This window comes from Armigeres subalbatus, chromosome 3, assembly GCF_024139115.2.
Source record: "Armigeres subalbatus isolate Guangzhou_Male chromosome 3, GZ_Asu_2, whole genome shotgun sequence".
NCBI lineage: Eukaryota > Metazoa > Arthropoda > Insecta > Diptera > Culicidae > Armigeres > Armigeres subalbatus.
This window is the reverse complement of record NC_085141.1, coordinates 35,848,278-35,909,225: the sequence shown is the minus strand read 5'-3', so window position 1 is coordinate 35,909,225 and position 60,948 is coordinate 35,848,278. Positions and strand designations below refer to the sequence as shown.

The window sequence follows — 60,948 nt, the reverse complement described above, 5'->3', positions numbered from 1 at the left end:
CGAAATTTATTCATTGAATGTGGAAATGCTACACACTTAATTTGTTTTACTCAATATTGTGCGGTTACTTGCTGAGTTTTTTTTACTTTATTAAACTGTTTTTTTAATCTACAGATTATATTCAACACCATACTTGCTAAATGGACACGGTCGGTTAAAGTGGCTGGTCCTTATTGCCTGATTTTCTCAAAATTGCACGCGGCGAACCTTTCATGAAAGGTACCGCCGCGCTTTCTGCCTCGCTTTCTGCACCCCGTTTACTTGATTCTTATGGATGAATAGCATTGCGGTGTATCGTTTGTCGCGGCCGTACCTTTCGACAGTCATTCGCCGCGTGAAGTTTTGTGCAAGTACCCATTTGGGAACATTACAAACGCCGCGCAGTGTATCATATCCAGAAAATCTGACAATAAAGTGTTCGTGAAAGTAGTCGTTAGATTATTCGCTGTTGGTTTGAGCGAGACAGAGTATATGACAAAAAAATCAACCAGCAACTTGCGGTTTTTGGTTCGAAATGAACGTTTGTCAGCAATGGAATAATCCATCTAGATTTTCTACTAGATGGCGTTTTGCTGTACTATAAATCTCGCATAACTTTTCAAAAGGGCCTAAGTAACATTTTTTTAATGAATTAATTTTAGTACTGCAATCAACAGAACAACATGAAAACTATTGATTGCAGTATTCAAATTAATTCATGAAAAAAATGTTACTTAGGTGCTTTTGAAAAGTTAAGCGAGAATTCATGAAAAAATGTTACTTAGGTCCTTTTGAAAAGTTATGCGAGAAATGTAATAGAAATGCATGAAGCCCAATAGGACTTTTTGGGAACTTGCAAGTGTTCTTATTGTTAAGTTGACTTTTTGTCAATTTATTGGTCAATACTTAAAAGGTGCTGTAAAAAGAAAAGTGCATACTTAGGTTTTCCAAATCTGATGCAGACTGTCTTTTGAAAAGGGTCAAACTTGTTTTTACAGATTTTTTCAAATGGATATAATCGATAAACGACGCTTCCTACAAAAAAGTGTTGTATGGGTGACTGTCGTAAAATCATTCAAACTTTCTAATAAAACTTTTTGAAAAACTCTAAATAGAACCCTACACTAAAAAAATCAATTTAAAAAAATAAAAGTCAACTTGCAAAAAAACGCTCTTTTTGATTTGGAAGAAATTTTGTCTCAAGATAGGTGATTATATTCCCTACCAACCGTCCATACATCGCAAGCCGGGCACTTTTAAGGGAAAAAAGTTTTTCTAACAAAAACTTTTTCTTGACGGAATTGATTTTTTCAGTGTCTTTAACATATGTATACATATATACTCATATTAAGTATTCCTGTACAGTCAGGCAGAGTACAATGTTTTGGTCGTAACTGGTCGCAACTAAAGAAGCTAATAATGGAATATAATATTTTTTTGAAGATATAAACCCCTTTTTAATATTACACAGCAAAAAATAGTGTAATATCCATCAATGTAATTGAAGCAATGTACTGGAAAATGGATGTAACTTCAAAATTTGAATATATATTAACATCCATTTTGATGTAATAATACATCAGCTGCAAATTACATAGTTATGAGATACACAAAATTCCCCTACGTTGCAACTGTGTAATATTTGAATATTAAAATGGTGAATATTACACAGAATTAGATGCAACCCATGGATTCTAATTTATTCGTGTCATATTACACAAATTGAATGTAATTTTGTATTTAATATTGCTATAATTTTCAATCTAGCAACACTTCTTCCCTTTTTCGTTTGCGCATCGTCATCCGTCTTGTCGATGAGAATCGCGAGGTGCCATATTGGTTTTTATAAAATAAAAATCTAAAACTTCGTCGGTAGATCCCAGGTTGATAGGTGAGGTAAAATCAAATATTTCCATGAAAAAAAAGTAATTTTTTGTTTCAATTTCAGATATTGTGTAGCGATTATTGGTGGAACCGGCAGCTTCCCATTCTGCCACCTTCCTGCCAAGAACCTCGCCAAGAACTTCCAGCGTAGAACGCAGTAATCGGGGACCTTTTTATTTCCTAAGCAAGCATGTTATTCTTATCCGACCCACTAAAATCAAAACCCTTTTCACTAGTCCGTATCCTCCGGCACGCCAACAAAGTAGGAAACGTTGCGAAAGCAAAGTGCTCGGATCAAACCAGGACGTTCCTTCCTTCAGGACACGGTAATTAACACAAATCGATAAAGATTTCTTTTTAAGGGGCCAACCCTGGGGCCAACACATTTTTTTCATCTCCCAGAAATTCTCGACTCGGATGACGACTGGAAAGAGGAGGACTCGGACGAATCGCTTCACGGCAGTGACGATGATGACAGCAATCCAGAAACCCAGAAAGTAGGCTGAAAAACGCTGCAGCAAGAATTAGCCGGAATGAAGAATAACATGAAAAAACACGCGTCGTCGGTTGCCTGTGGAAGAACGGACGCGGGTCGAAACCAGAATTTTCAGCCGTTATTTGGGGAATCCAGAAGAACCCATCACGTTTACCGAGAAAAGACGAGGAAATGGAAAACGGTGAGGGTGATGATGACAAAGAAATGGAATCTAAAAAGGAATCTTAAGTGAAAAAATATGGGTAAGCAAAAATCAAAACAGTTTCTGTTATCGTGTTTTTATTTTTTTAATCATTGATTTTTAGTTTGCCATCGACTCCTATAGATCAGCATTTAAATCAAAAACATCTGCCGCCCCTGCCTCCAACATCATCAAGTAAGACTCTATTAAACTCTCCGAAGAAGATAAACGGGAGTAGTCCACAACGAAAAGGCAGGAAACCTGCGACCGTATCGCCCCATAACACAAGAAAATCTGCCGCCTCGCCTCGCCAGTGGTCGCTTGTCCAGTTTGGACGCGAAACCAGTGGAATGTTCATTTATTCACTGCCACTGAGAAGAACATAAATCAGACCACCGAAAGCAATTTAATCAGCCAGTTTCTGCAAAAAGATGGCACCAACGCACCAACCATAACAAGCACCCACAAGAGCAACGCGAATGTGCCGGAACGGATGATGGTTGATCCTTCAGTCGGAAAGCAAACCAAGGTGGACAGCTTTGAAAAGTATCTGTACAGTAATACTAAAGTGCACTAGGTATGTATGAACATATTATAAACATATATATTTAGCTAGCTATTGCTTTTTGCATTGAAACTTTTCGTTTCGTCACTGAAACCATTGACACTTGTCTTCAGCGACTGCTTCCGCGATAGAGCATTTGCACATTTCATTCACTCATACATCTATATTGCTGTCAAAATGTGCATTTGACAACTAAATTTTCAGCTAAAAGCTCTATTTTTTGACACCGGTGCACTCACACAACCAATCGACATCAGTTGTCAAAAAATCAGGAGTACCAACTTGACCACTATCTCCTTGTCGCCGAGTCTGGCGCTGAGTGTTTGGCGCTGAAACCCAAAGGTGGGAATAAAATTTTGGGGCTTATGCGCAATATCTAAATTGTTCTAAATAGAATTGAATTGACTTACTTCTTTGAAATATTTGTATTTGTAATTTCCTTTACGAAAGGCAATACAACCTTCCAGGATTCCACAGCGAAACCCTCCAGGATCCTTTCTGAATTACAAATGGAATTTTTCAGGATTCGGGATACCGACGGGAATCCTTTCGGCATTCCGACTGGAGTCCTTTTGGCATTCCAACCGAAAATCCGACGGGAATCCTTTCGGGATTCCGACGAAAATCCTTTCGGCATTCCGACGGGAATACTTTCGGGATTCCTACGGCAATACTTTCGGGATTCCTAAGGCAATACTTTCGGGATTCCGATGGGAATCCTTTTGGAAATCTGACGGGATTCCGAAGGGAATTCTCTCGGGACTCCGACGGGAATCCTTTTGGGATTCCGACGGGAATGTATTCAGAATTCCGACGGGAATGTATTCTGGATTCCGACGGGAATCCTTTCGGGATTCTGACGTGAATCCTTTCGGGATTCCGACGGCAATCCTTTCGGGATTCCGACGGCAATCCTTTCGGGATTCCGACGGCAATCCTTTCGGGATTCCGACGAGAATCCTTTCGGGATTCCAACGGGAATCCTCTCGGGATTCCAACGGGAATCCTTTCGGGATTCCAACGGGAATCCTTTCGGGATTCAAACGGGAATCCTTTCGGGATTCCGATGGGAATCCTTTCGGGATTCCGATGGGAATCCTTTTGGGATTCCGATGGGAATGGGGATTCCGATGAGAACCCTTTCGGGATTCCAACGACAATCCTTTCGGGATTCCAACGGGAATCCTTTCGGGATTCCAACGGGAATCCTTTCGGGATTCCAATGGAAAGCCATTCGGGATTCCAACGGGAATCCTTTCGGGATTCTGACGGGAATCCTTTCGGGATTCTGACGGGAATTTATTCGGGATTCCGACGGGAATCCTTTCGGAATTCCAACGGGAATCCTTTCGGAATTCCAACGGGAATCCTTTCGGGATTCCAACGGGAATCCTTTCGGGATTCTGACGGGAATCCTTTCGGGATTCCGATGGGAATCCTTTCGGAATTCTGACGTGAATCCTTTCGGGATTCCAACGTGAATCCTTTCGGGATTCCGACGGGAATCCTTTCGGCATTCCGACTGGAGTCCGTTTGGCATTACAACCGAAAATCCGACGGGAATCCTTTCGGAATTCCGTCGGGAATACTTTCGGGATTCCTACGGCAATACTTTCGGGATTCCGATGGGAATCCTTTTGGAAATCTGACGGGATTCCGACGGAAATCCTTTTGGGATTCTGACGGAAATCCTCTCGGGATTCTGACGTGAATTCTTTCAGTTATCTGACGTGAATCCTTTCGGGAATCCTTTCGGGATTCCGACGGGAATCCTTTCGGGATTCCGACGGGAATCCTTTCGGGATTCCGATGGGAATCCTTTCGGGATTCCGACGGGAATCCTTTCGGGATTCCGACGGGAATCCTTTCGGGATTCCGACGGGAATCCTTTCGGGATTCCGACGGGAATCCTTTCGGGATTCCGACGGGAATCCTTTCGGGATTCCGACGGGAATCCTTTCGGGATTCCGACGGGAATCCTTTCGGGATTCCAACGGAAATTCTTTCGGGATTCCAACGGGAATCCTTTCGGGATTCCAACGGGAAGCCTTTCGGGAATCCTTTCGGGATTCCGATGGGAATCCTTTCGGGATTCTGACGGGAAACCTTTCGAGATTCCGACGGGAATCCTTTCGGGATTCCGACGGGAATCCTTTCGGGATTCCGACGGGAATACTTTCGGGATTCCTACGGCAATATTTTCGGGATTCCTACGGCAATACTTTCGGGATTCCGATGGGAATCCTTTTGGAAATCTGACGGGATTCCGACGGAAATCCTTTTGGGATTCCGACAGGAATTTATTCAGGATTCCGACGGGAATTTATTCGGGTTTCCGGCGGGAATCCTTCCGGGATTCTGACGGAAATCCTTTCAGTTATCTGACGCGAATCCTTTCGGGATTCCGACGGGAATCCTTTCGGGATTCCGATGGGAATCCTTTCGGGATTCCGATGGGAATCCTTTCGGGATTCCGACGGGAATCCTTTCGGGATTCTGACGGGAAACCTTTCAAGATTCCGACGGGAATCCTTTCGGGATTCCGACGGGAATCCTTTCGGGATTCCGACGGGAATACTTTCGGGATTCCTACGGCAATATTTTCGGGATTCCTACGGCAATACTTTCGGGATTCCGATGGGAATCCTTTTGGAAATCTGACGGGATTCCGACGGAAATCGTTTTGGGATTCCGACAGGAATTTATTCAGGATTCCGACGGGAATTTATTCGGGTTTCCGGCGGGAATCCTTCCGGGATTCTGACGGAAATCCTCTCGGGATTCTGACGTGAATCCTTTCAGTTATCTGACGCGAATCCTTTCGGGATTCCGACGGGAATCCTTTTGGGATTTTGACGGGAATCCTTTCGGGATTCTGACGGGAATCTTTTCGGGATTCCGACGGGAATCCTTTCGGGATTCCTACGGCAATACTTTCGGGATTCCGATGGGAATCCTTTTGGAAATCTGACGGGATTCCGACGGGAATTCTCTCGGGACTCCGACGGGAATCCTTTTGGGATTCCGACGGGAATGTATTCAGGATTCCAACGGGAATTTATTCGGGATTCCGACGAAAATCCTTTCGGGATTCTGACGGAAATCCTCTCGGGATTCTGACGTGAATCCTTCCAGGGTTCTGACGTGAATCCTTTCGGGATTCCGACGGCAATCCTTTCGGGATTCCGACGGGAATCCTTTCGGGATTCCAACGGGAATCCTTTCGGGATTCCGACGGGAATCCTTTTGGGATTTTGACGGGAATCCTTTCGGGATTCTGACGGGAATCTTTTCGGGATTCCGACGGGAATCCTTTCGGGATTCCGAAGGGAATCCTTTCGGGATTCCGACGGGAATCATTTCGGGACTTCGACGGGAATCCTTTCGGGACTCCGACGGGAATCCTTTCGGGATTATTTCCCTGAAGGATTCCCTGCGAAATCCAGGAACGTTTACCTGCATAATACTGAAAGAATTCCCCGCTGTCTTCCAGGAGAATTCCTCGTAGGTTCCAGGAAATATTCCTGTATTCGAGCATACCTATGGATATCTTTGAATAGCGATCGTTAGCAACCTGTTATTATTCCCAAACAAGTCCTTAATAAGAGCAGACGTTTTTTCTTCGATCGTTAATAAACTACACAGGATTTTGTTTTTACACGATTTTTTTTCGCTCGTATTTTTGATCGTGTGACTTCAATTTACCTCCAAAATCTTCGCAACATGTTTCAAAAAATCCAGAATAAATCAAAGAAAAATCACATGATGATTATTATGCGTTAAGAATTTAGGATGAGCGGAAAATAGAGAAAATGTAAATCGCGTAAAAACAGAATCCAGTGTATTACTTGTTTGTCGAGTCTCGCGTTTCCGTCCGAGTACCGGATGCGTAAATCACATTTATTCCCTAAGGAATCCCGGAAATATTCTCTGAGGAATCTCTGAAGGATTCCCTGTGGACTCCTGAAAGGATTCTCTGCGGAATGCCGGAAGGATTTCCTGCAACATACGAAAGGATTCCTTGTTGAATCTCGAGATAAATCCTCGCAGTATTCCGGAAAGATTTTATGTGGAATCCCGGAAAGATTTGCTGAGGGTTCTCAAAAGAATTCCCTGTGTAATTCCGGAAGAATTGCCTGTGGAATCCCGGGAGGATTCTCTGCGGAATTATGGAAGGATGCCCTTCGGAATCCCGAAAGGATGCCCTGTGGAATCCCGAAAGGATTCCCCCTGTAATCCCGGAAGCATTTCCAATGGAATCCAGGAAGAAGTCCCTGCGTAATCCTGAAAGGAGTCCCTGAGAAATTCCGAAAAGATTTCCTGCGGACTCTCTGCGGAATTCTGGAAGGATTTCCTGCGTAATCCCAGAAGAATTGCCTGCGGAATTCCGAAAAGAATCCATTTGGAATACCTGGTGGATTCCATTCAAAATCCCATATGAATTCCCTGTGGACTCCCCCGAAGGATTGCTGTGGAATAACGGAAGGATTGCCTTTAGAATCCCAGAAGGATACCCTGCGAAAGCTCAGAAGAAATCCCTGCGGAATATTGGAAGGATTCCCTGCGGAGTCCCGGAAGGATTTACTGCAAGATACTCAAAGGATTCCATGTAGAATCCCTGGGGGACTCTCCACAGTATTCCGGAACGATTTACTGTGGAATCCCGGAAGGATTTCTTGCGAATTATCGGAGAATTCTTTGTGTAATTCCGGAAGAATTGCCTGCGGAATTCCAGAAGGTTTCCCTTTTCTATCCTAGAAGAATTTCTTGCGAAATCCTGGAAATAATTCCTACGTAATCCCGGAAGGGCTCTCTGTGGAATCTCGCAAAATTCTGGAAGCATTATCTGCGGAATCCCGTACGGATTCCCTGTGTTATTCCGGAATGATTTCATGCAGAGCTCCGTAAAGAATTTCTGTGGTATTCCGGAAGAAATCCCTGGGGAGTCCCAGAAGTATTCCCTTTAGAATCCCGGAAAAATTTCCTGCCGAATCTCAGCAGGTTTCCCTGCGGAATCTTGGAAAGATGACCTGCGGAATCCCAGAAGAATTCCCTGCAGACTCCTGGGACGATTTCTTGCATAATAATGAAAAGATTCCCCGCAATCTTCCGGAAATGATTTCATTTCGGAAGCGTAAAAGGATTCCATTTGGAATCCCAAAAGATACCTTCTGGAATCCTAAAATGATTATTTTAGAAATCCTTAAAAGATTTCATATCAATTAGAAAACCCAAAAACATTCCGGGATGTGCGGGATCACAGAAGGATTTGCTGTAGAATTCCGGGCGGATTCCCTGCGGAATCCTGGGACGATTACCTGCAAAACACTGAAAAGATTCCCCGCAGTCTCCCGCAAGGATTCCCTGTGGAATCCCAGAAATATTCCCTGAGTAATCCAGGAAGGATTACCTGCGGAATACTGGAAGGATTCCCTTTGGAATCTCAGAAAGATTCTCTTTGAAATCCCGGAGGGATCCCTGAGGAATCTCAATAGCTTTCCTGTGGACTCCCGGTAGTTTTCTTTGCGGGATCCTGGAAGGAGTCCCGGCGTAATCCAGGAAGGCGTCCCTGTGGAATCCCGGAAGGATTCTCATCTAAATCCCGGAAAGATTCCCTTTGAAATCCTAGCAGGATACCGTTCAAAACCCAGAAAGGATACTATTTTTTTTGTTCTGAATACCGGAAAGGTTTTCGTCGAAATCTCAGGAGGATACACTATGGAATCCCGGAAGAATTCTCCTTAATTTCACACGGATTATTTACTTAATTCGCCTTCGACTAGGTCAGTATTCTTGGAATCCTAGATTTTCATTAGAGCACTTCCATCGAAATCCCAAAATCAAACGATTACAAATCCCAGAAATATTTTATTAGGAATCCCAGAAGGATTTCATTCAGTATTCCGTTCGCAATTCGAGAAGGATTTCATTCGGAATCCTGGAAGGATTTCCCTTGGAAAACGAGAAGAATTTCCTTCAAAGACGATGAACGATTTTACCATTTATTTCAAGGTTGAAAGTGTAGTCAACTTTTCTTTTAGGTGGGATGGCGGTGCCACCATTTCGATGCTAGCAGTTGTTGCTGCTCAGGACACCCTTTGTCATAGTGGCACATACCAACAAAGCACTGACCGGAGTTCGACCCCCTGGGGTACAAAGTGATGGCCAATCTGCATCGACACTGATGATCGTCGATATTTGCTTTCAGGAATATAAATATACTGCGGAACATAACGAAGAAATAAATAAAATCAAAATAAAATAAAAAACGTGTTTTTTTATGTTATTGAAAGAACAATATTGAAGGGTCGTTTACATCTTAATTAAATTACATCACTTCGAGTACATCACGTTTGTTTACGTTGCATTATATTACATCCAAAATTATTACATCGCCTTCATGAATTACACAGGGAGCACATGGGTACATCGTAGAATGTAATTTTCCACAACCGATGCATTCAATGGGTTGCAGCGATTTCGATGTAATATTCAACAACTTTTTTTTGCTGTGTACTCTTAATTTAAAAACAAACTATATTTAGTGACTAAATTAGACAATGTATCATAAAAATAGATTTTCTTGGGGTTCTATAACGATGGCTTTCATTGGTTTAGTTTCAGATGAAAATACACTGAAAATAATTCCGACAAGAAAAAGTTTTTGTTAGAAAAACTTTTTTTCCTTAAGAGTGCCCAGCTTGCGATGTATGGACGGTTGGTAGGGAACATAATCACCTATCTTGAGACAAAATTTCATTTAAATAAAAAAGAGCGCAAATCGACTTTAAAATTTTTAAACTGATTTTTTTCAGTGTAGGGCTCAATTTGGATTGTTTCCGATATTTTCACTAGAAATTTTGACTGATTTTGCGATGGTCACCCATACAACACTTTTTTGTGGGATGCGTCGTTTTTCTATTATATCCATTTGAAAATATTAGCAAAAAAAATTTCAGCTCTTTTCAAAGGATAGTCTAGATTAAATTTGGAAAAACATTTTTGTTTTCATTTCGGACCATCTGGTGATTTTTCATTTCTCATTTTTCATTTCTTACTTCTTACTTTTCACTCTTCACTTCGCACTTCTCACGTCTTACTTTTCACTTCTCACTGCTCACATCGGCCCATAGGGGAAAGCAATGGCAGAAATGACGCTTAACTTTTAAAAAGAACATATGTCACCTTTTTTTCATGAATTAATTTGTGTACAGTATACCCCCGCTGATCCGACAAATGTATGGCCGGACTAACGGGGTTTCTCTCGTTAATCCGACTGTCAAATCCATACAAATGAATCAAAACAAAAGCACAGCACAAATTTGAAAACTGACAGCATAATGTGTTTAAATGGGTGTTGATACTTTTTAATCCGGAAAATTTCGAATAAGCGAGATCCGGACTAACGAGTCGTCGGATTAGTGAGGTCCGGATAAGCGGGGGGATACTGTACCGCAATCAAAAGCTATCATATTGGTCTGTTGATCGCAATATTAAAATTCATTCATGAAAATATGTTTCTTAGGTCATTTTGAAAAAATAAACTAGAATTTTCAGTGTATACATGAAATCTTAAAATAGGTACTTTTTAACTCATTAATGGGTTTCTATGTTTCTTTGTGAAGTTTTTTTTTCTTCCGTGTAAGCTGTGTATTCTATGCTGTCAGTGTGCCGGTTTCGAATAAATTGTGTCTTGGGAGAACATAACCTAGAAAATCGATAGCTTATTTCTTACGAAATAATGATGTCTCGTAACTCTTTGAATATTTACTATTTTTTGAGCCGTGCCATCATTATGAAATTCAATAGCGAACAAGAAGAAAACATTCCCCATCGAATGCAACTTGTTGTAGCAAAATCGATTCAGGTTTAGTACTAGAAAAATTGTCTAATGTTTCAATGTGCACACACATACGCACACACACACACGGACAGACAGACATTTGCTCAGTTTGTCGAGCTGAATCGAATGGTATATAATACTATGGGTCTACAAGCGCTCTATAAAAAGTACGTTTTGTGAGTGAAATGAAAGCCTTTCAGGTACAACTTTGTTGTACGAGAAAGGCAAAAAGTCGTTTATTTCTCGAACAAATTTTTGCAATTACAATAGAATTTATTGTAATTCTATTGTCAACATTTTTCTGTCAATAGATTTTATTGTACGTTTATTGGAACAACAATAAGGAAAATTAATTGGTACAATAGAAGAACAATAGAATTGGTTGTTCATAAATAAAATCTATTGTAATTTTATAATATTTTAATGTAATTCTATTGTATTTTCTATTCGAGTACTCCTCGGTAATAATAAATATAAAGGATCGCATTTTATAGGTATGAGCCTGTTCATATATTACGTAACGTGGAAAATGTTGTTTTTGAGAACCCCCCACCCCCTCGTAACAATCCGTTACAATTTTCAGAACCACCCCCACCCCTATGCGTAACGCGTAACAAATGCTATTTTATGAAAAAGATCCTAATTTGTGTAGAATTTGAAGGTTCCGTCGACGATGCAATAAATTATTATCTATTGTATGATTCATGCTTTTTTAAAGATAATGAATATTATTGGAATAATTTTTTTTCTCTGTGCAAATAACTTCTTCCGCGTAACAATATTTCGAAGGACCCCCACTGCTATATTTTGCGTAATAAAGCGTAACAAAAATCGAACAACCCCCCACCCCCTATTGCGTTACGTAATATTTGAACAGACTCCATTTTTATTTAAATTGATTAGTACTCCGAAAATTAGTATTCCAATTTCACCGTGCGTAAAACATTAAAATGGGTATTTTTTATCTCATTATGGGTTTATATTTTTCTGTGTAGCTACATTTTCTTTCCGGTGTACGATGGAAAAGGCCTTTTCATGTGACATCATGATGCTGAGACTGAACTTGTTATAAAACTGAATGCTGTCAGTTTCGAATTGTGTCTTGGGAGAACATAACCTTGTCATCCGAGAGCATTTCATACCGAAATAATCATATGTGATAACTATTTGAATATTTACTATTTTTTGCAAAGTTCAACCGTTTTGAAATTCAATAGTGAACAAAAAGAAAACATTCTCCATCGAATGCAACTTGCTGCGGTAAAATCGATTAAGGTTTAGTACTAGAAAAGTTGGCTAATGTTTTAGTGTGCACACACATACGCACACACACACACACGGACACACACACGGACAGACAGACATTTGCTCAGTTCGTCGAGCTGAGTCGATTGGTATATAACACTAGGGTCTACGAGTCTTCGATAAAAAGGTCGTTTTCGGAGTGAAATGATAGCCTTTTCGGTACAACTTTGTTGTACGAGAAAGGCAAAAACATGTGTAAATAAGGAGCCTAACACGTAGTTTTTCAAAATTCTAACCCTACGTATTTAAAAGTTTTCAACATATCACTGTTAATAACATTTTAAAAGCATTTTAAAACATACTTCCTATACTTCACCATGTTGAAAAACAGTGATTTCACGCACACGACCGTCGCCGCTAGATGGCAACAGCGCGGCTGCGTCAAAGCGAATTGAATTCAATTGAGTTGTTCAATTCACTTGCCCTGTCAAAACGTAGCATAAGAGGGAAGTTCCGTTCCTTCATTTCACTTCACTTCAACCAACTCAATAATGTATTACAAAAACCCTACACACTTAGATTCAATTTCACTGTTCGGTAAAAAAATTGACGAAATACTTCAGTAAACATAGGAAATTACATTTTTTTCGGTAAACAGGATTTAATTTACCGTAGTTTTGTAAATCATTATTAAACGATCTGTCATTTCTTACCGTATTTGGTAAATAAAATACAAATCGTACGGCAAAAACAAATAATCGCCGTATACGGTAAACAAACTACCGAACAGAATGTATAATTACGTTTGAATTACCGAAGTTCGGTAAACTAAAAGGAACTGTCAAATAAGTAGCCATTTTTTAAATCAATCTGTTTGAGGTTCACGTATGGAGGAGTTTTGTGTGTTTGGAGTGTTTGGGATTTTTTTCGAGGTTTTCTTGGAGGAGTAACCTCGAATGAACCCGGAGTGTGACGATGGAAAAAGGTAAGCGACTAGAGCACTATTTTTAATCGCTTGTATTCTCGTAAGACAAAGTTTCTACTTAACATTTTATGTTATCTATCTACAGGGGAAGACGCGCACTTTGCAGCTTCCAGTGCTACCGGTTGCACCATTCGTTACCGGATCCGATAATTTAGTGCTTTCGACATGCTTGTAGGCGAAAATGCAAATCAAACACACAAGCTATTAAATATCATTTTCATATTTGAATTAAAAATAAACGTTTGAAAATTAATAAATCTACGAACTTTAAAATGAACAAAATTCCGAAAAAGTGAGGTTACAAAATACTGAATAGGTACAGCACCTATACTACTCCAATTACCGAAGAGTACGGTAGTTTTAATATTTGACGAAAATTCCATTACTGAACCGTACGGTAATTTTTGACAGCTTATCAAAAATATCAAGTACCGAACGTTCGGTAGTTGTTTACATTACCGAACAGATTACCGAACGTTCAGCTGTTGAAAGTTCGGTAAAAAATTACCGTATACTGTAAAAATTTCTAAGTGTGTATGCATAGTTTTTATTAGCCGCACATAAATCTTAAAAAAAGCCTCCAGTTAAGTGCGAGAACATTTAAAAAATATCATTCGTTTTATTTGAGTGTAGTTACGATTGAGTTTTGCACTTTGAAGAAAGTTTTGGTGGATTGTCAGATCAACCTTCTTTTGTATAAAATGGTGGCTTTTGTATAAAATCAATGAAGACGCCTACGTGGAAATTTTCTACAGCAACCACCCATCGGTGAACGTCGCTCGGACAGACAGATGCCAAGAGATAATGTTTTGTAATATGAAGAAACTTCGTCTTGTGTCAAATTTCTGTTGTTATTCCTCGCAACAATACGCAATACGCATCTTAGATAACCAACATATCATAACCAAATTCAGAATCTTGCGAGCAAATTTCATAGGATTTGTTAATTACGAACTTAATTGCACTGATTGCTTGTCAGATAATGCACTTTAGTAAACGCGACTTTGACGATTGGAAGTAGTTTTATTCCTTAGTTAAATGTTCACAATACTACAACACAGTACATGAATTAAATGGACACTCGACTGCGGAGATCGACCGACATGTACGTGCAAAAGGTTTATTCGAGACTATTAGATGGGTACAATTTTTACCAGCTTGTACCTGACTGACTGCGTGCGATGTTTTCTAACTGCAGCTCGGCCGTACCTATCGCCGATCGTGAGGCGATCGGTGTGATATGGAATTTAATGATGATTATATACATACGCAAATGCTTGTCCAGTCTTCTCGGACACTAATAATTCAGTCAGTGATCTAGCAGTATTGGATAGAATACGATTGAAGGCAATAATGATAATTTCTAACTTAGTTATGCGATAGCAGTGGTTCTTAAGCGCGAACAGGATTCTTAAAATTTGTCATTCTCCGAACGATCCGTTGTCTGCTGCGGAATCCCGATCAAAATGGCTCTCGCGCGTCAAAAAGTAGCTTTCTTATATCTAATGAAGAAATTTCATTAGCCCCACCCCTTCATTAATCGTTATGAGTGCACATTATATTTACACCCATACAGATCACAAAGGAGCGGAGCTAAGGAGCTTAATTTATTGAATACAAGAAAGCTGCTATCCGGCGCGCGCGAGCTATTTTGATTGGGATTCCTCGGAAAGAGCGGAATGAGCGGTTCGACAAAATTTGATGCAGCAGGTGTGGCGTGGGTAGCAGTGGCAATGCTGAAAATTTATTCCAAATGGTGGAGGCTTAGCGAAAAATCACCACGTGGCGATCGGACAATTTCAACGCAAGGGGCTGACAAGTGTTTGGATGCAGTTAGTTATTTGAAAGACGCATTGGGAAAAGAGAATTGGTTCCTCTCAGGACCAGCATTTTATGGAAAGAAAGAGTTAATTGTGAAAATGGATTGTTTCGGCGGCATCGGGCTTAGCGTGGTAGCTTGGTTGCTGTTAGTGATTCCATCCGCTCAAAATAATTGCATCATCTCCCTCCACCGCGCTATCAAATTTTCTAGTTACGATTGAGTTTTGCACTTTGAAGAAAGTTCATAACGGATTGTCGGATCAACCTTCTTTTGTATAAAGACCTTTTTGGAGGACACCATCCTCAAAAATGGCCGAAATAAAGGCGAAATTAGCAGAATCAGAAGTGACGTGAAACCAAACGCAAATATATTTATTTGCAACGTTTGGCTTTCGCCCGCGATGTAAGCGTACGTGGCAAAGTAAGGATTGTGATGTCCCCGACTGAAAGCCAGTCGAGTGGCTTCAGCGGCCGATGAGTCATGTTAATTCCACGGTTGAAGACTCAAAGTCCATCCAACTGGAAACAACTATTCGACTTCTTGATTCAGTTCACCTCCGAGCAGTTTGCTCAATGTTACGATGTTACGACACAAATTATTATGGCGAATACTAGAGGCCTTGACAGGTCTCCCGCTCGATTGGCTGCTGTTTTTTGACGGTTCGATTGGCGGCGCATACCTATCCGCGTTTCTCTTATTTAGGCCTCTTGCGAATACCATCAATTTCGATTAGCTACGTAGTCCTACGTCACCTTTGCGTACAACCCGTACAACCTATACACGCAGAAAAATGTATTGTAGAAACAACAATATTCTGGGTCAAATTCAACAATAAATATTGTTAGCTCAGGGCTAACAATATTTTCCATTTGACTTAATCCATAATATTGTTGTTTTTGCAATCAAAACATTGTGCTGCTATATTGTTGAATCAACAACATGATTGTTGAAATAACTGTGACTGTATTGTTGATTCAATATATGAACACGATAAATTCAACAATAAAATATTGTTGAAGCAAAATGACACATGAAGGCGTTCTTTCTTATTTTTCAGGTAAAGGTAAGCATAAACAAATTAAAAGTTGTGAGATTTATTTTATTTTTCCAATCAGTTAAGCCCCAAACGCAATATAACGGAACGGTGACGGAAACGGCAAATTTGACAGAAAATATATAGGCTAACTGTCAAATTTTCCGTTTCCGTCGCCGTTCCGTTGTATGTATTGCGTTTGGGGCTTTAGTTTCAGGGTGTTTCAGGTATTCATATTATCGTTCATATTATATTATCAATTTCCCACCTTATCGGCCGCGACGATTTGAAATCGTCGCAAAGCAAATTGACGCCAAAATCGTCGCCAGCAGAAATGACCATAAGATCTGTCAAATCAACTGTGAACAAAATTTTGCAAACTCAATAATCACATTTATTCCCAAAATTGGGCCCGATTTTCATGCAGATTAACATGATTTACTAATAAAACTAACACAGTTTTAGAATAATGAAGTTGGCGACGATTTTGAAGGTGCTTAAAAAATGGTCGGCGCGTTTTGTTATCAAGGAAACAGTCAATATAATATGGCATTGCGAATTTGCCTTGGAATTTGCTGCAATGCTGTTATTTGGGTTAAGTTCATGTCATTGAAGAAAACCCTGAGAATGAAATGTTCTTATGTATGAGATTGTCGATAATTATAAACCCAAATTATACTTATCCACCTTTACTTTTCGATGCCGGAAAAGCAGGAATAACTTCCCCCGAATGTTTCCGCCCACAATTCAAATTTCTATATGTGCATATTTCGCCCTGAAAATGCAAAAAAAACAACGTTAAATATTTTCTGAACATTATTTTTATCGTTTAAACTTACGTGTATAGTCAATAAATTGTGGACTCCTCATCCTAGCCTCAATTATATTTCACTTAGTTTTATTAATTTGCTCTCACTTTCTTTCTATTTTTAAAAACAATTTTTCCTCCAAAGAAAAAAAATACGCGTTAAAAAATACACGCTTAATATAATTTAAACAAGCTCTGATCAATCACGAATATTGTTAAAATTACAATCATATTGTTGATTCAATAGGAAAATATTGTAAAATCAACAATCGATTCTTTTTGATTTAATAATAGACCGATTGTTAAAATCAACAATATATATATTTGGTTTAATCGTAAGAAACTATGCTGCGTGATAGATAGTGGAATATATAGATGAGCGAAGATAAATCCTCTGTCTCCAAACGAACTGTCAAACGTGTCTCCAAACGAGCATGACGTCACGATTTCAATGGAAACGTTATTGCGAGAAGATAGAAAAATTCGAACGAGGGTCCGACGGTCGACCGTCGGAAAGCTGTTCCGCAAACGTCAAATCACATGATGCACGGAAAATAATGTCGGTTGATTTTTTCGGTGTGAATGTTGATTATTGAAATCAAATAAAATATGTAACTTTAAACGAGTGTTACATGCCGCTAAATAGTTTAAATAACCTTTATGGTACTTTCAAGGCATTTCGGGACGTATTTATGCGATTTTGAAACATTTTAAACTTCTCGAATATTCTTGATATCAAGGAATATCAACACTTTTCGCACAGTGCATGTCATTTGAAGTTTCCGACACTCAGTCTTCTTCTTCTTCTTTGCTCCGCAAAATTAGAAGTTTTCTCCTGAGACGAGACCTGCAAAGACGCTGCTTCTTTTCTCTTGTTTTGACACTTGTTCTTCTTTTCATCACAGTTGACCATCGAGTTTCAACTGTTTACTTGACTGTTTCACCTAAGCCCCAGGTGGACCCTTCTGAGCACAATAAAAGTGTATCCAATTCACGAAATAGTTAATTCATTTTCATAACGATTTTTATACCGGGAACAAAACACAGGTTTATTACTGATTATTAACAAGCTAAACGGAAAGTTTGGAATACTCGTTAAAGTAAAAATGTCTTGGTAAAACAAAAATGATGTGGAATATTTTATTTGGGATACCAATACTTTCACTCAAAAAGCTGCTGGTTGCACCTGACAGTTCGTGACAGCAGTTGACTGGCAGCAGCTGAAGTTACATTTTTTCCTCTTTGCAGGTCTCGTCTCAGGTTTTCTCTGTTCTCGCAATAAGGGCTGTGACGTCATATGCGCGTGTGCACGGGCAAAAAAATCGACTCAGCCATGCTTTCGCTCATCTATACACGCTATTCTGAGATTACCCAGTGACTGGGTAGAATTCTCTCATTTTTGCGACCTCTGAGGAGTTGTCAAAATCTGGGTAAATCAATTTTTCTTCGACGAGTAAAATCTACCCAGATTTGAGTAAACGGTAATTTGAAAATTTTCGCAAGTTCAAAATGGCGCGTATGTTCTGATTTTGCACGTGAAGGTTTTTGTGCGTATAAGCTTAAAAGTACATACAGCGGAAATGGAGCAGCTACGAAATTGTTTGGATAGCGAAAGTTATCAGCGACTCGTTGGTACACAGAAAGAAAAATCATTAATCAAATTAAAAAAATCGTTGGTTAAAATAAAAAGTTTCGTTGGTTCTTTTTGGTAGAGAATTGTTTGTGTTCAAAGCAAAAGTACGTAAACTTTTAATTTGCCTATGGTTTGAAAGGGGCATGCTGCTCTGAAAATAAAAGTTTCATACATTCAAAAAAAATGTGGAACTGTCAAATGAAAATGATCACACTATGGAAAGTATAGTAGAATATTTTCATTCTAAAATCAGTTTCCAGAAAAAGATTTCTTCTCCTTACCCTCTTTTCTTGTTTTTCTTTTGAATAAATTGTTTTTGCTTGTTTTTACATTATTTTATTAGGTATATTATAATTAAAGCAATCACAGTTTGGTCTCAAAACAGAGTGTCCTCTTATTCCGAACAGCAGGGACACTCGTCGGGGTGTTCATCGTGTAGGAATCTAGACATTGCGCCATGGTTTTCTTGGTGCCGGAACATCTGTAAAAAATGAATTTGAGGTCTCGCATAAGTACGGTTATCTTAACCATGATATGCTCTAATTTCAACCAGAAGCATCGCCCAATTTAATTTATTCTACGCAATGTGTGCACCGGGAATGGAAATTTGTTTTTATTGAAAAGAGAAATTAGAGCACATACTGATACGTTCAGGAATGAAAGAATATTAAATGACTTACCTTCAGTGCAAAATTGCCAGTAGTTCGGCCTTTTTTATCTGCCTTCAGAGCACCAGCGAGCAAAAGTAAAAAAATAACATGCAAACTTTAGTTGCCTTTCCATGTCGTGACCTGGACGTAAGTAAGTTTCCTACCGCTGCTGTTTTCATTACTGTCCTTAGTAAACAATGAGAGAAAAAGAGAGCAGAGGTATTATCTTTTTCTTTTTGTCTATGCTTTATCGCGGGTATGTTTTGAAAGTTCAACAACTTTTAGGCCGATAGAAAGAACTTTTAATATTTTATTTGGAATAGGAGAAACACAACTTTTAAATAAAAAAGTAATTTTGAATAAAAATATTTTTACTTTTAATTTAAGGAAAATAAAGCACTTTTCAACAGGAAAGTGCATCACATTCTATTAAACCATGTTTGTTCTTTGTGTGTAAGTATATTTTTCATACCAGTTTTGAAGAAATCGTATCGAATTTCCATTATTCAGGCATTAAGTGCCGCCTTCCTGGCTGCCAAATGTTTGTCGTTGGTGACGAACAACTTTATAAAAAACATTTGAAATCGGATCACGATGTTCGCTGCAGCAAACGGAACAACATACCGCTTGCTTGTGCGGATTGCCAGGTCGTATTTCGATTTTATAAGCATTTTCGAAAACATATATTTGATGTTCACCAAGAGCCAATATTGATGAATGAGGTTATGTCAGAAAGACTCTCTGTAACGGATCCATCCCACCGTCAATCTAGTCCAGTCCAGTTTGACTTCGCTCCGGATTCAGATGGTCCAGAGAACGTGGTCGAAGATATTACCAACCCCATGTATTACTGCGATGCAGTAGATCTAACAACGTTGAGAAATGAAGCAGTTGAGTTTGCCACCAAATTGCGCTGCGACGTTAGCTTACCGGAAAGTAAACTGAAGGATATGATGACTGCAACTACGAACCTTTTGAATAGCTACCAAGTTTTTGTGTTAGGCAAACTTAAACAATTTGTCACAAAGATGGGAATTTGCGAGAATGATGGAGATTTTGTTAGTCTTGTGAACTCATTGGAGCTCAACGACCCGTTCGTTGATGTCAAAACTCCTGGAATCAATTTGTCTTACTTGGCTTATAAGTCTGATGGTTCGGTACCAACAGTAGAGTAGAGTGGGGCAAGAGTACGCACTTAGTTTTCAATCGATCATGTGGCCCTTGTGAAGCAAGCTTCTGCATATGAAATCAGTGTCGATGATTCATATACTCTTCCTTTATGTTACCCAGTGGAAATTTTTTTGAAATTATTGAGATTCGTTTTAGTAGAACCCTTATTGCAAGACAAGTGAAAAACGCACTCTTACCCCACCGGTGGGGTAAAAGTGCGCATCGGGTGGGGTAAGAGTACGCATTTATCCAATCATGTGCTTTACGTATATATTTACACAAATAAGAGTTAATAACATTTAATTGATGTTTAATGATCATATATTAGTGAATATTTAAAGATTACGTAACTCTTAAAGGGGGAGGGGGTCCTAAAAATGTGCACTTTCATACAAAAAACCATTGTTTTTTATATATACAAAAAAATTACAGAGGTAAAAATATATATCAGGTTTCGCGTGGCGTATACAAAGGCATTTTCCTTAAAGAAAGTCTACCAATCACGTAACGTAAAATTTGGCTATTTCATCACCCCTCCCCCCTATCTTACACTATTTGTATGAATCCTCTAAAAATTATATGGATCGTCACACATCTCACAACCCCTCCCAGCTAAACGTTGCGTAATTTATGAATGTTTCTTTTGATTAAATGAAATTATCATTTAGATGAAATTGTGTTTTCGTATTATGTTTAGGTGTACAACAAGTCCTAATACAATTTCATTATTTCGCTTCAGTGCTTTGTTCGCTAAGTCCTTTCTAACACCGAATTACTTCAACTTATCCTAAAAACTTGTGATAATTTCGAATTCTGTCCCTTTTTTCTTAGTTGTGGATCTTTACGCTTTGGAAGAAGTCTTATTTCGGACGGAGATACGGGTTTGACATCATAACTTGAAGATTCTTATGCGCACTCTTGCCCCACCGGTTCCTGCGTACTTTTACCCCACAGTCCCAAAAATTATTCAAGTAATGGTTTTGATTTCTTGGAAAACCAACCGGATTGGTGTTCTGTACCATAAAGTACTCTATACAATAGGTTATCGAAATCGTATAATGTTCACCTGATTGAACGTATATATGGTAATGAAATACTAGTTGCGGAAATCCAATTATTTTTAGCAAAATGACCAAAAAGTTATCTAACTCCATATCTCCCTCGTTGTTTATTCAAATTGTTTACAATTACACATGATAATAGTTGGCCAGAAAACCTGTCAAACTGATGCAGTGCTGCTAGTTTATCTTTTTTTATTACTTCAAAACATCGAAAACGTACTCTTACCCCACGCGCACTCTTGCCCCACTCTACTCTACAAGAGATCGTTTTAGGCAGCCGAAAGATTATTAAACGGGTTCCACATCGTTCAACACATTTGAAGTTTGGGAGAAGAATAATGATGCGTAATTCACGGACTATAAAGGATGTAGCCCATTATATACCGGTGGACAAGATCCTAGAACTAGTTATGCGAAACCCGGAAGCGAGAGCTTGTATACAAGCTGAAACGGAACAAGCAGAGGTGATAGGTGGTTTTAAAGATGGTTCACTTTTCAAAACTCAACCCATTTTCAAAAATAATCCTTCTATTTTGAGACTACTGTTGCATTCTGATGAAGTCGAATATCTTAATCCGTTGGGCTCAAGGAAAGGCAAGAAGAAACTGACTAACATTAGCCTAAAAGTTCAAAACTTTGATCCTATTGTAAACTCTACTCTAGGCCGTATATATTTAACACTCACTGTGTCATCTAATGTGTTGAAGAAATATGGGTATGCAAAAGTTTTGCAGCCTCTGCTAAATGACCTCAAAACTCTAGAGAAAGGTATTCCAATGGTGATAGGAGAGTTTCATTACAATTTACAAGCTGTATTGGTAAATGTTGTAGGTGATACCGCGGCCTTACATGAAATTTTTAACATTATGGGTCCACAATCCAAGCTTTTTTGTCGAATTTGCTATATTTCACGTGATGATTTCAGAGGAGGACATTTTGGAGCTGTATTTCCACATAGAACACCAGAATCTATTCAAAGTGATTTGGAATCGATACGTGACTTAAGCCAAACAAAACAACAATGTGGGCTGATTGAGGAATGTTGTTTAAATGAAATTGGCTATTTCAACTATGGAAAGGATAAATCTATGGACCCAATGCACGATTTATGTGAAGGTGTTAACATGATGATTATTAAGCTTATATTGCGAAATTTGGTAACTGTTAGAAAAATACTATCATGTGAGCTCATAAATCAATCGATAGACGAATTCGATTATGGCGTATGTGAAGAAGAAGCCGTCATCTAACTTCTCACCGAGCTTCTCACTACGTATTCTCAACTCGCGAACTAACTCAATTCCTCAATCAGCTTCGCAGTGCTGGCTTCTGTTGCGCGCTTTTCCTTACATGTTCCATAAGTTCATTTCAGTTAATCCCGATTTTGTTAAAATAATTGGAGTACTACTTCAAATAAATTATTTCTCGTTTTCTAACAAATTTCATTTAAATGAAATTCCCAGTTTCGAGCTTGCTATTCAGCAATTTTACCAGTTATTCAGAAGTTGCTTCCCGAATACAAACCCGATTAACAAAATACACCACTTGTCGCATTACCCAGAGCTTATTCTGATGAACGGATCATTGATCAATTGTTTTGCATTCGAAGCAAAATTTAAAATATCAAAAGGACAGAGCAAAACATGTAATAACTTCAAAAACCTGACTTACAGCATTGCAACCAGAACGAATCTGAAGCAGATTGATTCTATTATCAAACACAATTATAAATCTAAGGTTCATACGGTTATATCGAGCCTTCAAATTGCAAAATCCTCCTTGCAATTCGCAATTATCCTTTTTGATCTCCCTCCGACTGTGACCACGATGAGCCATTTGATTATCGACAGCACTTGTTTCCGCCCTGGAGTAGTGGTGAAGTATGAAGTGTGTGACAAAAAACAATACGGTATAATAGAGGGCATTATAAGTCTTGGGGAGGAATTTATATTTATCATTCAAAAGCTAATTGTATTAAAATGCAATGTTAATATGTACAGCTTAGAAGCAATTCGCAGTGATGAGTTATCCAGAGTTTCGAGTTTGAAAATTTGTACAAGAAAGGCTTATAGTTTATGGAAGCGATCAGGAGTTGACGACTCGGTTTTATATATTAGCCTGAAGTACTATGACGACTAAAGAATTAATAATACACACATAATCAGTTAAAAAAAACATCAGTTTGTCGAACACGAACATAGAATGATTTTTGTTTAAAGATAGAATAAAGTGTTCAATTCCGAAACGGTATTTATCATTATATCATTGACTAAATCTGGAAAACCACTACATCATCAATTCTACCACTAGTGGTACGTTTGCCTTATTATTACGACTTTGAAACACCCAATCTCTTTCTAATATTAGTGCTGTTAACGAGCAGCTTGAAGTAGTTAAAAGTTGTTCCCATACTGCTCGGTTCCATTTATTGACAAAATTGAAAAAGCAGGATGGAGAAAATTCGAGCTATTTCAAGCTGCTCATTAGACAGCACTATAATCGATTATTGTTCCGGGTTAGATTAAACATTAGTGCTGTCCAATGAGAGCTTGAAGTAGCTCGAAGTTTCTCCCTGTCCTGCTCATGCCCATTTGTTGACAAAAAAGAACGAGCAGGACGGGAACAACTTCGAGCATCTTCGAGCTGCTCATTGGACAGCACTATTATGTAGCCTGACAGCAACGTTCATGAAATCTCCTGGCCAAATTTAGACGCATTCTTTAGCCACATTTAGTATTAAATTAAAAACAGCCCAGGCTCTAATTTCTTTTTACGAAAAAATGATTTGTCTACACCTGAGTAGTAATTTAAGGTAACCACACCATTGTGAACATTATAGTAAACTAAATACTCACTTGTTCTCTTTTTTGTAGATAACAAAATAACTGATGGATCTCTACTGATGTTTGACGACGCAGATCTTGTCGAAATCGGAATCACAGCCAAAGGTCCACGGAAGATAATACTTGCCTCAATCGAAAAGATACGCACCACTTGTGATTCGCAGCTTGCTTCAATGGAAATCGAAAAAACTCCTGAAGAGGTATAACGCATTGTAGAGAATGATATTCATTTGCCTTTGTATCACTACAGCATATCTGGCAACCCTTAACGGTTCGCCTCGGTAGAGCATAAAGTAGAGGAGAGTGAAAACGGTTGGCATGAAAAGTGGTTGCCTACGTTCGGTTCGTCGAATAAAGTTTATATCTAAAATCAAGTGTTGAAGTTTATTATTAGTTAAGTCCGTTAAGATCCTACATTTTTGGCGACGTGGGATAAACTTTCGCGTAGTTTGATAGTGATTTTTTGTGATTTTCCGTTTAGTGAAAGGATTTGGCTGAAGGGGCTCAGCCACCAAATCCAGCAGGAGCACCAGTGCTTACACAGTGTTGAGGTTACATCCGCATTTATTGCACACGTGAGTAAATGGACATGAAAGAGAAAAAGAGACCAACAGTGCTTCGTTTATATTCTATCTCGCTCGGAGTTGGTCTCTACACATGATAAATGACAAAGTGTAGATTTTTCATTTAATGTTTCGTTTGGGCGCAAGAGGAATAACAACATACAGCGGTTGTCACAGGTATATATATATAATCATAATATATAGACGGAATGTGGAAAGCGACGGACGATGGAAAAAGTATGATGAGATGTAAACAAAGAGCGGTCTGAAGAGCGAAATCATTGATGATGATTATTATTATACAAATAATTGTGAGATCAAGAAGTGAAATATAAGTGAATTTGGACGAACGAAATCGAATCAAAAACATAAATTTGATGTATTGTGATATTAGAAATGAGGTGAGGAAACGGAATTGAGAGGGTTGTGTACCTTACGTCATTAGGATGTGAATAGAGCTGGTTGTGTACCAAATTACGTAGCGGAAAAAGGTTGGTTTTGTACCATATAAATATATGTGATGGTTGAGTACCGCTATGGAGTAAATAATTCCTGAATGTGGAGGTTGTGTACCAATATTGCCTAGAGGCACGGAGTTTTCGGTTATGTACCATGGCTGTGTGTTTGTATATTATACAAGGTTGGTGTCACAAATAATGGCTGTCCACCAAATACAGAAAGGTGATATACTTTTGGAAGATATCACGGAATGTAAATGAAATTGCATGATATGATCTTTACTGGACATTGAGCTGTGGTTGCCTGCATTTCAGCTCCTCACAGGTAGGAACCAATGAAGCAGAAGTAAATAGAGTAAGTATATGTTATTATTTTGTATATTTGTATGTTTGAATGAAACAATGATTTTCAACCTCGTGGTTAATGCATAACAAGGGAGTAATTAAATTGAATGGATTTCCATATGAAGTTACATAATGAAATATACAATAAATAAATGATAATATTTACATAATCGTTAGTTTTATTAATCTATTATTATTTATATGATGCTTAGAGGGGTTAAAATATTAATATTACCTAGTGATTATTATATTGTTTTATATTCTACAACAACCTCTGAATGGAAAAGTTGAATAATTCCTCTTGCGTCTACGTAGAATCTTAAAGGAAACACTGACACATTTTTGATAACATTAATGATTCTATATCTAAGTGAGCAAATTAATATTGATTTACAGGATGGCTGCATCCAGAATTAAACCGTTTGATGTAACACTAGAATCGAGTCGTCTCCCATCTGAATGGGAGTCATGGAGGAATGATCTAGAATCGTTCTTTCTAGCGCAACATATTGAGTCCCAATCCGAAAAGCGTGCCCAATTGGCTTACTTGGGAGGACCTGGGCTACAAGAATTGTTGCGTTACCTTCCAGGCGTGAATAAGGTACCACACGTTACATCAGACCCGCCATATTATGATGTAGCTGTGCAGTGTCTGGATGACTACTTTGAGCCATTCCGCCGCAAAACTTTCGAAAGACACGTTTTCCATCAGATCGTTCAAAAGTCCGATGAGCGTTTCACTGATTTTGTCATGCGTCTGCGGAAACAAATCGCAAGGTGCAGTTACGATCAGATCGTAGTTGAGGAGTTAATTGCTGACCGTATTGCTCAAGGGTGTTTCTCTGAAGACTTACGTACAAAGCTATTACAGAAAGATCGAAGTCTAGACGAGGTCATTGCATTGGGTACAAGTATGGCAGAATCTCTTCAACAGTCAAAGAAATTTGCAAAACCGGGTTTCCAACATTCAAGGTTTTCAACAGAGCACGAGGTTAATGTCGTCGCCCGGCCATTCCGCCGTGCATTCCGTACCGAATCTCAAGGCAAGCAATTCTCAGCGAGTCAGCCGGCTATACATAAGTTCAGGGGCATGCAAATGGGAAAATTTACTTGTTATGGCTGTGGACGCCGGGGCCACACTCAGGCCAGCAACGATTGTCCAGCGAAGCAAACCAAATGCGCGATTTGCGGAAAAGTGGGACATTGGGCTAAACGTTGCTACAGCTCTGGACAAGCTTTCAAGCGTCGTGCGGCAAGCCCTTCGCCTGTACCAAACCCTAAACGAGTTCGAGCCATCTCCGACGAATCAGATAACAGAAACGTGGAAGATTACGTTTTCTATGCAATGGGTCGTAACGAATTTGTTTTCAAAGTCGGTGGAGTTGAAATACCCATGACAATCGACTCAGGATCTGATGCCAATATCATCACAAAGAGCGTTTGGATTGAAATGAAGGAAGCAAAAGTATCTGTAGAAGAAATGAGCACTGATATTGATCGTACGCTTCTTGCCTATGCGTCGAATGAACCAATGCACATCGTGGGTATGTTTAGTACGGAAATTGAAGCTGCAGCTAACAAAACACGGGCAAGATTCTACGTAGTTGATGGAGGGCAACGATGCTTGCTAGGAGACCAAACTGCTAAGGATTTACGCGTGCTGAAGGTGGGGCTCAACATAGGATCGGTCGAGGTGAAGCAGGTCAAGCCGTTTCCCAAAATTCGAGATGTGGTGGTAGAAATACCCATCGATCCAGATGTTCAGCCTGTCCAACAGCCTTACAGGCGACCACCGATTGCTATGGAGGAGAAAATTGAGGAAACATTACGATCGCTTTTGGAAAGAGATATAATCGAACCAGCACCAGGACCATCACCTTGGGTCTCACCACTCGTTCCAGTACTGAAGGATTCAGATAAAATTAGGCTGTGCATCGATATGCGGCGTGCGAACCAAGCCGTGCTACGCGAAACTCATCCACTACCTTTGGTTGAGGAGCTATTGGGATCAGTCACCGGGGCTGTGAGGTTCTCCAAAATTGACATCAAGGATGCCTACCATCAGGTAGAAATCTCGGAGCGTTCCAGACCAATCACAACCTTCATCACCAAATACGGATTGTACAGGTAGACAGAGTTTGAATAAACGATTTAATTTTTAAGTAACGAAGTGTTATTATTGTTTTCATTAACATTTTTGTATAATCAGGTATAAACGGCTGATGTTTGGGGTTAGCTGTGCGCCGGAATTGTTCCAAAAGGTGATGGAGTCAATTCTTGCTGGTCTAGATGGGTTAATTGTGTACTTAGATGATGTCATCATCCATGGTACGACGAGAAAAGAACACGATGAGAGGTTGGCTGCGGTATTGAAACGATTGTCTGAGTATGGAGTACTACTAAATGAACAGAAGTGTGTGTATGACGTTGAGTGTTTGGAAGTTTTGGGTCACCAACTTTCAGTTCGAGGAATACGACCTACCGAAAGCAGAGTTGCGGCCATTCAGAACTTTCGGGAACCCCAAAACATTTCTGAGCTCAGAAGTTTCTTGGGACTAGTATGCTACGTCGGAAGATTTGTACCTAACCTTGCTACTAAAACCGATCCCCTCAGACATCTTCTACGAACAGGTACTCAATTTAAATGGACAACTAAGGAAAGCTCGGCCTTCCAAAAAATCAAAGACGCAATGTGTCAAATCCATCATCTGGGTTTCTTCAACCCGATTGATCACACGAAACTTATGACAGATGCCAGTGCAACAGGACTAGGAGCAGTTCTGTTGCAAGAAGATTGCCATGGTGGATGCAGAATTATATCGTATGCAAGCAAAGCTCTAACGGAATTGGAAAAAAAGTATTTCCAAACGGAACGCGAGGCCCTGTCATTAGTGTGGGGGGTTGAGAGGTTCAGACTTTACCTCCAAGGACGGAAATTTACCCTCTTGACCGATTGTAAAGCTTTGAAGTTTTTGTTCAATCCACGGTCAAGGCCGTGCCCCCGAATTGAGCGTTGGGTCCTCCGGTTGCAAGCATACACCTTTAACATTGAACACATTCGGGGTAGTACTAATATCGCCGACAGTCTGTCAAGAATGAGTTATTGTTCAGCTGAACCATTCGATGAAACGGACGAAGGCTACATCCACTCCGTTGCAGAATTAGCAGTACCTGCAGCAATAACTTGGAATGAAGTGAAAGAAGAAAGTTTGAAAGATGATACTATCCAAGAGATATTGAAATCATTGCGAAACGGATCGTTGGACTCACTACCAAGGGAATTCAAACCATTTGTAGATGAATTATCTAGCTCCGACGAGGTACTTTTAAGAGGGAATCGGTTGGTTATCCCTTCCGGATTGCAGGATCGAATTATTGAGTTGGCCCATGAATCACATCCAGGAATTTGCTCGATGAAACGACGACTACGTCAGAAGGTGTGGTGGCCAAATATGGATAAGCAAGCGGAGGCATGTGTGAAATCATGTAAGTCGTGTATCTTGGTTTCCTCTCTCGGTCCACCAGAGCCCCTCAAGCGCACGCGAATGCCGGAGCGACCCTGGATGGATATCGCTGTAGATTTTATGGGACCCCTTCCCTCCGGGCATTTCTTATTTGTATTGGTTGACTACTATAGCAGATTCACCGAGGCAATAGTAATGAAACAGATCACAGCAAAGCGAACAGTAGAGGCGTTACACGAGACTTTCTGCAGATTCGGGGTTCCGGAAACAGTTAAATCTGACAATGGACCTCAATTCATCAGTGGAGAAGTCGAACAGTATTGCAAACAATATGGCATCCTACTTCGCAAAACTACACCCTATTGGCCACAGGCAAATGGGGAGGTAGAAAGGTCCAACAAAACTATACTGAAGCGGTTGAAGATTAGCCAGGAATCGAAAAACTCTGACTGGGTTTGGGACCTTCGAACTTTTCTACTGATGTATAATTCTACACCACACAGTACAACCGGAATAGCACCTTCTTCTCTTATGTTCGGGCGTATTCTTCGTGACAAACTTCCCGATTTTAGTGGATTCGGATCCGGTATAAACCAAGAGTCAGTGCGTGATAAAGACTGGGAAAAGAAACTAAAAGATGCGGAGTACACGGACCTACGACGACAAGCTAAATTATCGCAATTGAAGGAGGGAGATGTGGTAGTTGTCAAACGAATGCTAAAAGAAAACAAACTGTCATCCACTTTTGGCCCTGAGGAATTTGAAATAATCAAGCTACAAGGATCCGATGCAACTCTACGGTCAACTGAGACGAATCGCATTTTCCATCGTAACGTCTCTTATCTAAAGCGGTTGCCGAGTCAGAGTGCTGGGAGTCTATTAGGGAAGTCATCCGACGTGCTTAAAGACCACATTACAGATTCAATTCCAGGCAACGCTAATAACCAACCAGAAGCCACAAATACTGAATTTGAGATAGCCAAAGAGCGACCAACTCGTACTATTCGAAAGCCAGCTTACCTAGACGAATATCGGGCCAAGTAGTCAGTGAGATTCAAAGTCAGGGGGGGATGTAGAGAATGATATTCATTTGCCTTTGTATCACTACAGCATATCTGGCAACCCTTAACGGTTCGCCTCGGTAGAGCATAAAGTAGAGGAGAGTGAAAACGGTTGGCATGAAAAGTGGTTGCCTACGTTCGGTTCGTCGAATAAAGTTTATATCTAAAATCAAGTGTTGAAGTTTATTATTAGTTAAGTCCGTTAAGATCCTACACGCATGATCATCATGTTCTTTTCAACTTCTTCTGAACTGCTTTTGATATTATTTTCTTCAGCTGCTAAGAGATGTTCTAATACAAGACCCGAAATTTCGTTGCTTTGTTTACGACGAACTGGATCGCAACATAGTACCCTGCGAAAAAAATTTGCGTTTGATGGTCCGGATTTTATGTCAACGGTTTGAGAAAATAATTTACGACAAAAAAGGGTATAAAGCATAAAATCAAGAGAAACATAGCAAAAGGTCCGAGTAACATTTTCTGATTAATTTCAGATATCCATCTTCGAATGAGCAGTGGATATTGGCCAAACAGATTATCAGAGCATTTCCGCAACTAGCAAACACACGGACTAGCGAGAATGCTCCAGATGAGGTAAATTGATTACACAGAAACAAAAATAAAACACTCGAAAATATGCTTCGAAGGATTATATAATATTTTTTTCTCGGCTGGATTTTTTCATACACTATCCTCGTATCTTATTTTTGATATAACGCCGGGAGAAACTAATCGATTATTTGAGCTAATACCTGTATGCATGTGAAAGTGTGTGTATGCAAAAAACTGATTCGGTATGAAATAATAAAACGTGAATATAGAATATTTGAATGTATATTATGATACCTCTTCCCCGTAGAACTGACATTCACAACTTTCGAGTGAAGCACAAACAATTTTTAAATTCTTTTTTCCTTACAGTCTGCTTTTTTCTGGTGGCACAGTGGCAAATCTACGGGTCAGCATAGCGGCTATATCTTCCACAGAGTGCGTAACATAATCAAAGGATTGCCGAAGGAAATGAAAAAGTATAAACGACCGGATATTACCAACAAAGCACAAAATTCTGTTCCTACCGCGCTTGTACAACGAGCTACTGATTTGGCAGAGCTTTATCCGGATTCTCAAAACAACGCCGAAATAACTCGAGGAATGGAAGAATGTTTTCCTCTTCACCAACTTTTGTTGAAAGAGCAAAAGTCGGTGAAAGATATGCTATCTACACTGCCACATTTGGCTTCATATAATGGCACTATGGTAATGTAAATAACTAAAACAAGAAACACTAAAAATAGTGATAACTTTTGAAAACTATTTGCAGATACATGACGCGTTTTACCGATTGAATCCCACAGCTCCGAAGCAACTAGAGTTGGCATCAATTTTGGGAAGAGGGCTTTTGTTGACACCAGGGATTTTTAAAGAAGTTGAAGATGGTAATCTGTAACCGTTGGTTCCAATTTGTAGCTTGTTAGCTCCTCCACAAGCATCCCCATATCTCGACCCCCACGCCAGTAAGCACCTAACGCCTAGTCCGTTCCAAATCAATGTAGTAGGACAGCCTTACTGGTGGCGATCCCAGCTGTTCGAAGCAAAAAAATTTTATGTACTTCCCGTAATTTCTTTATCACCAGTTCTATGAGCTCCTTCCACACTTTTCCCTCCGTGGGTGAGATAGAGCTCATACCCGTTACCCACGGGAGTTGACCTAATTGTCACCACCGCTATGAAGTTGCTGCCAACTTTTGAGAAGTGCGAAGCTGTCAAACTTCGGCTCTTCTCAAAATACTCAAGAACCAGCGAAAGAGGGTGTAAAGGCTAAAAGATTGGTCCTGGTCGTTCTCTTCCGTATCGACTGCCACCGACGGCAGAAGTGCGCGCCGATCAGATTTCATTTGTTTAAAATTTATAAATATATTACCAGAAGTGCATTTCTAGCGAAATTGGGAACAATTTAACAGCCAGTGGATAGTAAGGCTTGCGTAAAATACGAAAGTAGAAACATAGTTAGTTCATTGTTTTTCTTTGTATAAATTGTATAGTTGAAGTGAACACAAAAGAAAAAATATCAACCCGCACCGATAGCCGGTGAATAAACACAAGAAAAGGTAATTGTCTATGCTATTGTTAAAATAGAAAATGGTGAAGTATAGGGCATGGTGAGAGAGTGACTATATGGTACTAATCCTGTGGGACAGGTCCGTGTCTGTTTCCGGGCCTTTTCTTTATTTTCGGTGGCCTCGGGTGCAATTCCCGGAGGACTCCTTTTCGCCCCCAGCGACAACGACGACCAGTGACGACCAACCTTGTAGAAACCTCGTACAAAGCTCGACGGACGGTCTGAAGCTAAAATTCGCTGGCGGAAAGCGTAGGACGTTGCGAATCCAGGACCTGGTAACCACGCGGACTGGCACGACGCCATTTCTTTTCCGGAGCTCGGAGAGTTCGGAGCGACGTGGGTGGTACACGAATAAAGGAAATCCCGCCGCACGGTAGTGGCCCCATTCCGCCTTCGTCCAGCGACCGTAGCCCCATCGATCGGTCCGTGAGTGGCCTCCCCAACGTTCAACCAGGCAGAGCTCCTAGATACGACACGCCGCCGCACGGTAGTGGCCCAATTCCGCCTTCGTCCAGCGACCGTAGCCCCATCGATCGGTCCGTGAGTGGCCTCCCCAACGTTCAACCAGGCAGAGCTCCTAGATACGACACGCCGCCGCACGGTAGTGGCCCCACGTTGGGCGCCAATTTGTAGCCTCTCGGCTGCTCAGAAGGGAAATGAGGAAGGAAGTTGTCACGCACTGGGTCGTAATTTAATTAGCACCGTTATATTTACTGCACCACCTAGCACTTACCTTGGTAGGAGCATCTGAAGAGGCTACAAATTGGCGCCCAGCTAAAATAATTAGTTACTCTAAATCATTTTTCGCTACCCCTAGCGGAGGGGAAGAAAACACTTCCTGTTTTTTTTAAATAATTTTCGTTCTTCCAACGAAGCAGTTGTTTGAGCAACATGGATTTGGAATTTGAGGTTCAATACAAGCGATTAATGGTTCACCATCTCGAGAAACACGAGATTGAATATGAATTGACTATCAGAGCAGTGCAATATGACCCCGCAGAGACCCGATCTGCCATTCAGAGGAGGCTCAGGGATCGATTGAAAGATGAAAAAGAGCAAAAGGCCGTGGATGTGGATTTTCTTAGGTGTGATGTTACCATAGATGCGGAAATCAAAGTGATTGACAAAAACTTAGAGCAAATTAGAAGTTATTTAGATAATGAAGTACATTTTGAAGGTTTTAGAGACAGTCTGAAATCACGACTGGTGCATTATTTTGCCAGAGTTCGCCGCGCTCAAGAATATGCTGAGACGGACGAAGATCTTACAGATTTCGATAAGCTCCTCTGTACAATTCGAGGACTAATGAACACCCATTTTTCTCTGTTCTCACCATTGCATGCGGTGAGAAAGCAAGTTATGGAAGAAATTTCTCGCTCGGTTTCAGACTTACGGGTCGAGTGTGAATCGAAAAAGAATTCGCAAAAAAATGAACAGAAAGGTTCGCAGAAAAAATCCAAACAATTGGAGAAAAGAGTTCCACAATCGTCCGAAGAAGATCAGGATAATGAGGGGGCTCAGGGTGGATTAAGTCTTCCAACTTCGTCAAATCGCCGAGAATTAAAATCGTATAAACAATCTTCAAATACAAACCTGGAATCACTTCCGAGCATGATCGCCACGTTGTATCCATTCGCGTTTCCACAGTATTCTTTTGGGAGGCCTCTTCAAGACTCCATCCCGGTTATGAATCGTTCGGAAAAAATGATCCGCAAATTTTCGCTCAATAAACCATCGAAGTCTAAGCCAATTCCGCAGGCTGAGACGTCCGATTCAGTAACTGAGTCCGACCCTGAAAGTTCCGCCTCATCGTCAGATATTCCGGTCGTTAGACACAAGAGAAACGCACATCATCGCGCGCAACCCAAAAGTCGGCCGATTTCCGAATGGAATATTCGATACGACGGCCGCGATAACGGTCAAAATTTGATGAGATTCGTCAAAGAGGTAGAATTCTACGCCAAATCAGAACACGTGTCTAAGCGCGAGTTGTTTCGGTCCGCGATATATCTCTTTAAAGACCAGGCCAAATCGTGGTTCATGTCTGGCATGGAAAACGAAGACTTCGCGAATTGGAATGAGCTCGTTACGGAACTCAAACGTGAGTTTCTTAGTCCCGATCACGATCACGTGACCGAGATTAAAGCAATCTCGCGGAAACAAGGCCCAAAAGAACGTTTTTCGGATTATTTGACGGAAATGTTGAAAATGTTCAACTCCCTTACGAAGCCGATTTCGGAAGGGAAGAAATTTGAAATCGTGTACCGAAATTTACGATCGGACTACAAGGGTCACGCGGTCGCGTCTAACGTGAATAATTTAGCCGATCTGAAGAGGTTTGGGAGGCAGTTGGACGCTACCTATTGGTACAAATACGCCCCAAACACGCAGGATCAGCACCCGCCGCCGCGAAATAAGACTCAGGTGAATGAGATCAGCAGAGATTCTCATAAAATGTCCAAGCCCCCGGTCGAAATGTCGAAGAAATTATACAAATCGCGAAATTTTTATCGGTCGCAGAAAGAAGCCTCGGAAGATGAACACCCTTCGAGGAAACCGTCGAGAGAAATTCCAAGGAAACCTAGAATTGAGAGAAAAAAGCCAGAGGAGCCTAGAACTTCAAAGGTAGAGGAGGAAATACCTTCGTGGATTGATACTTACGTGCCTCCTAGGGAAGGGATATGCTTTAATTGTAGACAGCCCGGCCATAACTTTACAGAATGTATTCAACCTAGGTACAAATTCTGCCTCCGATGCGGGTTGCATCAGGTCGAAACCAAAAATTGCCCCTATTGTGAAAAAAACTTCCAATAGACTACCTGAGAGGGCAGGCCAGTCAATGTTTTCAAAATCCTCACAGCAATCCCTTAACGAATCCGGTTATTACCGAATTCACGACTCTGATTACGACCCCCCCGAGCACGCCCACCTAGAAGAGTTATTCGTTAATGTGCAGGACGATGATCGCCCTTTCGTGAAAGTATCTATCTTCGATGTCCCTATTGTCGGTCTACTTGACAGTGGAGCGCATCGAAGTATTCTAGGCATAGGTTCCTTAAAATTGATTAAATCCAGCAAATTAAAAATATTCCCTGCTAATGTCGATCTGGTCACGGCCAGTGGACAAAAGTTAGAAGTGACGGGCTATGTAAACCTTCCAATAAGTTTTAACGGTCAAACCAAACTAATCCCTACACTGGTTGTGCCTGAGCTCAGGAGACGGCTCCTGTTAGGTACGGATTTTTGGAAGACGTTTGGTATTGTTCCAACTATCCAATCAGTTGCGGTAGAGGAAATTGAAATCGCTCCAGAAGATTGTATTCTGACCGACCAACAACTTCTAGAATTAGAGTTGGTTAAAAGTCAATTCAAAGCGGCAGTCGTCGGTCAATTAGACACGACGCCACTAATCTCACACCGTATCGAATTAACTGACGAGGCCAAACAGTTAGCTCCAGTCCGCATAAACCCGTTCCCTACTTCTCCAAAACGTCAGGAGCAAATAAATGAGGAATTGGATAAAATGCTTGAAGCCGGCATCATAGAGCGGTCCTACAGTAACTGGGCGTTGAGGTTAGTCCCCGTTGACAAACCCGACAGGGACAGTACGATTGTGCCTTGACGCACGAAAATTAAACGAGAGGACAGTTAGAGATTCATACCCGTTGCCACACGCAGATAGAATTCTCAGTCGTTTAGGGCCATGTAAATATATTTCGACAATTGACTTGTCGAAAGCGTTTCTGCAAATCCCTCTCTATCCCAAATCACGTAAATTGACCGCCTTTTCAGTTCTAGGTAGAGGACTTTTCCAGTTCACCCGCATGCCCTTCGGACTAGTGAATAGCCCTGCAACACTGTCACGGCTAATGGACAGAGTCTTGGGTGCCGGTGAACTGGAGCCTAAAGTCTTTGTCTACCTAGACGACATTATCGTCTTGAGCGAAACCTTTGAAGAGCACCTCATGTTACTCAGAGAAGTGGCTTCTCGTTTAAACAGGGCTAATTTATCCATAAACGTACAAAAATCCAAATTTTGCGTACATGAGCTCCCATATCTGGGGTACATTCTATCCATAAAAGGGCTAAAGCCAAACCCAGATCGCGTGGAGGCCATTATTAATATAGAACGTCCCAATAGCATACGTGCTTTGCGACGATTCCTGGGCATGAGTAATTATTATCGGCGTTTCATTGCCAATTATAGCCAGGTAGTACGCCCACTTACAGATTTGCTAAATGATAAGCCAAAATCAATCCGATGGAATGATTCGGCAGAAGCTTCCTTTGTGAAGATTAAAGAGCTGCTTATTACTGCTCCGATACTTGCTAATCCGGATTTCAGCAAACCGTTCTGTATCCATTGCGATGCCAGTGATACAGCCATCGCCGGGGTTCTGACCCAAGATCAAGATGGTATGGAACAGCCAATTGCTTACTACTCTCAGAAATTAACAGGCCCCGAGCAACGCTATTTTGCCACGGAAAAAGAGGCGCTGGCCGTACTTAGATCCGTCGAAAAATTCCGTTGCTATGTCGAGGGATCGAAGTTTACGGTGATCACGGATGCTTCGGCCCTAACGTATATACTCCGGAGCAGCTGGCGCACCTCTTCACGTCTCTGTCGTTGGAGCATAGAACTCCAACGCCATGATATGATCATTAAACATCGTCGAGGAATTGATAACGTCGTACCTGACACACTATCGCGTGCGGTAGAAGTACTTTCTTTAACCCAAAACGGCAACGAATGGTACACGAAGATGTTAAATAAGGTTCACGAACACCCCGAAAAATATAAAGATTTTCGGGTAGATAATGGTGTGCTAAAGAAGCTCGTATCAACTCAGGGCGACTCTCTCGATTACCGATTTGTTTGGAAAATATGCGTTCCCCAGGACATGAGAGAGAATATCCTCGTCGAAGAGCACGATGATTCCCTCCACTTGGGAACCGACAAGACCATAGCTAGAATAAAGAAAAAATATTATTGGCCAAATTTAGGAAACGACGTACGGTCACATATTCGTAGATGTTCTGTTTGCAAGGAATGCAAGCCCCCCAATCGTTCCCAAAATCCGTTGGTTGGTGCTCCTAGATTAGCCACTAAACCATTCCAAATAATCGCTATAGATTTTATTCAGTCCTTACCACGGAGCAAAACGGGAAAAGCCCATTTGTTCGTGGTGATGGATCTTTTTTCCAAATTTTGCCTATTATTTCCCGTGCGCAAGATAACAGCCCCTCAAATTTGTGAAATACTGGAATACAGTTGGTTCCGGAGATATTCCACCCCAGAAATCCTGATTTCAGACAATGCGTCCTCATTTCTGTCTTCCAATTTTAAAGAACTGCTACAAAAGTTCCGGGTGCAACACTGGACGAATCCGCGGCATCACAGCCAAAGTAACCCAGTGGAGCGGCTCAATCGCACCATAAATGCCTGCATAAGAACATATGCACGAACTAACCAACAACTTTGGGACACTCGAGTTCCGGAAATTGAGTACGTCCTCAACAACAGTCCTCATGGTGCTACTGGTTACAGTCCATATCGAATACTATTCGGTCATGAGATTGTTAGCCGGGGAGACGAACATCAAGTCGATCGTGATGTAGAGGAATTTTCGGATGAAGAAAGACTTGAAAAGAAGCTTCAAATTGACCAGTCTATTTACAAACTCGTTTACAAAAACCTAAAAAAACAATTCAATAAAAATTCACATGATTACAATTTGCGTCATAAAACTTTCTCACCTGTGTACATGGTAGGGCAAAAGGTGTACAAGCGAAACTTTCGCCAGTCATCTGCCCCCCATCACTATAATGCCAAGCTGGGACCTTGCTACCTCCCATGCACCGTCATAGCTCGGGTTGGTACGTCCGCCTACGAGCTGGCAGACGAAAACGGCAAATCCATCGGTGTTTTCTCCGCCGCCGACCTAAAACCAGGGGAATTCTGAAAAAGAAACCAAAAATGAATTACTTACTGTTTTTGCAATATATATCGTACAAAACATCCTTATGTTTAGCTGCGGCCGAAGCAAACATCGTTCAATTACATCTGTAATGACAAAACAATGTATTAGTCAATGCAATCGAAAGCTCAGAGTAGTTAAATGTATCAATAAACAATAAACATTCATACCTGTTTCATCTTCGATACTAATGGCTGCTTTCACTGCATTTTTCTGCGAGCAGGCTGTAAAAACAAAAATAAAAATTAATGGTACCATAACTTTACGATTTCTATCAGTTCTGCCGGCTGTGCGCACAGCTTTTGAAACCTGCATTGAATGAACCCATTCTCAAATCGTAACGAATCACTTTGAGGTACTTACCTGTTACAAATGAAGTTAAATTCCCATCCACTTGTTTTGTTCCGTTTTTAATTTGCCATCGATTCCACTTACTGTTGCTTCGCACTGCTTCCATAACAAGTTATTATTCCGTTTTTTTTTTGTTGTTTTGATTCTACGTTTGACATTTCTTGTGCTTTTGTATTGGTGAAAGACACCGTAACGCTTTCTTGACATAATCGTCGAAGAGTAACGCGTCGGCAGTGATGCCAAATAATATGCAACATAATTTGTTTTGGAAAATCAAAATAATTTATATGTTGATTTACGGTTTTATTTATGTTAAACCTCCTGCCTAGTCAAAATGAATGAATAGCATTCATTTTGAACTGGGATGACGGGGTATTTGTAACCGTTGGTTCCAATTTGTAGCTTGTTAGCTCCTCCACAAGCATCCCCATATCTCGACCCCCACGCCAGTAAGCACCTAACGCCTAGTCCGTTCCAAATCAATGTAGTAGGACAGCCTTACTGGTGGCGATCCCAGCTGTTCGAAGCAAAAAGATTTTATGTACTTCCCGTAATTTCTTTATCACCAGTTCTATGAGCTCCCTCCACACTTTTCCCTCCGTGGGTGAGATAGAGCTCATACCCGTTACCCACGGGAGTTGACCTAATTGTCACCACCGCTATGAAGTTGCTGCCAACTTTTGAGAAGTGCGAAGCTGTCAAACTTCGGCTCTTCTCAAAATACTCAAGAACCAGCGAAAGAGGGTGTAAAGGCTAAAAGATTGGTCCTGGTCGTTCTCTTCCGTATCGACTGCCACCGACGGCAGAAGTGCGCGCCGATCAGATTTCATTTGTTTAAAATTTATAAATATATTACCAGAAGTGCATTTCTAGCGAAATTGGGAACAATTTAACAGCCAGTGGATAGTAAGGCTTGCGTAAAATACGAAAGTAGAAACATAGTTAGTTCATTGTTTTTCTTTGTATAAATTGTATAGTTGAAGTGAACACAAAAGAAAAAATATCAACCCGCACCGATAGCCGGTGAATAAACACAAGAAAAGGTAATTGTCTATGCTATTGTTAAAATAGAAAATGGTGAAGTATAGGGCATGGTGAGAGAGTGACTATATGGTACTAATCCTGTGGGACAGGTCCGTGTCTGTTTCCGGGCCTTTTCTTTATTTTCGGTGGCCTCGGGTGCAATTCCCGGAGGACTCCTTTTCGCCCCCAGCGACAACGACGACCAGTGACGACCAACCTTGTAGAAACCTCGTACAAAGCTCGACGGACGGTCTGAAGCTAAAATTCGCTGGCGGAAAGCGTAGGACGTTGCGAATCCAGGACCTGGTAACCACGCGGACTGGCACGACGCCATTTCTTTTCCGGAGCTCGGAGAGTTCGGAGCGACGTGGGTGGTACACGAATAAAGGAAATCCCGCCGCACGGTAGTGGCCCCATTCCGCCTTCGTCCAGCGACCGTAGCCCCATCGATCGGTCCGTGAGTGGCCTCCCCAACGTTCAACCAGGCAGAGCTCCTAGATACGACACGCCGCCGCACGGTAGTGGCCCAATTCCGCCTTCGTCCAGCGACCGTAGCCCCATCGATCGGTCCGTGAGTGGCCTCCCCAACGTTCAACCAGGCAGAGCTCCTAGATACGACACGCCGCCGCACGGTAGTGGCCCCATTCCGCCTTCGTCCAGCGACCGTCGTACCCTCGATCGGTTCGTGAGTGGCAGCCGCAACCCAGATTCCGTCGGAGGGCCCTCCAGCAGCATGCTAGCCAACGTGAAACATCAAACCATACGCAAGTACCCTTGTCCCTCTCACCATAGAAAGGCTTAATGGCCAAATAAACCAATAATGTTAAGATAGTTATTGCGTATAGCCATTTCATTTAAGAACGCACTCCCTGGATATATATTGTAATTTTCTTTCGATTCGTGCCCAAAACGGGTATTCAAGCCTCGGTCTGTGGTAGTCAGCCCTGGAAAACGACCATTTCTGAATTTTCTTCCTCTTTCGTCCGTGAACTCGGTTGGCTTTCTCCTCCGTGACGTGACGCGACAATAGATGCTCCTACCAAGGTAAGTGCTAGGTGGTGCAGTAAATATAACGGTGCTAATTAAATTACGACCCAGTGCGTGACAACTTCCTTCCTCATTTCCCTTCTGAGCAGCCGAGAGGCTACAAATCATTGACATACCAATTTTAGATGTTTTTGCCTTTCTCGTATACAAAGTATACGTAAAGGCTATAGGATCACTCTAAAACCGAAGTTTTGATAGAAGGCTCGGAGACCCATAGTGTTATATACCAATCGACTCAGCTCGACGAATTGAGGTGATGTCTGTATGTGTGTATGTATGTGTGTGTGTGTGTGTGTGTGTGTACAAAAATGTGAGACACACTTTTTGGTACTTAGCATTATTCGATTTGCTCGCAACAAGTTGCAGTCGGCGCGGATTGCGGTCTAGTTGTTTCCTATTGAAAATTGGCCCGATCGGTCATTGCGTTTCAAAGTTATTGTAAAAACATTGTTTTTCTGCCAAGGGTCCCCCCTTGGAAAAAAATTTCAAAAACGAAAAAAAAAATTTTTTTTCAAAGATTGCTGTTAGCACCGCTGGCAACCAGTGGTGCTAGAAGCGACGACAACGAAATGTGAAGCAGCGCTTCGACTGTCATCTAGACAGCAGCCTTCGGAGAGAATTATGAGTTAGAAATGTCATTTGTTATTCTACGAAAATAATAGACACGTGAATTGCATATCTACTTTATTAAAGATTATATTTGCCTAAAATCCAATAAATTTGTTTAGTTAAATAAGTTAAATTTGGATTCGTAAGTACTTAGAACTATATGTGAAACTTTGAATACCTAATTTGTTATTCTATACTGAATTCAGGCTGCAAGTTGGCATAAGAAGAGATTTCACGTGAGGACTAGCAAGTGTAGATCATAAACCATTGATGTAAGTAATATGGACTATTTATGAATTAGGATTAATAAACTAAACTATTTTCAGTTTTGAGCTACACCTGAATAAACGGTTTGCTGAAAAAGGGTTTAACTCTAGTCCGAACAAATTTCTCAAAAATCAATGATGGGGAAAAATCGTAAGAATAAAACCCGCATGGATTATAACCTTGACGAGACAGGGAGAAATAATAAGACCGCATACGATTGTGCTTTGTGTGAACAACCAAACCACGCCGACGACAATATGGTTTTTTGCAACACCTGTTCGCGCTGGTTTCATTTCAACTGCGCCGGTGTTACCGACGATGTCAAGGACAAATCGTGGAGTTGTTCAGCTTGCGCCAGCAGTGCGGCTGGTGTAGGAGCCGCTAGCGGTTTAGATTCTTCAATATTAGAAATCCACGATCTTGAATTTAGAGATGATGCTCGTTGGAAGGAGAATGAAAATAAGCAAAAAGCAGCCGACGAAGCACATATGCGGGAGCTCCAGCTAATGAGAGAAATACAAATTAGAAATTTTCAGCGACAGTTGCAACGAGAAGAACAAAAGCGTCTGGCGCAGCTCGAGCTAGAACGGGAAATGTTGATAATGAGAAAAAGGGCAGATGAGGAGTTTCAATTAAAAAGGAGTCAGCTTTGGTCAGAATATCGACCGAGTCTACAGTAGCCACCCTATAACCAGAGACCGGCGGAGTGAAAAACTGTCGAAATGGCAACGTATGAAAATGCATGAAATCGTGAAAATAATACCGGCATCACTTGAACTTTTTGCTTGCCTCTTATGGATGCAAAAAGTAAACAAGTCGAATTGGAACCGCTTTTGACGGTTCGATTGGAAACAAGATGGTGTCTTCGCCGATCTCTTATTGTAGTATTTCTAGTCTACAGTACACGGATGATGATGATGCTGAAAAAAATCCACACGAACGAGGGGCTATTCCTAAACAAAAAGGAAACATTGGTACAACACTGAATGAGTATCCTGCAGCTTCAACGCCATTTGATGCAGATGAGCAAATAGGCCGATCGGAAACACCTGTTCGTAACCCGAGCGTAATTCCTGCGACAGATAACCCAAGGGTTCCGCAGAAGTTTTCACTTAGAAATACCCCACCACTCCAACCACCTCTGCCGTTTCCACCCCCACCACTACCGTCTTGCCATGTACCAGAAATACCTTTGGCTCCTGTGGAACCGCATGACCAATTAAACATGCCGGCACCAGCAATAGGAGAATTAACGAGAGCACAAATTGCGGCGCGTAAAGGACCGTTCCAAAAATTGGCAGTGTTTACTGGAAGGCCAGAGGAGTGGCCAATGTTTTATAGTAGCTACTGTAATGGAAACTTGGCGTGCAATTGGTCAAACTTGGAAAACCTCGGCAGGCTGCAGCAAGCAATACAAGGTCCGGCACTTGAAAGAGTTCGCAGCCAATTATTGATGCCTGAAACTGTGCCCGCTGCTATAGAAACACTGAAGCGCTTTTACGGCCGACCAGAACAGCTACTTAATGCACTCATCAAGAAGGCACAAGGTGCAAAATCGCCCAATCGTGATATTCCGGAAACATTTTCAGACTTTGGAATCGTAGTTCAGCAGCTTGCTGACCATTTGATTGCATCTGGACTTCGTGATCATTTGGTAAACCCGCATCTTATCGATACACTCGTCGCGAAATTACCAGGAATGAAATCGAGTGGGTACGTTACAGACGCCAGCAGGGAATCGCTACAGTAAAGACCCTGGCGGATTTCGTTTCAACTATTGGTGCAGACGCTTTGGAAGTTGAACACTTGAAGCGAATACATCTTAACACCGAGAAGGACAAGCCGAAGGCAGAGAGAAAAAAGAAGTCGGGATCTGAAGGGTTCCTGCACACACACATAGGGGAACTAAACGGTACGCGGTACGGTAAAAAGGATCAACCTTCAACAATCTCAAAAAAGGGCGAACTGAAAGAGGGGAGTAGAATTCCATGCCGCATTTGTAATCGTACTGACCACCGTACACGATACTGTGATGATTTTGTTAAGCTTTGTTGGGAGGAACGCATGAAGGAAGTGGAAAAATGGAGTTTGTGTAAGCTTTGCCTTAATGAACACGGCCAAACGAAATGTCGCTTCCGGAACAAATGTAACATCGGAAATTGTCAAGAAACTCATCACCCACTACTTCACCATCCAACCAAGAATAGAGCCAGAGTGATTACAACGGATTGCAACACGCACGATACAATTTTGCAGCAACCAGTAATTTTCCGTATGGTTCCTGTGCGTCTTAGCAACGGAGATCGCTGGGTGGATGTAATTGCGTTTCTTGACGAGGGAGCATCATACTCATTGATGGAACGAGATGTAGCAGATTATATCCAACTTGAAGGAGTACCACAACCGCTTCTAGTTAAATGGACCGCAGGGATGACCCGCTGACCCGACAAGATTCAATGCGAGTACACCTATCAATCGCACCTCGCAATTCACCAAAGCGCTTTGAGTTGAATAACGTATATACAGTAGATCGACTGAAGCTTCCTAAACAAAAATTGCGCTACGCCGATATCGCCAAAAAATATGAACATTTAAGGGGCCTGCCCATATGTGATTATCAAAGTAGCACACCACGTATTCTAATAGGACTGAAACACCTCCACGTCTACGCACCTTTGGAATCACGCATCGGTGCTCCCGATGAGCCAATTGCTGTACGTACGCATCTTGGTTGGACTATATATGGACCACAAGCAATCGGAGGATCTCCGACAGGGTTTGCCGGCCATCACGATATGAGCCCGGCAGATGTGGAGCTACACGAGTTACTGCGAAGTCATTATATACTTGAAGATTCTGGTATTGCGGTAACAATTCTGCCAGAATCAGCCGATGATCGCCGTGCTCGACAGTTACTGGAAGCTACTACTGTTCGTCGGAAACCGTTTCGAAACTGGGCTTTTGTGGAGAGAAGACAACCCGCAGCTACCGGATAGCTATTCAATGGCACTAAAAAGATTGAAAGCTCTCGAGCGAAAGCTTTCCAGGAATCCGGAGTTGAGAGCGAAGGTTTCAACACTTATCGATGAGTACCTTGAAAAGCAATATGCGCACAAAGCCACCCCGCAAGATTTCGCTGATGCTGTTCCAGGAAAAGTATGGTACCTTCCTCTGAATGTTGTACTCAACCCGAAAAAGCCTGAGAAGGTTCGCTTAGTGTGGGATGCGGCTGCTGCTGTTAACGGAAAATCACTCAACATGGCCCTGTTGAAAGGACCAGATTTACTGACCGACTTACCCGCGGTACTGTTCCATTTCCGAGAGCGTCCATTCGCCTTTGGGGCAGACATTATGGAGATGTACCATCAAGTTGGCATTCGACGGAGTGACAAGCAGGCACAGCGGTTCCTATATCGAGATGAGCCAACTAACCCACCGGAGGTTTTTGTTATGGATGTAGCTACATTTGGCTCAACTTGCTCGCCGTGCTCCGCTCAATTTATTAAAAATCGAAACGCTAGAGAATTTGCTACGGAATACCCGGATGCAGTAGCAGCGATTGTCCGCAAACATTATGTCGACGACTATTTCGACAGTGCGGATTCAATCGACGAGGCAGTTAAGAGAGCACTAGAAGTCAAGATGATCCATTCAAGAGGTGGTTTTCTAATACGTAACTGGGTATCTAACAGTGCAGATTTCTTGGAGCAACTGGGGGAACCTCGACCCGACAGTATTGTACATTTCAGCACAAATAAAACGACGAGCATTGAATGGGTCCTTGGGATGTCCTGGGATTCACTTCATGATGTCTTCTGTTTCTCGGCCAAGCTACGCCGTGATTTAGAACCGTTCATCACCGGTTGTCGAAGCCCAACGAAACGACAAGTCAGTAGCTGTGTAATGAGTTTTTTTGACCCTCACGGACATCTAGCACCTTTTACTATCCACGGGAAGTTGATAATTCAAGACTGCTGGCGTGAAGGTTACGATTGGGATCAAACTATAAGCGACGAGGTTGCAGTCAAGTGGTACAGATGGATCCAAGCTTTGCCGGAAGTTGAGGCACTGAAAATTCCACGTTGCTATTTTTCTTCTGCTACGCCACAAGATCGTGAATCTATCCAACTCCACATATTCACGGACGCGAGTGAAAACGCTTATGGATGTGTGGCTTACTTCAGGATTATGATCAACAATCAAGTGCAATGCTCTCTCGTATCTGCAAAGTCGAAAGTGGCTCCTTTACAGTACTTGTCTGTGCCACGTCTTGAGCTATTAGCTGCTGTACTAGGTGCGAGACAAATGCAATCAATATTGTTAAACCACAACATACCGATCAAGAAGATTTTCCTGTGGTCCGACTCTTTGACCGTGCTCTCATGGATAGGATCCGACCATCGGAAATATAAGCAGTTTGTGGCCTTCCGAATAGGTGAAATTTGTAGCAAAACACACGGCAACCTTTGGCGCTGGGTTCCTAGTAAGAAAAATATCGCGGACGTGTTGACCAAATGGGGCAATGGTCCTTGTCTGGCCACCAACAAGCAGTGGGTGAGTGGACCAGATTTTCTTTATCTTCAAGAACACGAATGGCCAAAATCGGAGAAACCAGTGCTAAATGTCGAGGAAGAACTTCGAGCTTATTACCTCTTTCACGATGTTACCACATAACATAAGTGTAACTTCGAAGAGAAGTCGTAGCAAAAAGTTGGCCCCCTTTTGCTTCTCGCCAAAGTTGTATAACTGGTACGGGGAACATCGTTCTGTCATCTGAGAAAAGCGACACGGAACTAAAAAGTGGTATAAAAGTTAAGCACGGTCTAATAAATTAACCCAAAATTTGATTCACATTAATTCCATATTATTCGGCGATTCGGTTGCACGAAAAAAAAAGTCTGTTATTTCACTTTGTATGCGGTACGTAGTCGTGTTTCATTTTATTTTCTCATTGAATTCAATGAATTATGAGATAAAATATATGATATTTTTAAAGTATCAAAAATGATTAATTTTACCACATTAGGCAACATAAATGTTGTTGTTGAACGCTTGTCACCTCCCCCTTGAGGGGGGCGCATGAGACGGGGACAAAAGTAGAAAAGAGGCGAAGATGGCACTGGCTCCCATTGCCCACGTACCCAGAACCGCCAACAATAGGTTCTAACTATATAGGGACCAATTAACAAAAGCACAATACTCGGAATCACCGCAACAAAAATAAAAACATAAATTTCACATGCAATTAAAAGGTGTATTTTAGTACTTAAGCTTATTTATTAACCAACAGTTTAGTATTTTGTGTTTGTGTGTGTCAGTGTAAATAGTGTATCCCGCGGCGACCGCTAACCGTAGTGTCTGCCCGGACAGACCCAGACTGCTCGCCGGCACCATGCCAGCTGTCCATACCAACTGCCACTCTGGTTCACCATCGCTCTGAGATGCAGCTTGCATAACAGGCTACATGATTATGTAGCGAACGAAAGGCCTGTTAAGGGAATGCGAATGTTATCACTTTCTGCCACTATTGAACCATTTCGGATTTGCTTCAAACATTCAACTCGACCCTTACCGATCTCCAAGCTAAATCCACACTACTCCACCATTGCAGATTACCGGTGCAGGCACAAAACATTGGGATCCATTTCTGTTAAGTGAATCAGATTAGGAATTTGTTCACCATCCCAAGGAAACTATTATCTGCCCTACGGCTTAATGAAACACCCACTATATTGCACCACATCTACTATTTTAGTTCCACTGAATCCAACACAACTTCTGGATAAATGTCGGTCAGGCAATTTCAATATTGTGACACCTCACTTTCACTCGCTACGGGAATACTCGCGCGTAATGCCTGCTTGGCAGTTAACCGACAACTAAGGAGACTGGATTTTACAACTGCCCAAGCTGGTGATCGGCCGTCGCTTATTATCGATAGGTGGTTAAGAGTCGGGAGATCATCTCAGAGTGGGGAGATTATCTCAGGGGAGCATTTGGCTTGATATAGGGTTCCAGCAAACTAATTATGGTACATTTGGTTACCAGTACTACTTTGCTATTAGATGATACTGTGCATTAGGCACGTGGTTTTTCAACTGCCCTCTTAAATCGAGAGAGTGAGATCTGGCTTTCTTCTGGGGTTTCTGCGACGACTGTTCTGTTGTGGTGTGTTGTGTTCTGTGTGACGTGATTTACATGGAGATAGATTTTTGTTTCCATTCCGTGCGGCGACTTTGTCAGCTGTTTTGCAGCTATCGCGAGGCCGTCGGACGTGTGCAGGTTACACGCTTTTAAGTTTTATTCAGATCAAGGGCCTATTAAGTTGGTTCATGTTGATAGAAATACAATCTGACCTTGATCTTGACTTGTGCTCTTGAGATTGAGTGAGCATTACGAACACTGGTGAAGTATACAATTTTAATACCAACATTTGAAAAGGATTTAAAAAAAAAAATTTTCAAATGATCGAGGATGAACAACACTCTTAAGCGATCACATATCCAAATAATCAATTGAAATAACTATAATGTTTGAAAGCACCCGTCACAGTCTGACTAAGCACCTGCCACTAAGTCAGACTGAGCCCCGGTGACTCATTACAGAAAAGCCCATCGTGGAAGCTGGGCTGTCAACGGCGTTTGGTGGTCATCCTATGGAGGAAGTCAGAGTAGACACGACAAAGAAGTTTGACAGTTTATTGATAATAATTATTATTCCTTCACGTGAGTTGCAGTTGCAACCACAGAAATGCTAATAGATTACTAATTTCCAGTTGGAATATAGTGATATAGAAGAAGAAGCTTGCGATGCACTTACGAGATCGACTAATTTACCGAAACCGTCTGCTAAACTATTAGCAATTGTTCAATAGCAAATATTATCATACATCAATACTGTATGTAACACACTGAAATCGGTTTTAACGCGGAGGATATGGGCCGCGCAAATTAAATCAACGTAAAATCTGCGTAAGTCCCAAAATATGTCTGAATGACCAGCTGAAATCCCAAAATTTTAGTGAAAAAAATCCCATAAAATACGATTCGTGTAGAGAAAGCCAATATAGAAAAGACAGACGTAGTTCTACGTCAAAAGAGTGACTTTCACGGTAGGAATAATATTAACATAAATACAGTACTCATTAATGGGTTAAGTCATCTCATCGTGTAAGGTTTGATTGTGTTTACTATATTTTTTTCCGTGTTTTGAAAGTGAACTGGTATAATGCCTTTGACATTACGATGTTCTCTATACCACATCTGAATCTGTACTTGGGTACAACTTTTTGAACCCGAGTTACACATCCTTCCGGATTCGATTATCCACCACATGTACTTCAGTCGCTGGCTCGTAATGGTAAGATCAGTGGCCTGTGTATGCCGTTTTATATCGAACTAGTTTATTTGTGGACGCAGTAGCGCCCGTGGCAAGTGTTTAGATTCTTTTCTGCATTAAAACAAAACAAAATTTTCAACGTCTGTTGTCTGTGATTTTTTTCATCAAATGCTGTGTCTGGTTGTCTAAGGTTGTCACCCCGATCAGGAATACATAACAAAATTATAACTCAATTCTATCAATGGTTGTTATTTAAAACAACGTGTGTTATAATTAGATAATTCGATAAAAATGTGTCTTCGGCCAGTTTTATTTCATATCACAATTATAACAACATTAGTTATGTATATTTACACAAAATAATTGCCTACATTTTTTGATATTGGAAAAAAGCGAAGGTAATCACCTCCAGTATAACTTGAATCAATGTTCGATGTTAATAGCTAGTACAAAGTTAATTGCCTACATTATGGATAGAAATCCGGCGTTGTAGCGTACCACATTTTTATACGTGATGTAGGCAATTACCATGAAAGTAGATTTTTGTACCTCATAATCATATCAACGGTTGTTATAATGTTGAAATGAAGGTAACAACCTCTGATATAATTATGTTACGGCTAGAGTGAATTTTGATATAATTTTTGTTATTTTAACAACTAACCAGCCAATTTTATAACACATTTTGTTACATTATTTTTCTGAAATAAATAACTCCCCTTGTTATAATTTTGTTTTGCATTCTTGATCGGGACTGGTTTTGTTTTCTGCGTCTGATAGTAAAAAAGAATTGGAGTGTCAAATCTCGGGTACTTATTCAAAAGGACGTATGTGTTTTTGTAAACAAAGATTCAAACGTCGATTTGTCCGATCTGATGGCACTCCCACGCAAATCAACACCACCAACAGGTAGCCGAAGCCTCCCCCTATCTGTCTATGGTGATGGTTTGCGTGGGAGGGCAATCAGATCGGACAAATCGACGTCTGAATCTTTGTTTACAAAATCACATACGTCCTTTTGAATAAGTACCCGAGAAATATTTTATTTTTTGTCAGAATTTCCCCGCGTGCTGCGTCTGGTTGGCTAGTCACCGGACAGACAAACAGGGCTATTATATATATGATTGTCGTCGTAAGAAAATGGATCTACCAATTGAAGCTGTACCAATTCCCGAAACATCTAAACTTTTAAAAATTGTAAAGCATCCCATATCAGCTGAAGTGGTTCCACTTACTCAGGAGGAACATCGTCGTGCTGAATGTATATTGTGGAAAATTGCTCAACATGACGTATTTGGTGACGAGCTGAAAACGTTGATGAAAAATCGTGACTTGCCATCAGAAAAGTGGGTACCTATAGAGCGAAGCAGTCCACTTCATAAAAAAAACCTTTTGTTGGACCAGAATGAATTAGTCCGGTTGGAGGGAAGGGCCGCCTATGCCGATAGACTGCCGTTTGATCTGAAGTTTCCGATTGTGCTCCCCCGGGAGCACGGTATCACCATGAAACTGTTGCAGTTTTACCATAAACGTTTTGGCCATGCTAATAGCGAAACGGTGGTGAACGAGGTGCGGCAGCGGTTTTATATTCAGCACCTTAGAGCGGCAGTTAAACAGGTGGAGAAAAACTGCGGCTGGTGCAAAGTAAAAAAATCTCAACCAAGGCAACCTAGAATGGCTCCGTTACCAGACCAGCGACTCACACCGGGACTGCGGCCATTTAGCTTTGTAGGAATAGACTATTTTGGTCCCATCAACGTTGCGGTAGGCAGGCGGTCAGAGAAGCGATGGGTGGCATTGATGACATGCATGACTACCAGAGCTATACATATGGAAGTAGCCCACAGCCTCACGAGCCAATCGTGTATTATGGCTATAGAAAGATTTGCTAGTATCCGAGGCACGCCATTGGAATTTTTTTCCGACAATAAGACAAATTTTCAAGCCGTAAGCAAGGAATATGGCAAGCTTGGGCTACAGATTGACATAGCATGTGCAGAAGCGTTCACTGGAGCTCGTACGCGATGGAATTTTAATCCCCCATCAGCCCCCCATATGGGGGGATGCTGGGAAAGGCTGGTGCGGTCTGCTAAGGAAGCGATGAAAGTTTTCGACGACGGACGACGAGTAACAGATGAAGTCTTACTAACTGTATTGGCCAAGGCAGCTGAGATGATAAATAGTCGACCACTAACTTACCTTCCCCAAGAGTCTTCTGATGTAGAAGCTTTGACTCCGAACCATTTTTTGCGTGGACTGCCATCAGGAGAACATTTTCAATTGGAGGAAGCTGTTGATCCGGCTAGGGCTCTAAGGGATCAGTATAAACGATCACAACAACTTGCGGAAGTTTTATGGAAACGGTGGGTTAAGGAGTACGTTCCCTCTATCGATCAACGTACGAAGTGGCACACTGACTGCAAGCCAATTGCTAAAGGTGATTTGGTCTTCATAGTAGATGGTAACCAGAGGAAGACATGGGTACGTGGAGTTGTTCAGCAAGTGATACCTGGGCAAGACGGAGTGATACGTAGAGCTGTTGTCCGCTTAGCTAGCGGAAAAGAACTTCGACGTCCGGTAAATAAGCTCGCAGTATTAGAACTTGACGGTAAATCTAGCCAGAAGCGTAATCACTGACTAGAGTTACGGGTGGGGCTATGTTAGCACCGCTGGCAACCAGTGGTGCTAGAAGCGACGACAACGAAATGTGAAGCAGCGCTTCGACTGTCATCTAGACAGCAGCCTTCGGAGAGAATTATGAGTTAGAAATGTCATTTGTTATTCTACGAAAATAATAGACACGTGAATTGCATATCTACTTTATTAAAGATTATATTTGCCTAAAATCCAATAAATTTGTTTAGTTAAATAAGTTAAATTTGGATTCGTAAGTACTTAGAACTATATGTGAAACTTTGAATACCTAATTTGTTATTCTATACTGAATTCAGGCTGCAAGTTGGCATAAGAAGAGATTACACGTGAGGACTAGCAAGTGTAGATCATAAACCATTGATGTAAGTAATATGGACTATTTATGAATTAGGATTAATAAACTAAACTATTTTCAGTTTTGAGCTACACCTGAATAAACGGTTTGCTGAAAAAGGGTTTAACTCTAGTCCGAACAATTGCAGCAATGCATTCAAATGAACGGAAATGCATATGAATTGATGGAAAAAGTAAAATCTATCCACCTAAAGTGCTATTTTGACCTCTCTTATGTGTTTTTCTTATTTTTTTTTTTAATGCGCGAGAAAGGCACCACCAACGCTAGGTGGATTGATCTGGGTTTTTATTTATATCTTGTCTTTTGTAGTGCACGTTAGAGGAGCTTTACGGATTTATGCAAAGCTACATCGAAAAGGTGTGAAACATTCGGAGTCAGAAATAAATAATCCTATGAGCGCTGAAGTTATATTCGCTGCGCCACTGGTGAAATGGACACAGGTAAATTATACAATGAATTATATATCTCAACTATCAATATACGACTGAAAACAAACATTATTTTTTCAGGATATCAACGAGCACATCAAAGAAGCTTATGACGATCCGCATATCGCCTGTGTGGCGGACACGTTCAAAACAGGCTTGTACCATATTGTATTTCAGGACGTTATTCTTTGGACGAACGATTCATTTGTCAATTCGCTTGATGTATTTTGGAAATGTTTTCATGTATTCGGACGAAAAGTGCCCAACATTCTGCAAAAGTATCAAGAAAATCCTGGAAAAATCTGGGAGTTTTAATTTTGAAGATCAATCGCCCCCTGCCAAAGGAATCATCGAAGGATTTTTTGCAGAATTCTCGGAGGAATCATCGCAGGGTTTAGAAAGAGGTCCCGCAGAATCCCCGAAGGTTGCAGCGCAAGATGTCCGCAGTTATCCCCAGAGGATTCCCGCAGGATTTCCGAAGGAACTCCCTTCAGAAATATTTTTTTGAAGAATTCTCGAAGTAATCCCCACAGGATATCCAAAGAAATCTTCGTAGGATTCCCGAAGCATTCAACACAGGATTTCAGAAGGAATTCCCAAATAAATCCCTATAGGATATCCGAAGGAATCCCCGAAATATTCCCGATAGAATACCTGCAAAATTTCCGCAGGATTCCACAAAAGATTCAAAATGGAATCCCTGCTAAATTCCCGGAGAAATCATCGCAAGGTTCCCGAATAAGTCCCCATAAGATTTCCGAAGGATTCAGCACAGGACTCCCGCAGGAATTCTCACAGGATTCCCGCAGGAATTATTGCAGGATTCCCAAAGAAATTCCCGCATGATTTCTAAAGGAATCCTCTCAGGACTCAGAAGCGAGTCCCCGCAGAATTCTCGTAGAAATCTTTCTAGGATTTCCGAAGAAATCTTCCAAGTACATTCTCTTGAAACGCTCTTAAAGGTTTCCAAAGGATTGTTCGTAATATTCTTGAAAGCCTCTTTCCAGGACGCTCTAAAGAAATCGTCCTTAATTGTTGTAACCTTTGTACATTGATTTTTGAAAGAAACCCTCCATAATTTTCGAAAAATTTCGACTAGATTTTACAAGGCATCACAATTGTATTCCAACAGGAATTGCAGCTGAATTACAAGAGAAATACCACCCTGAAATCCTTCTGGAATCCAGAATTTCTTCTAAAAATCCAGTAAGGATTTTAACTGCAGAGGTGAGAGAATTGCATTATCCTCGCCTACATCGCAAAACCGTAAGGATAGTTCGAGAAATCGCCAGCTAAAATTAGTACCTATTATTGAACACCCATAAAAATGCACGTAGGTTCAACAGGCAAAAAACCTTTACTCAGACACAGATTAACGCATTAACTAGAACCCGAGCATTTCTCGTAATATAGATTCAGTCGTAATTTCCATAAATTCAATAATAAATTCAAAATAGTTATTCATTGAATATAATACCTATTTGCATTGCAGATTTGTAGCTGTAGAGCATTACGCCGGATAAAATAATCAACTAATTAGCACCGTTGCGAACCATTCGTAGGAGCCACTGCAATTGGCAGTCATTTCCGATCATTGCTTTCTGGTGATGTTACGATGATGCCGTTATATCCAATTTCGTCTTTTCTGGTGCCTGGTGACTCCCCCGCGTGCATCTCACTAATCGACAGCCCTAAACCGACAGTTTTCCGGAATGAAATCAAACTGTTCTGGAAGAAATCACTTAAAACTCCAAGCGTTCCCGTTGGAGTCTCTGCTGAACCTTGACATTCACACTCTAGACTCGCTTGATTCATGTCTGGCATGGTTTTTGCTTCAACAATACCGCTCGGCAATCGATACTTCTCGGAACAAACCCAAAGCCAACTGCACGTGTCATTCGCCATTCAGCTAAAATACCATTTCCGAAGAACTAGGCATTCCGAAGCCAACATACGGGCTGAATAGTGGTTCGGCTGTAATCAACAGGCATGCTTTCTGCTGAAGGTCAAAAACGGTCTCAACCACACGAGATCATCATGGAGCATATCGAGGCAGATGGCGTGATCAATGGTAAGTGCAGTGAATTAGCTTCGGTAATTCTTTTTCATTATGCTTCTCTACTTCTCCTGCAGACATGCCCAATCCGAAGTTTTTAGCAGTAACTCGAGGAACAAATTTCCAGCTAGTCTATCAAGGGTTGAATGCTGAAAGTGGTGTTTAGAGCTAAACGAGAAAGTTAGTGACCATATCACATTCTAGGAAGATATTAAATCGTGAGTTTCAACAGCTTGTTTTTTTATTCTCCGCAGTTTGACCTTATCAAGGTCACAAGCGACGACGAGGTGTTCAAAATGTGTCTAGAGGTGCTGAAATCACAACCAACATTTGCTCGGTGATAAAAATGATCTCCTATTCGGAACGTACTTGTTAAGGTCGTTTTCCACGTAGGGTCCACGCATCAACAGCAGTAAGAGAACTGAGGTTAGTCTATTAAATATGTACACCCAATATTTTTTTTACACGTTTGGTATTCATTACGTTTTGGTTAACTTAAACATTCACAGCTTTTATACTTATTCTTCTTCTTCTTCTATGGCTTTACATTCCAACTGGAAATTGGTCTGCTTTTCAACTCAGTATATTCTATAAGCATTTAATCAGTTATTAATTGAAAGCTTTCTATGCCCGCCATGACGTTATGAACCGTTATGAACGTTGGGGACGGGAATGGAAGGTGCTTCCAAAATGGTCCGATATCATATATGAATGAAACGTAAATGTATTCTAGAAAAAAATAGTTTAAACTGCAAATCCTGGCATGAATGAATATGAATATATGTTATGTTATATGTTATATATTGAATATGATTGGACTACGGAAAAAATCGTGATTAAATTTCAGACAAGTCTAGAGTGCTTTGAGAATAGGTCGTATGTACAAAAAAGGTTCTCTTTCGCTAATAGATAGACTAGTTTTGCATTTTCTTGCTACATTTTTACTACAGTACGGTAGACAAAGCTATTTTCTTTAGATAATTAGCCAAAAAATTTGAAGTAAACTTCAGCACAGTTTTGTAATACCTAATCGGAAGAGAATGAAAGCAAAGAGAGACTCTTTTTTGCACATACAAACTATTCTTAAAGCACTCTAGAAGTGGAATCTGTATTCTGGAAGAAATCTTTAGTGGATACCGGAAGTAATTATAGCGATATTTTGGAAGTAATGCACATAATTCTACAAGAAAATTTGACTGATTTTCTCAAGATATGACAACAAAATTCAAGAATGGACTCCAACGGGAATTAAGAACAGTATTTAGATTTCAAATGGGGTTTTAACTGGTTTTTAAAAGAAATGCCGCCTGAATTTTAGAAGTAAACCCGATATAATTTCCTTTTGAATTCTGTCGAATTTTTTTTTTTAGAATCAGGTCGGCATTTCTTTCGGAAATAACCAAAGTAATCAAAACTTGCTTTAAGAGTACATTTTTCGCCCAATCAGCTCAGTCAAGCTGATTTAACGAAAAACGTAGTTTTTAAGGAACTTTAGGTTACTTGAAAAGTAAGAGTTCTATTCAAGCTTAGTCGGGATTACTACTGAAATTCAGTCGAGATTCTTTTAGTATATCATTGAGGGTTCATTCTAGAATCCAATTGTGGAATCCAGATCAGATCTGGTATTCATTCGAGATTAGATTTCTATTAAATTTTGACATTTCCGTCGCCGTTCCGCTGAATTGCGTTTGAGGCTTAGGAATGAATATTGACTGAATGACAGGAACTTAAGAACGAATTGCAGTAGAATTCCAAAAGAAATTGCATTTGAATTATATTTTTTTAAAGATAACGGTTAGGATTTGTTCCGAAATTCATTCCGTCAGGAATCTCTGAATTTTGCAGGATGCTATCTGAACAATTCTTACTGTTGTGGTATTTAACAAAAAATCTGATGCTGAATGTTTTTTTTTTCTTTTCAGGAAGTTTTTTTTTCAGAATATATCATATTCCCGGATGCAGATGTTTGATATTTTTCTACTAGGGATTGACGAACAACTCGATATACGATTTAAAAATGTCTGGAACCAATAAATTAATATTATATATTGTTGAATAAATATGAATAAAAATAAACATTCACTGATTAATATTTGAAATGATTCCATGTTTTCACTTTATACAAAAGGAAGCATAAAAAGCAACAAAAGAAGAAGAAGAAGCATTAGGTACCAATATCTAAACCATATCTAGCAAAAGTCTAGAAGAATTGTGGTACTCATGTCTAGGAGATATCTCTACTTTATCTAAAAGAACCGATATGTCAAATCCCTTTCGGTTCAAACGGTTTGCTCGTCTAAAATTTGAGGTAGACACCGGTTTAAACGGTTGTTGCATTTGAGGCGGATTTGAGGTGTGACAGGTTCTAGACATCGAAGACAAATATCTAGGAGACTCATTTTTTTGTCTCAGAGATATCATGGTAGAAGTCTAGAACATCTTTCCGAGCGGGACTCAGCAGTGTGAGTGTACACACACAAATGATAAGACTTAAAAAGAAGTTGATTCGTGCTCAAGATGAAAATGAATCTTGACTAAGATGGTTTGCATCTTATCCAGGTAGATTCCTGTTCTCTGTTAGATTTCTTTCCATGCGGGTATGAGTGTAACCTGTAACCTGTATAATACTAAAGACACACCTGTGGTATTTGTACCATGGTACAAGGTGACAAGAAAATAATTCCAAGACTATCTTTGATGAAGACAATAATAGATATGACACTCATTTCAAGATTTTTGTACCATGGTACTTGAACCACCAGTGTGTCATTATTGTCAGATTTTCTGGAGCGTTTGTAATGTTCCCAAATGGGTTCTTGCACAAAACTTCACGCGGCGAATGACTGTCGAAAGGTACAGCCGCGCCAAACGATACACCGCAATGCTATTCATCCAGAAGAATCAAGTAAACGGGGTGCAGAAAGCGCGGCGGTACCTTTTATGAAGGGTTCGCCTCGGGGTTCGCCGCGTGCAATTTTCAGAAAATCAGGCATTTGATTTGAAACGGGCGTGTATCCAGCGCGATGTTCACAGGTGCCTGCCAGAGTAGACGCGTCTATACACGGTTAGATGACTTTACCCATTAATGGGTACTATGTTATTGTTGATATTATTCCCACCGTGAAAAATTCACCCATTTTCTTGAAAAAGTGCCACTACCCATTTTAATGAGTAGTGGCGCTTTTTAAAGAAAATGGGTGAATTTTTCACGGTGGGAATAATATCAACAATAACATAGTACCCATTAATGGGTAAAGTCATCTAACAGTGTAGAGGCCGCGCGAAAATTGTACGCAAGGGAATAACAATAAAAAAATAAGGAGCTTTTAAATCGAGTTTTAAATCGTATGGACGCTTCGCTTAGCATCGCACTTCGCGTCTACTCTGGCCGCATCCTTACTCATATTGGCCTACAACCAGGCTATTGACATCCTATTGTTTAGCCCATCGCCGGATCGTAGCCAGGATGTCCCGGGCTATATTTTTTTTTCATACTGCGTTTCAATAATGACAGCGGTCTATGTCCATTGATGATGATGACACCACGCTTGTCACCGGCTCGCCTACAACCATTAGGGTCTCGCCGACATTTCTCACCAACACAAACGCGGGTTCGTGGTTGCAAACAATCCCATTTGATTTTGCCGTGACAGCTGCTCGTGGTTGCAAACAAACCGAGTAAAAGTGTGAGTGAAACGTGCGTGTACGTACACGATCGCTGAAAGCCTAATAGACCAGTGCATGATGACGTAGGTTGACAGTTCACAGAGCTTTTTCTCCGGGACTTAGCCTCCGGCGCAGCTTCCGATAAAATTGTTTCGTCATTTTATTCGCATGTAGATGTCCATTGCGATTGATTTCATGCTGAATGCAAAGAATAACACTAAAATATTCGGATCACAGCAATTTTAAACTAAAAATATGAATTTTAATTTTCCCTTCGTCGATTTTTCTTCTAACACCTTGTAAACAAGCTCTGTGAACTGTCAAAATAAGTGAGGTTAAGTTAGAGTTTGCATTGGTCTATTGAGGTGGATGAAAAGGGTAAAAACAACTCAAATTTGTGTAGATTTACACGCTTGTCCGGCTGAACTCAATTTTGGGTCAGTTTAACTCAAAATCGTAAAAACTGGCTCAAGACAAAATTGAGTTAAGGCCATCGAACTCAATTTTGAGTAACGGAGGAGGATATTTAATTTTGGGTTGCTTCAACTCAAATTCACAAAATCGGATATATAGGATTTTGAGTTTGTCAAATCGAGAAAAACAATATTGCTCTTCAGTCAAAAAGGAATTAATTCGAAAACAGAGCACATACATTTATTATCAAATATAGATTGAATTACATCATATATACATACAACAAATACATATTCTGATTACTACATATAATAAAATAATAATTAAAACGTTCCTAAAATAAAATAGCTGCCGCGGGCTGCTGAAATGTTGTTAGTTAGGGTTCTAACCGTGTACCTCCACCCAAACCTCCTTTGAACCTTCATATCTGCATTAAAAAGCATCTGGATGTCGTAATAGCGATCACTGATGCTGATATCTGACGTAGTTTAAAAGGGCCGTCACCAAAGTCCCGAAACTACAATTTTCAAAATACTTGATAAGTAAATAGATTCATATGGAAACAAGAATACCTTGTCTGAATAGTTGGATTGTTGCATCATGGTTTTAGTTCTGCAACGAAACAAAACAAAATATTCAATTTGGTTGAAACTTTAGGTTATTAAAACTTGTTAAAACTCGTTAAAACTTACATGAAGTTTCTATCATCGACCGTTGGACTTCTTGAAATTTTCACTGTGAACTCATTTTTTAGTTCTGCTTCGATTTATGCAGAATGAGTCAAACTAACTCAAAATAATAATTCTCAGTTACTCAGCGTTTGACGTCTCTGAAGAAGTTATTATTTTGAGTTAAAGCGACTCAAAATTGAGTTCAGCCGGACGAGCGTGTATGGTTCCGTGTAAAAAGCATCGCATCAGCAGAGTGAAGTTGGCTGCGATGAGGATTAGGGATCCTATTTATTCATGCAGAGATATGCGAAAGCGGCCATCTTGAGCCAATCGAGCATTGAGACAGAATCTGAGCCAAATGAACATTGTTATCGTTGCGGATTGAGAGGTATTGCGATTGTAATGAAAAAGATTGTACGAAAAGTTTTGTCGAATAAACAATTTGATTTTACAATGGCAAGTAAAAGTAGTCTAGTTTATTAATGGTATTATGTTCATTTGTATTGCACTTTTATTTTAGTGATAATGCATTGTTGGATGTTAGATAACAAAATCGACTGGTGCCATCATAGGCAAAGTCATGTTCGAGCTCCAACATTTTGTGCCGCGGCAAGCACTGGCAGCGTTTGTCTACGAAAGTAACAGCGTTGCTAATTCGTCTGGAAAAGTATTCGCACATCTCTTAATATAGGATCCCTAATGAGGATGGTTACCGACACGAAATGTCAAACAACAAAGCATCCTCCAAGTCAGCTCGATCTTCTCGGCACAGACAAACAGATATGACAATCAATACAGTTTCCATCGTTTACTGATTTTAGTGGTTGAATAAAAAATCAGTAGATTGACGATAGGCCACGGCGGCGCTCATGTCGTATTCGACATGTGGGCCCGCTTGTCGAATGACGGTGTTTTTTTATTGTTTTCTGTGTTGTTTCCAGCACTTGTTGCATTCGGTTGTCATAGATTTTTTTCTGCATGAAAAAAAAATCAAATTTTCTACGGCTGTTGTCTGTGATTTTTTTCATCACAGCATTTGATTTGTTAGTTCTCTACCACCTTTTTGTTATGGCGAAGAAATTTTTATGCGCACTTTTGTTTTCGATATTTTATCAAAATTAAACACTCAATCATGCAGCAATATTGCGATTAAAGGTTGCATGAAGAAGAAGAAGTCGAAGGATGATATCTGAAAAATATTGCACGGGGAAGCATACGGGAAGTTTTTTAAAACTCTTCTCAAAAATTCTAGGAGCAATTTAATTAAAAACGGTTAGCAGTACGGGTTTGGACTTTCCTTCTACTGCATAATAAACGCAATTTTTCGATTTTATTTTTTTTTTATGATATCATCACAGACAATATCATATCATACTTGATACACAGTATAAGAAAAGTCCAACCCCGTACTGCATTCCGTTTTTAATTAAATTGCTTCTAGAATTTTTGAGAAGAGTTTGAAAAATTTTCCGTATGCTTCCACGTGCAATATTTTTCTAATATCATCCTTCGACTTCTTCTTCTTCATGCAACCTTTAATCGCCAATAACGATGTGGTATGCTTGAGATACCTGCTTGATTAAAAGGACTCGAAAAAGAATTTATTTTCAGTAACTAACCGAATATAAAAATGTTCGCATTAACGATTGCGCCCTAACACTGGTTTTAAGCTTCGATGCAGAGTACATGAGCTTTGTTCGCCAGTGACAGGCGTATGAGGCCCTTGGTTTATCTGATAGTAAAAAAGAAATTAAAGTGTCAAAATATTTTATTTTTTGTGAGAATTTCCCCGCGTGCTGCGTCTGGTTGGCTGGTTGGCTAGTCACCGGACAGACACACAGGGCTATTATATATATGTATGTATGTTTTCTAATAGGACTAA

At 40.6% G+C, this 60,948-nt stretch overlaps 2 protein-coding genes and 4 long non-coding RNA genes across 7 annotated transcripts in view; 4 read left to right on the top strand and 2 right to left on the bottom strand.

The window, feature by feature from the left end:
- Positions 1 to 1,758: 1,758 nt before the first annotated feature.
- On the top strand, positions 1,759 to 9,361 carry LOC134228150 (uncharacterized). The gene is made up of 5 exons (XR_009983850.1): positions 1,759 to 1,870; positions 1,928 to 2,189; positions 2,266 to 2,601; positions 2,665 to 3,117; positions 9,147 to 9,361. It is a non-coding gene; the product is annotated as an uncharacterized LOC134228150 (long non-coding RNA).
- Positions 9,362 to 16,236: 6,875 nt separating this feature from the next.
- On the bottom strand, positions 16,237 to 17,148 carry LOC134225892 (uncharacterized). Its single transcript, XR_009983346.1, has 3 exons — positions 16,873 to 17,148; positions 16,721 to 16,808; positions 16,237 to 16,654 (listed from the first exon to the last, which is right to left on the bottom strand). It is a non-coding gene; the product is annotated as an uncharacterized LOC134225892 (long non-coding RNA).
- Positions 17,149 to 24,222: 7,074 nt separating this feature from the next.
- On the top strand, positions 24,223 to 31,536 carry LOC134221573 (uncharacterized). Its single transcript, XM_062700763.1, has 5 exons — positions 24,223 to 24,398; positions 30,366 to 30,517; positions 30,584 to 30,683; positions 31,011 to 31,346; positions 31,411 to 31,536. The coding sequence occupies exons 1-5, from the start codon at positions 24,258 to 24,260 to the stop codon at positions 31,534 to 31,536; spliced, it is 855 nt and encodes a 284-aa protein (XP_062556747.1). The 5' UTR covers positions 24,223 to 24,257.
- A 6,327-nt stretch (positions 31,537 to 37,863) lies between these two features.
- Positions 37,864 to 38,689, bottom strand: LOC134227183 (uncharacterized). Of its 2 annotated transcripts, XM_062708500.1 has the most exons (5): positions 38,550 to 38,689; positions 38,357 to 38,410; positions 38,199 to 38,272; positions 37,966 to 38,150; positions 37,864 to 37,904 (listed from the first exon to the last, which is right to left on the bottom strand). In XM_062708500.1, exons 1-4 carry the CDS (start codon positions 38,641 to 38,643, stop codon positions 38,013 to 38,015), a joined length of 360 nt encoding a protein of 119 aa, XP_062564484.1. In that variant the 5' UTR covers positions 38,644 to 38,689; the 3' UTR covers positions 37,864 to 37,904; positions 37,966 to 38,012. The 2 variants fall into 2 exon arrangements, with proteins under 2 accessions (XP_062564484.1, XP_062564486.1); XM_062708502.1 differs by having other exon boundaries at positions 37,864 to 38,150; positions 38,222 to 38,272.
- A 13,292-nt stretch (positions 38,690 to 51,981) lies between these two features.
- LOC134220248 (uncharacterized) lies at positions 51,982 to 56,340 on the top strand. The gene is made up of 5 exons (XR_009981817.1): positions 51,982 to 52,271; positions 52,341 to 54,330; positions 54,393 to 54,495; positions 54,570 to 54,741; positions 56,238 to 56,340. It is a non-coding gene; the product is annotated as an uncharacterized LOC134220248 (long non-coding RNA).
- A 4,606-nt stretch (positions 56,341 to 60,946) lies between these two features.
- LOC134219528 (uncharacterized) overlaps positions 60,947 to 60,948 on the top strand; it is a 2,965-nt gene continuing 2,963 nt past the window's right edge. Inside the window, exon 1 of the long non-coding RNA XR_009981601.1 lies at positions 60,947 to 60,948. This exon is cut by the window's right edge and continues 80 nt beyond it. This is a non-coding gene — a long non-coding RNA (uncharacterized LOC134219528).

Excerpts from the sequence above, each read along its gene's own strand:
- LOC134221573 (XM_062700763.1), top strand. The coding sequence starts at position 24,258 with ATGTTTGACGACGCAGATCTTGTCGAAATCGGAATCACAGCCAAAGGT. Across the intron at positions 24,399-30,365 it reads TCGAAAAAACTCCTGAAGAG|CTGCTAAGAGATGTTCTAAT; the intron begins GTATAACGCATT and ends TATTTTCTTCAG. Across the intron at positions 30,684-31,010 it reads GCGAGAATGCTCCAGATGAG|TCTGCTTTTTTCTGGTGGCA; the intron begins GTAAATTGATTA and ends TTTTCCTTACAG.
- LOC134227183 (XM_062708500.1), bottom strand. The coding sequence starts at position 38,643 with ATGGAAGCAGTGCGAAGCAACAGTAAGTGGAATCGATGGCAAATTAAA. Across the intron at positions 38,273-38,356 it reads TAGTATCGAAGATGAAACAG|ATGTAATTGAACGATGTTTG; the intron begins GTATGAATGTTT and ends TTGTCATTACAG. Across the intron at positions 38,151-38,198 it reads CGATATATATTGCAAAAACA|GTCGGCGGCGGAGAAAACAC; the intron begins GTAAGTAATTCA and ends CCCTGGTTTTAG.